Source organism: Manis pentadactyla, chromosome 7 (genome assembly GCF_030020395.1).
Source record: "Manis pentadactyla isolate mManPen7 chromosome 7, mManPen7.hap1, whole genome shotgun sequence".
NCBI lineage: Eukaryota > Metazoa > Chordata > Mammalia > Pholidota > Manidae > Manis > Manis pentadactyla.
The window spans coordinates 137,739,532-137,811,620 of record NC_080025.1 but is presented as its reverse complement, the minus strand read 5'-3'; the positions used below and the strand labels follow the sequence as shown (position 1 = coordinate 137,811,620).

The 72,089-nt window shown below is 44.5% G+C and overlaps 1 protein-coding gene and 2 gene segments (V, D, J or C); 1 reads left to right on the top strand and 2 right to left on the bottom strand.

Annotated features, from left to right (window-relative positions):
* Window positions 1-21,063: 21,063 nt before the first annotated feature.
* Window positions 21,064-21,803, bottom strand: LOC130684352 (T cell receptor beta variable 7-2-like). The segment is given in 3 exon segments: window positions 21,064-21,102; window positions 21,327-21,628; window positions 21,755-21,803. Coding segments are annotated over 3 exon segments (390 nt in total).
* Window positions 21,804-44,921: 23,118 nt separating this feature from the next.
* Window positions 44,922-46,524, bottom strand: LOC118932560 (T cell receptor beta variable 3-1-like). The segment is given in 2 exon segments: window positions 44,922-45,514; window positions 45,620-46,524. Coding segments are annotated over 2 exon segments (618 nt in total).
* A 20,496-nt stretch (window positions 46,525-67,020) lies between these two features.
* LOC118932554 (trypsin) lies at window positions 67,021-71,808 on the top strand. Its single transcript, XM_036926129.2, has 5 exons — window positions 67,021-67,391; window positions 69,187-69,346; window positions 70,116-70,369; window positions 70,930-71,066; window positions 71,598-71,808. The coding sequence occupies exons 1-5, from the start codon at window positions 67,352-67,354 to the stop codon at window positions 71,745-71,747; spliced, it is 741 nt and encodes a 246-aa protein (XP_036782024.2). The 5' UTR covers window positions 67,021-67,351; the 3' UTR covers window positions 71,748-71,808.
* The last annotated feature ends 281 nt before the right edge of the window (window positions 71,809-72,089 follow it).

The window sequence follows — 72,089 nt, the reverse complement described above, 5'->3', positions numbered from 1 at the left end:
GTGGTAGAACATTTATATACATAATTCTAGGTTCCAGCTATCACCCTACCAGGCTGTTACAATATCTTGACTATATTCCTTATGCTATACATTACATCCCGGTTACTAATTTATTTTACCATTGGAAGTCTGTCCTTTTTTTTTTTTTTTTTTTTTTTTTTGTGAGGGCATCTCTCATATTTATTGATCAAATGCTTGTTAACGACAATAAAATTCTGTATAGGGGAGTCAATGCTCAATGCACAATCATTATTCCACCCCAAGCCTAATTTTTGTCAGTCTCCAATCTTCTGAGGCATAACAAACAAGTTTTTACATGTAGAACAAATTCTTACATAATGAATAAGTTACATAGTGAACAGTACAAGGGCAGTCATCACAGAAACTTTCGGTTTTGCTCATGCATTATGAACTCTAAACAGTCAGTTCAAATATGAATACTCATTTGGTTTTTATACTTGATTTATATGTGGATACCACATTTCTCTCTTTATTATTATTATTTTTAATAAAATGCTGAAGTGGTAGGTAGATACAAGATAAAGGTAGAAAACATAGTTTAGTGTTGTAAGAGAGCACATGTAGATGATCAGGTGTGTGCCTGTAGACTATGTGTTAATCCAAGCTAGACAAGGGCAATAAAACATCCACGTATGCAGAAGATTTCTCTCAGAACGGGGGGGTTAGGTTCTAAGCCTCACCTCTGTTGATCCCCAATTTCTCACCTGATGGCCCCCCTGCGACTGTGCCTGTCTCAGGTTGTTCCTCCCTTGAGGAATCTTACCCGTCTCTGGCTAACCAGTCATCTTCCGGGGCCATACAGGGAAATGTGAAGTTGGTAAGTGAGAGAGAAGCCTTATTGTTTGAAAAAGTTAGCTTTTTACTTCTTTGCATATTTATGCCCTGTGGCTTCTATGCCCAGCATTTGTCTTGAGGTATCTTTACCACTTGGAAGAATTATGATACTCGGTAAATTTGATATGAGGCACGAATTCTATTTAAGGGTTGTAATTAGGAAGGAAGGAGAAAAGCTATAGAAGTAGCAGGCGGAAGAAAACATGGGAAGATTGATTATTTCTTTGATATATCTTCTTGTAGAGTAACTTCAGCATGTATAGGTTTTAAGCTACTACTTAAATTGCACACACACATTAACATAATAGGAGTATAGTTACATAACCAAAGCATATCTGTAATTACCAGCCATCTGCAGTGAAACCAAGAAAACCAGTTAGGCACCTTAGGCATTTGTGAAAACTTATCTATGATATGGTGGATATTGTCCAAATGAACTTGAACAGTCTGAGAGAAATCAGACAAATTAAAACAACCCATTCCTGGGGACTGCTCACATGCCATATGTTCTTTTAACAATAAATAGTTTGTAGTTGTAAGACTTTGGAGCGCTACAATTTGCACTTCTCCAAATTCTTGGTTGAGTTCCAACAGTATAGATCCAGTCCAATTTTGTTGTTTTACTGTATGCACAGGCCAGCTTAGATATCTCCTTCCTCATTCCCATGGCAGGTCCAGGAACTGGTGGGATGAGTGCATCTACAGCTGTAGCAGTGCGTGGATCTTTGTTGGGGTTTTTTGATGATCATCTTCTGGCATGAGTCTTCCAGAGGGTGCAGATGTTGGAAGTTCTTTTTCATATCGTATCTTAGTTCATTTTCGGGGTAGCCCAATTAGGCTTTGATCCTCTGTATAAACACAAACAGACCCTTTGCCTACACTTTTATATGCCCTTTATACCCTTGTGTAGAACTCGTTGGAGGTTACCACACAGGAACTGCCCTTTTTTTTTTTTTTTTTTTTTTGCTATCACTAATCTACACTTACATGACGAATATTATGTTTACTAGGCTCTCCCCTATACCAGGTCTCCCCTATAAACCCCTTTACAGTCACTGTCCTTCAGCATAGCAAAATGTTGTAGAATCACTACTTGCCTTCTCTGTGTTGTACAGCCCTCCCTTTTCTCCTACCCCCCCATGCATGTTAATCTTAATACCCCCCTACTTCTCCCCCCCTTATCCCTCCCTACCCACCCATCCTCCCCAGTCCCTTTCCCTTTGGTACCTGTTAGTCCATTCTTGAGTTCTGTGATTCTGCTGCTGTTTTGTTCCTTCAGTTTTTCCTTTGTTCTTATATTCCACAGATAAGTGAAATCATTTGGTATTTCTCTTTCTCCGCTTGGCTTGTTTCACTGAGCATAATACCCTCCAGCTCCATCCATGTTGCTGCAAATGATTGGATTTGCCCTTTTCTTATAGCTGAGTAGTATTCCATTGTGTATATGTACCACATCTTCTTTATCCATTCATCTACTGATGGACATTTAGGTTGCTTCCAATTCTTGGCTATCGTAAATAGTGCTGCAATAAACATAGGGGTGCATCTGTCTTTCTCAAACTTGATTGCTGCGTTCTTAGGGTAAATTCCTAGGAGTGGAATTCCTGGGTCAAATGGTAAGTCTGTTTTGAGCATTTTGATGTACCTCCATACTGCTTTCCACAATGGTTGAACTAACTTACATTCCCACCAGCAGTGTAGGAGGGTTCCCCTTTCTCCACAGCCTCGCCAACATTTGTTGTTGTTTGTCTTTTGGATGGCAGCCATCCTTACTGGTGTGAGGTGATACCTCATTGTAGTTTTAATTTGCATTTCTCTGATAATTAGCGATGTGGAGCATCTTTTCATGTGTCTGTTGGCCATCTGTATTTCTTTTTTGGAGAACTGTCTGTTCAGTTCCTCTGCCCATTTTTTAATTGGGTTATTTGTTTTTTGTTTGTTGAGGCATGAGAGCTCCTTATATATTCTGGACGTCAAGCCTTTATCGGATGTGTCATTTTCAAATATATTCTCCCATACTGTAGGGATCCTTCTTGTTCTATTGATGGTGTCTTTTGCTGTACAGAAGCTTTTCAGCTTAATATAGTCCCACTTGTTCATTTTTACTGTGGCTTTCCTTGCCCGGGGAGATATGTTCAAGAAGAGGTCACTCATGTTTATGTCTAAGAGGTTTGTGCCTATGTTTTCTTCCAAGAGTTTAATGGTTTCATGGCTTACATTCAGGTCTTTGATCCATTTTGAGTTTACTTTTGTATATGGGGTTAGACAATGGTCCAGTTTCATTCTCCTACATGTAGCTGTCCAGTTTTGCCAGCACCACCTGTTGAAGAGACTGTCATTTCGCCATTGTATGTCCATGGCTCCTTTATCAAATATTAATTGACCATATATGTCTGGGTTAATGTCTGGATTCTCTAGTCTGTTCCATTGGTCTGTGGCTCTGCTCTTGTGCCAGTACCAAATTGTCTTGATTACTATGGCTTTATAGTAGAGCTTGAAGTTGGGGAGTGAGATCCCCCCTACTTTATTCTTCTTTCTCAGGATTGCTTTGGCTATTCGGGGTCTTTGGTGTTTCCATATGAATTTTTGAATTATTTGTTCCAGTTCATTGAAGAATGTTGCTGGTAGTTTCATAGGGATTGCATCAAATCTGTATATTGCTTTGGGCAGGATGGCCATTTTAACGATATTAATTCTTCCTAGCCACGAGCATGGGATGAGTTTCCATCTGTTAGTGTCCCCTTTAATTTCTCTTAAGAGTGACTTGTAGTTTTCAGAGTATAAGTCTTTCACTTCTTTGGTTAGGTTTATTCCTAGGTATTTTATTTTTTTTGATGCAATTGTGAATGGAGTTGTTTTCCTCATTTCTCTCTCTGTTGGTTCATTGTTAGTATATAGGAAAGCCACAGATTTCTGTGTGTTGATTTTGTATCCTGCAACTTTGCTGTATTCCGATATCAGTTCTAGTAGTTTTGGGGTGGAGTCTTTAGGGTTTTTTATGTACAGTATCATGTCATCTGCAAATAGTGACAGTTTAACTTCTTCTTTGCCAATCTGGATTCCTTGTATTTCTTTATTTTGTCTGATTGCCGTGGCTAGGACCTCCAGTACTATGTTAAATAACAGTGGAGAGAGTGGGCATCCCTGTCTAATTCCCGATCTCAGAGGAAATGCTTTCAGCTTCTCGCTGTTCAATATAATGTTGGCTGTGGGTTTTTCATAGATGGCCTTTATTATGTTGAGGTACTTGCCCTCTATTCCCATTTTGCTGAGAGTTTTTAACATGAATGGATGTTGAACTTTGTCAAATGCTTTTTCAGCATCTATGGAGATGATCATGTGGTTTTTGTCTTTCTTTTTGTTGATGTGGTGGATGATGTTGATGGACTTTCGAATGTTGTACCATCCTTGCATCCCTGGAATGAATCCCACTTGGTCATGGTGTATGATCCTTTTGATGTATTTTTGAATTCATTTTGCTAATATTTTGTTGAGTATTTTTGCATCTACGTTCATCAGGGATATTGGTCTGTAGTTTTCTTTTTTGGTGGGGTCTTTGCCTGGTTTTGGTATTAGGGTGATGTTAGCTTCATAGAATGAGTTTGGGAGTATCCCCTCCTCCTCTATTTTTTGGAAAACTTTAAGGAGAATGGGTATTATGTCTTCCCTGTATGTCTGATAAAATTCTGAGGTAAATCCATCTGGCCCGGGGGTTTTGTTCTTTGGTAGTTTTTTGATTACCTCTTCAATTTCGTTGCTGGTAATTGGTCTGTTTAGATTTTCTGTTTCTTCCTGGGTCAATCTTGGAAGGTTATATTTTTCTAGGAAGTTGTCCATTTCTCCTAGGTTTCCCAGCTTGTTAGCATATAGGTTTTCATAGTATTCTCCAATAATTCTTTGCATTTCCGTGGGATCCGTCGTGATTTTTCCTTTCTCGTTTCTGATACTGTTGATTTGTGTTGACTCTCTTTTCTTCTTAATAAGTCTGGCTAGAGGCTTATCTATTTTGTTTATTTTCTCGAAGAACCAGCTCTTGGTTTCATTGATTTTTGCTATTGTTTTATTCTTCTCAATTTTATTTATTTCTTCTCTGATCTTTATTATGTCCCTCCTTCTGCTGACCTTAGGCCTCATCTGTTCTTCTTTTTCCAATTTCGATAATTGTGACATTAGACCATTCATTTGGGATTGCTCTTCCTTTTTTAAATATGCTTGGATTGCTATATACTTTCCTCTTAAGACTGCTTTTGCTGTGTCCCACAGAAGTTGGGGCTTAGTGTTGTTGTTGTCATTTGTTTCCATATATTGCTGGATCTCCATTTTGATTTGGTCATTGATCCATTGATTATTTAGGAGCGTGTTGTTAAGCCTCCATGTGTTCGTGAGCCTCTTTGCTTTCTTTGTACAGTTTATTTCTAGTTTTATGCCTTTGTGGTCTGAAAAGTTGGTTGGTAGGATTTCAATCTTTTGGAATTTTCTGAGGCTCTTTTTGTGGCCTAGTATGTGGTCTATTCTGGAGAATGTTCCATGTGCACTTGAGAAGAATGTATATCCCGCTGCTTTTGGATGTAGAGTTCTATAGATGTCTATTAGGTCCATCTGCTCTACTGTGTTGTTCAGTGCTTCCGTGTCCTTACTTATTTTCTGCCCAGTGGATCTATCCTTTGGGGTGAGTGGTGTGTTGAAGTCTCCTAGAATGACTGCATTGCAGTCTATATCCCCCTTTAGTTCTGTTAGTATTTGTTTCACATATGCTGGTGCTCCTGTGTTGGGTGCATATATATTTAGAATGGTTATATCCTCTTGTTTGACTGAGCCCTTTATCATTATGTAGTGTCCTTCTTTATCTCTTGTTACTTTCTTTGTTTTGAAGTCTATTTTGTCTGATATTAGTACTGCAACCCCTGCTTTCTTCTCACTGTTGTTTGCTTGAAATATGTTTTTCCATCCCTTGACTTTTAGTCTGTACATGTCTTTGGGTTTGAGGTGAGTTTCTTGTAAGCAGCATATAGATGGGTCTTGCTTTTTTATCCATTCTGTTACTCTGTGTCTTTTGATTGGTGCATTCAACCCATTAACATTTAGGGTGACTATTGAAAGATATGTACTTATTGCCATTGCAGGCTTTAAATTCGTGGTTACCAAAGGTTCAAGGTTAGCCTCTTTAGTATCTTACTGCCTAACTTAGCTCGCTTATTGAGCTGTTATATACACTATCTGGAGATTCTTTTCTTCTCTCCCTTCTTGTTCCTCCTCCTCGATTCTTCATATGTTGGGTGTTTTGTGCTGTGCTCTTTCTAGGAGTGCTCCCATCTAGAGCAGTCCCTGTAAGATGTTCTGTAGAGGTGGTTTGTGGAAAGCAAATTCCCTCAGCTTTTGTTTGTCTGGGAATTGTTTAATCCCACCGTCATATTTGAATGATAGTCGTGCTGGATACAGTATCCTTGGTTCAAGGCCCTTCTGTTTCATTGTATTAAATATATCATGCCATTCTCTTCTGGCCTGTAGGGTTTCTGTTGAGAAATCTGACGTTAGCCTGATGGGTTTCCCTTTATAGGTGACCTTTTTCTCTCTAGCTGCCTTTAACACTCTTTCCTTGTCCTTGATCTTTGCCATTTTAATTATTATGTGTCTTGGTGTTGCCCTTCTTGGATCCTTTCTGTTGGGGGTTCTGTGTATTTCCGTGGTCTGTTTGATTACTTCCTCCCCCAGTGTGGGGAAGTTTTCAGCAATTATTTCTTCTAAGATACTTTCCATCTCTTTGCCTCTCTCTTCTTCTTCTGGGACCCCTATAATACGGATATTGTTCCTTTTGGATTGGTCACACAGTTCTCTTAATATTGTTTCATTCCTGGAGATCCTTTTGTCTCTCTCTATGTCAGCTTCTATGCGTTCCTGTTCTCTGATTTCAATTCCATCAATGGCCTCTTGCATTCTATCCATTCTGCTTATAAACCCTTCCAGAGTTTGTTTCATTTCTGCGATCTCCTTTCTGGCATCTGTGATCTCCCTCCGGACTTCATCCCATTTCTCTTGCGTATTTCTCTGCATCTCTGTCAGCATGTTTATGATTCTTATTTTGAATTCTTTGTCAGGAAGACTGGTTAGGTCTGTCTCCTTCTCTGGTGTTGTCTCTGTGATCTTTGTCTGCCTGTAGCTTTGCCTTTTCATGGTGATAGGAATAGTTTGCAGAACTGGGACGACTGGAAGGACTTCCTTTCTTGTTGGTTTGTGGCCCTCCTCTCCTGGGAGAACAGCGGCCTCTAGTGGCTTGTGCTGCGCAGCTGCGCGCAGACAGGGTTTCTGCTTCCTGCCCGGCTGCTATGGAGTTAATCTCCGCTGTTGCTGTGGGCGTGGCCTGGCTCGGGCGGCTACTCCAAAATGGTGGAGTCGCGTTGGAGCAGGAGCTGCTGGGAGGCTATTTATCTCCGTAAGGGGCCTCCCTGCTCCCTGCAGCCCAGGGGTTAGGGTGCCCAGAGATCCCGGATTCCCTACCTCTGGATTAAGTGGCCCGCCCTGCCCCTTTAAGACTTCCAAAAAGCACCCGCCAAAACAAAACAACGACCACAAAAAAAAACAAGAAAAAAAAATTTTTTTAATTAAAAAAAAAAAAAAAATTTTTAATTAAAAAAAAAAGGTGGTCGTTCGTTTTTCTTTATTCTCCGGTGCCAGCCTCAGGCCTCTGCTCACCGGTCTTTCTGCCCTGTTTCCCTAATATTGGGGTCCCTGTCCCTTTAAGACTTCCAAAAAGCGCTCGCCAAAACAAAGCAGCAAAAAAGCAAAAAAAAAAAAAAATGGTCGCGCGCTTTTCTTATGTCCTCTGTCGCCCAGCCTCCAGTGCCTGCTCACTGTTCTTGCTGCCCTGTTTTCCCAGTATCCAGGGCCCTGCACTCTGGCCCGGATGGCTGGGGCTGGGTGTTCGGCAGCCCTGGGCTCCGTCTCCCTCCCGCTCTGCCTGCTCTTCTCCCGCCGGGAGCTGGGGGGAGGGGCGCTCGGCTCCCGCGGGGCCGGGGCTTGTATCTTACCCCCTTCGCGAGGCGCTGGGTTCTCTCAGGTGTGGATGTGGTCTGGATATTGTCCTGTGTCCTCTGGTCTTTATTCTAGGAAGGGTTGTCTTTGTTATATTTTCATAGATATATGTTGTTTTGGGAGGAGATTTCCGCTGCTCTACTCACGCCGCCATCTTCCGCCCCACTGATTTATGTATTTTTAAGGCCAGTAGCTATTTAGGGCCTTAACCGTGTTCAGTACTGGCTGATCCACACTGGGTGTAGTGTGGCTTGAGTTAGTGGCACTCAGGAATAGGACTCTATTATAAATGCGCCGAAACTTCATAGTTTTACAAAAGAATATTTCATTATACCTGAGACTAATCTCTGATATTCAATCTCAATGGTAGAATCTTGACTTGTATAAATGAAACCCATTAAGCCAAAATTATTGTCTAGTATTTCAAAGGTTATTTCTGACCTGCTCTCAGAAGAACAGCTGAAGTCCTAAGTCCACTTACTCCCCTGAGGAGGGAAGAAGAGGACGCCTTTGTTCAGAGATTCTGGGAACTCTGAGAGGTGAGCACGTGAGGTTTGTGCACAGGAAGGATGTGACCATGCCACGCTGTGGTTAAGCTGCTGACACAGAGGTACACGGCCGAGTCCCCCGGCTCTGCACGCTCGATCTTCAGAGCAGAGGACGATCCCCCAGGCCTCTCAGCAGAGAACTGGGCATTAGGCATCCCTGACTGGTCTACTGCAGCACTGTTTCGGAAGAACTTCATAAACTCCAGGCCTTGCCCCAGGGTCTGCCGGTACCAATAAAGAACAACATGGCTGGAAATTGGATCACAGCTGAGAACTATAGCCTGGCCCCTCCCTGTGACACTGGGTGTGGGAGACTGGGAGACTCCAGCTCCTGTGTGACCTGTGGAGACAAATTGGGAACAGTAAGGAGGAAAACAGTTGTAACACACACACACACACACACACACACACACACACACACACACACACACAGTGGAACTACTTGGTTTTCTGAGGACTCACCTGACAGAAGGTCACCCAGCAGAGGAGCCTGGTGCCCATGGCAGGATGGAGACAGGGATGGAGGTTCACCAGGTCAGGGTCCTTGTGAGCATGAGCAGAGGAGGAGGGGCATCCATTTGTCCCCTCAGGGCACTTCCCATAGTGACATCACTGAGCTTCAGGATTACTTAATATTAATTAACTAACTAATTGATTAATTAAATCTAAGATACCAGCAATTCCAAGATGCACCATTCTTTAATGCACCATTAAGAAAGAAAAAAATTACTGTCACCCATAATCCAAAGTGTTAAAAGGTGAAAATTATGATTCATAGAATTAAAAAATGGTCATTCAAAAGTGGATTTTAATATCCACTGATTTGTAGGTTCCCTGGTGGTCGCCCCTCAGAGCTCCAGTGTTCTGGCCCCCAGGTCAGCTACCCAGCCAGGATGTATTGGGCCAGGTTCTCATTTTTAATAGAAATGACAGTTCCCTCTATTAACACCTTAATCTCCATGCTACTTTTTGTCCTCAACTCCTGTGTGTCTAAGTCACTCCCAAAAGAAATAAATGTTCCAAAACCTTCAAAAGGAGTCAGAACTGCTTTACCCTTAACATACTGGTAAGTTACCCAATAAAAGTGGGGGGTTGAACTGGTCCTGGGGCTCCTAACAGGCTGCATTATGAGCAATTAATTTCTCATTTGCATTCCCAGCATAACTTCCAAAACCTCATGGGTGGCTCCCTTCTTATAAGGAACAATAGTCACACTCCCTTCAAAGAAGATAAGATGCCTCCAACCTTATTAAGCAGGAAAATCGACCCATTTCTGGCCCTTGAGCATCCCCTTGAACATGGAATGATTTATTAATGTGCCCAATTAAACAGTTAAATGGTGGCTCCCTTACCCTTCCCTTTCTCTCTTGGTCACCAGCCTCCACAAGGCAAAGGAATAATATAGATGTTAACTCCACCTTCAAAATAAATGATCCCATCTCCCAACCACTTTAAAAACAAAACTGATCAGAATCATCTTGGGGTGTAATTAACATTGTTTTCCTGTGCATTTTACATATGTGAAGCCACCACTTAGTCACCTATCCCCCATTCCCTATTTTAACAACAGCTCTCACAGGTTTCCCTTCCCTGTTTATCCACATTCCTATCTCTGCTGCGTCTGTGATAGGAATAGTCTTCTCAATGCCCAGCTCTTCTGGGGTCAGGCCTGTCTGATCAAGCCCCTCTAGGACCCCTCCATGCCAATACGATGATGCTTTTACCTCCAGTGGTGCAGGACACACATGCCCTCCTACCCCTGGGATCTGATCTGAAGACTGACAACCCCCAATTATTCTAGACCTCTCTTCCTCGTGGCGACACTAGGGCTCTATGTCCTCCCACACAGATGCAGACAGACTGTCATGCGTGATCTGGCTCTGAGACGATGCACAAAGCTATGAACCCTTCTGAAATTCAGCCTCCTCATCTGTAAAGCAGGGTCAGTCCCCCATCACAGTGTTTCATGAGGATTAACTGAGATGGCGTAAGTCTCTAGGAGGCTCCACGAATGTCTCCCTCCCTGTCTCCTCATGTGTGGGAGCACGGCTGGAGCTCTCACACCTCCAGGACTGTGAGCGGTAGAATTGCACTCATCAACTAGGTGTTGGAGTGGGGAGAACCTGGGGGCACAGAGAGGCCACTCAGTCACTTCTGGAAAGATCTGGCAGCATCTAGGTATCAGTCAGGAAAGGTATAGGACAATGATGACAGAGATTAACGTTCCTGTCTGCCCGCCTATTTTGCAATATGAAGCAGCTAACAGAGCAAGTTCGGTCTATGACCACCAATCTGGACAAATAAAGTCCAAACTAGATTAAGAGAAAAATATATGCAAGTGGCAGTTAATGTGTACAGGTGACCCCATTTTTGTAGGTGTATTTGGGTAGACAGGTTTGCACAAGTATAGAGAAGGGGGTGGTGAGAAACACACCAGTGTCAATATTGGTTACCCATCTAAGGTGGGATCAAACAGAGGTGTGTTTGGAGAGGGGAGGATATTATTAACATTTAATACTTGCTTTATATATTATTGATATATATATATATATATATATTTTTTTTATTATGAAACGTAGCTTAACCACCTGACAGCCTTAAACTCACACCCTTAATAGGGTTGCAGAAATTGTGGGCTAAGTCCAGAGAGGCACTGGTCATGGAACACCTATTAATCGCCCTTTTTCTTTGAATAAGTCACAGGTAAAATGTCATATGTAAAAGCACAAGCTCCTGGTGCTCATGGATGGCTTCTGACTGGCAAGGTGGGTGAGCAGCCAAGTCCACATATTTGATGCCGACTTCAGGTTGTGCTGACTCTGAATTACTAAGGCTTTTACCTCTGCAAGACTGACCACCCCTCAGTCGGGAACATGCTCTGCATAGTCCCCTTACTTGCAATGGAAGGTAAATGAGCACCCTCTCGTGCCTGCATTTCTGAACTTGATGAAAACAAGTCACATTTTCACAGGCTCCAGAAATGCTTGCTTTTTGTCTCTAATTCAAGTAACAATATTGTTACAATGTTGATTTGATGTTATTCCCGGGTTCACCAACAGGTCACAGCCTTCTCAAATACGGTTCTGGCAAATGACGGGGAAGAAAGGCAGTTCCTAGGGAGGTGTTCAAACTGGTCTTTGTAAGGGTCGACTCTGAAATAAGGTCTATTTTTGGTCTTCACTGCCCAAGGAGATGAAACTGCATTAGTCTTTAAAGCATCGATGTGACTCATTCAGGCAAAAATGATGGCTTAGGCCATTCCTAGGCCATTCTCTGTTAAGTTATTTCCACCCAGAAAGACTCTCACAGTTATTCAAGGACTAATACATAGCCTCTCTCCATAAATGGAGCCTCAGCTCTCACAGAAAGCAAAGGAAGGAGAGCGGGGTTGAGGCTGGCATGCATCCAGCAGGGCAGTCAGGGTGGGGGCCGGAGGAAGCCCTGGGCACAGGACGAGTGGCCCTCGACTCCATGTCCCTGGCGTTAGTGAGACATGGAAGTGGGCATCCGTGATACGGTTCAGGGCATCAGGCCCAAAAGTCAGCTTCTAAGTTATCCACGATGTGCCTTGGGAGCTCCCCCACCCCAACATAATAGAGAAGCATTTTGTTTCTTTTTCCATCACTTTTCAACACCAGTGTTTGATATTTTTTGTTCCTCATCATCTGCCAGTGATTAGGTGCCTCGTGTTGGGGAGACTCCAAAATCTGGGGTCCTGTGAGGGAAGGAGACTGAAGGAAGGGCCGAGTCAGAGGTATTGATGGAAGGCAATGCGCTGCCCCTGCACGAACGCTTGGGACCCAGGACAGAGCCCGTGACTGGATCTCCCATTTGCTCCCAGGAGACAAAGAGATGGAAACCCCAGGTGACTTGCCCAGACCTCTGGGGTGGCCCTAAGTGGGTACCTGCATGGTCTTCCATGATTCATTCATTCCCTAAACGCTGTCCACTGGTGCCTGGAACTGGTCCAGGCGATGACATGGGGAGTAAAGACGTCCCCAGTCCCTACAGTGCAGAGGTTTACAATCTAGAGTGAGAGGGGTTTCTGTTCGATAGTCACGCAAGTTTATGTAAAATGACAACTGTATGAAATGGACAGATTTGACTAATTATTACCAGGAGGAATGCTTCCCCAAGGAGGTGGTGGTTAAGGACATAGCCTTTTGGTGGGAGGAGCACAACACATCTGAGAACTGAACTGGACAGAGGCCAGTGGCTGAAGCAGAGATGAGGGCGCAGGGGCAGGGGGAGGACAAGCAGGAGTGGACACGGCAAGGATGGAGGCTTATGACTGAGACGGAAGTGGGGGTGAGGAGGCAGACTCATACCAGGCCAGTGGGGGATGAATATACATCGTCGGTGTCGAGTGCATCTGTGTGTGTCTGATTTCTAATAAACTTTCTGTAAGCAGCTGGAACCTGCTGAGGGACCAGAGCTGTGGTAGCTCCTAGACGAGGTGCAGAAGGGGACATGGAAGAGAAGGTGGAGACGGCACAGACCACGGCATGGGGCATGCCCTCCCCCACCCGTGACTGACCTGGGAGGAAGTCCTGCCCCAGGCGGTTCCATGTGCACAGGGCTGCACGGGGCTCCCAGGGTCCCCATGCGGGGGAGTCCAGGAGAGGCTCCCGTGGGGCAGTGTCTTGGGTCAGGGTCTCAGGAAGGCAAGCTCACCCATATCCTACTGACCTTTCTGTGCTGGGGAGGTGGCCGTGGGGTGAGTACTGGGACAAGGGAACAGAGAGGTCAGGGAGACACTGTCAGACATGAGAACACCACCTCTGGCTGTGAGAGAACCTCACAGAGCCATTAGCGATTTCTCCTTTGTGCCTGTGGTACTGTATCATGCTCTAGTTTCCGAGCCTATTGACGTGTGCAGGCATAGCTGTGTCACTTTCTGTCCCAATGTCACTTTCTGTCCCATCTGTCTTAGGATCTAATTAATTCCAGCATCCATGGCATCTGTGAGAGAGGGAGGCTGAAACTGGAGACCATGCCCAAGAGGGACCCCAATAATGCAAACATGACAGAGGGGCTTAGAATAGGGTTTAGTGGGCAGGGAAGGGCTTCAGGGGGCTCACCTGCCCCAGGAGACTAAGGGCCACCCAGCAGAGGATCCTGGCGGCTGTGGCAGCATCAGGGAAGAACAGGAGGGATGGAGGGGGATTTCTCCAGTTTGTGTGTTGGGGAAATAAGACCTGGCTCTCAGCGGATCCAACTAGCAATGTCACAGCCCCTGTCAGCCAGTGACATCTTCATCTACCCCTACCGTTCCACCTGTCTTCCCTACTCTCCAACTTACAGTTGTGACCTTCATTCCTACGGTCTCTGCTCCTGGCTGCCCTCCTTCTCTTAGTTGGCAGTGTTCTGAGCTCAGCAGGGCACAGAAAATGTCTTTGCAATGACTAGAAGTGTCCCTTGAAGGAGATAAACCAGGGTGGGAGCCTGCGGCTCTCCCACCATTGGGGCCGTGGCCGGGAGGTTTGTGTCCAGAGCTGTGGTGACTGGGCAAGGCTGTGACAGGCAGCTCGTGCAGAGCACCAGGGCTGAGGGCGACAGCTCCGAGAAGCTCACGTTCAGCCCAGCTCAGAGCCATAGTCACAGAACTTCTGTGCCAAGAACCCCTGCAGGAAGTTTCCTTCCACGCTTTGTACTTTCATTAAACTCAGAGAGGAACCGGGGGTCTTGGCCCAGGGCCTGTTGGTACCAAGGTACCCTGGAGTGCCCAGAGATAGGGACATCTCAGTGTCACTGTCTGGGTGTTCTGATCAGGTGTCTGGAAGTTTGGGTGACTGCAGCCGCCACAAGGCCGGTGGGAAATGCAGAGGCAGAATGGGCACAGGATAGAGCTCGGTGGTTTATCCCCAAGGTACGTGCAGGTCCAGGAGTCAGGAAGCTCAGAAGAGCCATGACCTCCCTTTCCCTGGACTCACTGGCTCCCAGGAGACACAGCGTCGTGCTGCAGGGGAGCCTGGGGCCCGTGGTGCCCCTGGTGGGCAGCACTGTGTCTCCTGGGCTCAGGGTTCTGGGTCTCTCGGTAAGAGTTGAGCTCCCAGGTCCACTTTTCGTGACTGAAGATGGGTCTTCCCGGGGCAGCACAGCTCTGCTGTCATTGGCTCTCGCCTGCAGAGCCCACAGGCTGCCTTAGCCACACTGATGTTCCCTGAGGCCGCTGATCCTCTACAGCACCTGCCCACTCACAGCCAGGACGTCCTCCTCGCCCTGTCTCTGCTCGCTGAGCTCCGTGCCCTGCTGGACCTCAGCCTCGGCTGTGTAAGAGGAGAACTACGCTAGAATCGCAAAGCAGGGCTGGAAAGGCAGTCAAGGTTTTGATCACATACCAGTTTGTGTAAGCATGAGGCTTATTCTGACAGCACTTTGCTGAAGCTGTGAAAAAGGATTAATGGAGGCATTTGCTCTGGTTTGAGTTTCTGTAACGCAAGCACATCCTAAGAAGATCATGAATAAGTAAGAGAATGAGGACTCTGTGCCAGGTAGTATTAAAGGAATGTGATATCACTGAATCCGCTCTAGTACAAGGTAATGAACATATGGAAGGACTGAGGAACAGGAAGAAGGAACAGTTACCAATGGATAGGAGATCCCAGTAATGGCAAAGAACAGCCGTGGTAGGATAAGCAGCTGTGGGCAGATGGTGGGTGATGGATTCATGATTTTGGAGATGGAGCAGTGACCACTGATGACAAAGAACGAGAAACGGGGCTGCCACAGATGAGCAGAGCCAGAATAGAAGGACAGACTCCTGATTTTGGGGTAGATGAGCAGGTGTTAGCGTGCAAAAGGCACTGAATGTCAAAGGAGATGTAAATGTAATGTGAAAGAAAAAGTTATAGATTAGACTTTATAAACATGTAAAACTTCAGCTCATCAAAAGGCAACCTTAAGAAAGTGAGAAAAGCAGCAAGCCCCTCTGGGAGAAGACAGACTCAGTTTATTCAGTGGTCAAAAGACTCCTCTCAAAAATATAAATGTATTTCCTACAAGTCAACAATATAAAGGCAACCCAATTTTTTAAAATGGACAAAGTCAAAAGCAGTCACTTTATAAAAGAAGTAGGAATGGCCAACAGGTATATGCAAAAAAGTAAATATCATGAGTCCCCAGAGAAATGGGAATGAGACACCACTACATCCCCAACAGAACTGGTAACAATACACAGACAGAGAATGCCAAATGCCAGGGCAGATGTGCAACCAGGGGAGCTACGATCCTTGGCAAAGTGGCATCCAGCCACTCTGACAAACTGTTCCACTGTTTCTAACAGTCAGACATGCATATATTCCATGACTCAGTAATTCCACTCTTACGTCGAGACCTAAGGGAAGTAATGCATTTATCCGCAAAGCCTTGTACAACAAATGTTCAAAGCACCTTCATCCATAATATTTGAAGACTGAAGCAATCCAGATATCCATTGATAGGAGAATGGATAAACAAACTGTGACATGTTTATACAGTGAAATACTACTCAGTGATAAGAAAGAAAACACTACTGATGTACACAACAACGTGAGTACACCTCAAAATATTAATTTTTAAGAAAAAGAAGTTAATCACCAAAGTTTTTAATCATATGGCTCCATTTATATGAATGCCATCCTAAATAAAAAGGTAAACCGAGGCAAGCTCAAAATTGTCAAACAGATGAGATGAGGGAAGAGCAGAGGAATTGCAATTGAGGACAGTCACACTGTAGCAAGTAACAGGCCAGTCCGTGGACGGTTGGGGGTAGGCTGGGGTCACGGTCAGGGAGTATAAAGAGGGAGAGGTCAGTTAGAGTCTCTTCAAACTACAAACAAAAAACCAGCTTCGAAAATTCCCCAAGAAACACAAAACCAGTCCAGTCATACAAACAAAACTCAATTCAGCTTATTTCTCAAGACCAACCCGACCTGGGTCATTTCTTGTTCGTGCCTCTGGAAATCATAAGCAAACACTTCCCACGGTTGAGATGCGATAACCCCTGACCAGCTCCCTGTCATGTAAGAAAATCCCAACAGTATCAGTTTTCTGTAAACCAGGCATTTATGGAAAATCAGTCTCCCAGTCCTGAAGTCTTGCTCTTCTGAGGGCACAGGCATGACGTTCTCCATTTTCTATGTATTCAGATGGCAATTCTTCCACATGAAGTTCAAGAATAGACAGAATTGTGGGGAAGAATCAGACACGTGGTCAGCTCTGGGGAAGAAAGTGATTGGGCTGGAGCATGAGGAGACTTTGTTGGGTGAAGTAGGTGTCCTTTACCTTGATTTCAGACCTGGTTACCCTGATGCATGCATTTGTCAACATTTACCAAGCTACCCATGTATTAATCTGAGCATTCTACTCTCTGTGAATTATACCTTACAGAGTACTGCTAAAACAAATACATGAATTGCATAAAAGATGGGAGACATATATAACTTTTGCTTGTGTCCCATGTAGTCCAATTAAGAAATGAATCATACACAAATAAGAGAAGACAAGAATATTTACATACATAAAATATTAAGATGTGAGACATTTTCAGTGACTGAAATATATAACATCCAGAATTGGCATCAAAATAAGGTAGACTGACAAGTCTGCAGAGAAACAGCTGAGGAGTCTCAGCTGAGCTTTTGAGGATCAAAAACTTCAAAAAAAAAAAAAAAGAAAAATCCTCAAAGGCTTGTGAAATCATCCCAAGAATCCTGAACTGCTATAAACTCCATAATTTGGTGAACTGGTCATTGAGACTTTCAGCAGATTGGCCAGTTACTGAACTGATTTTTTGCCAGGCAAGCAGACTGCCCCTCTGTCTGCACACAGGTCCTGGGTGAGGCAGGGTGACCCCTTTGCAGGCTGGCGAAGTACGTGGGGACGCAGCCTGGACTTCACAGGGTGTGTGCTGATAGGATATGTGCTTCCTGTGAAGCCCAACTATGGACTGCCCAGTCTTGGAGTTAATGAATCCCAAGTCAACAAGCATTGCTCTTGGATTTGGACTTCTATCTATAAGCAGCCAAGTAGGGAAACAGGCTGGGGGAAAAGCAAAATTATTGCCCAATATCATTTTGTAATATTTTACAAGAAAAAAAATGAGGAGCCCGTGGGCTTCGATCCATGCCAAAGGAACGGTAAGAATTAGGTCATGTCCTTAATCGAGCCTCCATGGCTTCAGAAGACTCCAAAATGGCTCTATGGCTGTGGGTACAGACTCAGTTTGCAGACTCTGTCATAATTCTACTAGTTGATTATTTTCAAGTCTAATGCTGCTGTTTGATGCATCTGTTGAAATTTCTCCTAGGTTTTATAACTTGTTATTGAGATTTTTTTTTTCCTCCAGAGAATCCCTGCAGGATACTTCAGTGGTTTGGAAGTCCTAGGCAACTTTATGTAATAGTTTTAGATCTGGAGAATCCCAGATCATTCAGGGAGTTTAAGGCTGCTCAGCTGCTTTTTGCTTTGTTCTTCCCCCATTGAAAAGAGAATAAACATAAATTTCGTGGTGGATGCTACTGTTCTTCTGCTTTCCTTGATTACCAGAATATCCCGAATTGAGTGAAATAATACTAAGTGTCATTGGCACTTACACAGGAGCACACCCACGATGATGGACCTCAGCTCACGCTAAGGTTCACACTGCACAAAGCCCCTCAGACTGAGATCCCATTGCTGGGAAGACTGGTGAGAGCTTCAGTAAGGCAGATTTTTCCCCTGGTAAGAAAGGAGCTTTGGGAAGGATTGCCCCTCACTTGTGGTTCATTTTTGTGCAAAGAGCAGCTGGCTGTGCAGTGCTGTGTGTTTACTGCTGGCACAGAGGTACGTAGAGGTTTGGCTGGTGCTGGCCGACTCCACAGTCAGAGGGAAATGCGCCTTGTCATCTCGGGAGACACTATACCCTTCTGTAATGTCCCCTTTGGCAGTGCTGTTGACATCAGTTGAATAATGGATCAGCCTTAGTCCCTGTCCCGGGTCTTGTCGATACCAGAACATTGTAAAATGGTCCATATCCTGAGAACATTCCAGGCTCGTCTTGCTTCCTGCCCGTATAATATGGTGTCTTGGCATCTGGGTGACTGCAGCATCCATGAGCCCTGCTGGAAAGGCAGACATGAGGTAAAGAGAAGGCTTAGGGAGTAGCCTGGATCTGCAAAGGAAAAGAAAAGCTTGGAGCTGGGACTTTGCAAAACCACGGCAGAGGTTTCCAGCTGAGTCTAGAACTCACCTGCTCCCAGGAGACAAAGAGTCACACGAAAAAGGTTGAGGCTCATGGCAGGGTGGGGGTGAGAAGGGGACTGTCCCAGGTAAATGCTCTGACCCACGGGACTGAGAGAGGAAGCCCTGAGGCCCCTCCCCAGAGGACAGACACGTTTGTCCAGATGTCACTGCCCCACTCCTGCAGACGCTCCCTGGCCCAGGGTCCCCTCCGACTCGGCTCAGGCAGGGTCAGCTTCTCCTCTCATAGACTTAGCACGGCAAGCATAAGAGATGGGTGTGGCTTCGAGCACCGAGTTTAGGGTGCACCCCACCCCCTTGGTGTCCCACATTCCCCTAAGACAGATGCTCCTCTGTAACTGTCCTTGATATCAGGGCTGCCTTGCCCAAATCCTTCAACTGTGGAGTGCATTAAAATTTAGAGGGACCTCCCACATCTTCCATAGCTGCAGGTAGCCTAGTAATAACTGAAAACTTCAGCGTCTGCCCAGCACTGGCTCCACACCTCACTTTTTCTTAACCCTTTGCTCCCTGGCTGTTCTCCCACTCTCCTCAGAGCCCCTCGGATGTTCGTGGCATCACAGTGCCATCTTGTGGCCAAGAACTGCAGTTTCATCATTGTTTCTTTTGCAGTGGCCCAAGGGATGCTGAGCAGTGTCTGCATAGTCAGCAGGGAGAGCGTTCCAGAAGAAGTATCCTGCAAATTTTATGCTCTGTTTCCTTAAACGCTAATCTCAAAACTAATCCTAACCCTGACTCGACTCCTTTGAGTTACCAGGCTTACTACCCTCCTGGCACTCAACTACTATTATATATCTGGTAGTTACAGTCTGAGAGCTGCTTCCTTAAAACTGTTTTCTGAAAGGGAATTGGGTAGAATGGGAGGAATTGAAGGAAAAAATATTTAGTCTAAAATAGAGAGAAAACACAGAAGCTGAAGTGTTAAGAAGGTTCTTTTACTTCTACTACTAAAGATGAACAGAAATGCCAACACCCGAAAATGACATCAATTTATCACCAGAATATAGATCAACAAAGGACTAGGAAGATAATGAGATTCCCTTCAAGATGGGATCAAATGTAATATGAATAAAAAGTAAAATTGGAATATAAGAAAAATATGGGACATTTTAGGCAATGAGCAATCATGGAGGAAACATATCTAAGGGGGAAAATAAGGACGAATAGAATTAAGATCAAGCAAGGGACAGCCTGCACTAAATGAGTAACTTGTACAATATACATCTGCTGATGTGAACAGCAGGGAGGGAAGAGATGATGCATAGGAGCCGAGGGAGGAAGGAAAACAGTGGTGCAAAATAGTGTCATAAGGAAGCTGAATCCACCAGGGTTGGGCGGAGAAAGGCAGCAAAAATTGGAGACAAGGTCTAGGAAGCAAGTCCCCGGAATGCAATCCAAGGACACGAATTCCCAGCGGTGCCCTCACCTTCCTAACTCCCAGGAGGCACTGGCCCTCAGAGCAAGAAATGCTTTGCCGATATCACAATTAAACCAGACTGGGAAAACTCTCTTTCAGGGGACACTCTCTCTGGGAAAAGGATGTGGTGTCCTGAAGTCACCACAATTTCTTATAAGCAGATTTAGGGCAACTACCACTCCCCTTACCAGCTCTACAAGGCTCAGGGCACCTCCAGCAGGGCTGAGTCTGTGACATTCAATCCCAGTCTAGGGGTCCTGGGTTATTTCTTAGGACTCCCAGAAACCCATGATCCATGATCCTATCAGCTCTGACCACAGCCTCTTGGGATTTTGTAGCTACAAACTGCAGCTTCACCCACAGGTGGGTGGAAGATGCTATTACTACGGAATTATTTATATTTACAACAACTACTATATAACAATATATAATGTAGTAAATAAAACAAATAAAAAGGAATAGGGGCATTATTATAAGGAAAATGTCCCATCTTTTTGAGTTAAAGAATTCAGGGAAATTATTTCAAATCAAAAGCCTAAGGCACCAAATAAAACAGTCTCTAGAAATCAAATTGACTTAGGGAATCGAGATGAGACCAAGAAGCTGAGAAAGTATGCCTTAGTCTAACTATCACGACTAGAGCAGTGGGAAAATGAAACAACAGAGAGAAAATGGGTTGCTTAAACTTAGCAAAGGAAATGAAATCTTACTATTATTTTTATTATTGTGTTTATCACTTAATCACCACAAAAGTAGTAAAGATCTTTACTTCTAACAGGAAGATAGGCTTGAGGCAATGTTGCAGAAAACTTCCAACCTAACCTGGATAGCAGAGGCTCTGGAAGAAGACAATGCTTTAGGAAGGTAGTCACACCTCTCCAGAGCCAGCAACCAATGCAGAGGAGCCCCGCTCACTACCCAGGGCCAAAGCTGGGTGTGTGCAGCGACCTTCAAGTCCTATGGAAGCCTGTGTCCTGTCCTGGAGAAGGACATTCAGTCCTTGCCTTGAGCATTGAGCTTGCTCGGGGTCTCCTGGAACACAATGAGCCATACTTACTTCTGTCCCCCAGCATTTACAGCCACAGTATTTCCGGAGTTAATCTGTGGTCTCTTTTACCTCAAGGACAGTGGTTGTCCAGATCTACTCCTTTTCATTGGGGAATGAGGAACAAAGAGCAGCCTGTTTAGGGTCTCTATTGCTGTGAGGAGAGAGAAATGGGAGGTTTGCACAGAGGAAGGATGTGACCAAGCCACACTGTGGTTAAGCTGCTGGCACAGAGGTACACGGCCGAGTCCCCCGGCTCTGCACGCTCGATCTTCAGAGTGGAGGACGATCCCCCAGGCCTCTCAGCAGAGAACCGGGCATTAGGCATCCCTGACTGGTCTACTGCATCACTGTTTTGGAAGAACATCATAAACTCCAGGCCTTGTCCCAGGGTTTGCCGGTACCAATAAAGGACAGCATGGCTGGAAATTGGATCACAGCTGAGAACTACAGCCTGGCCCCTCCCTGTGACCCTGTGCATGGGGGACTGGGAGACTCCAGTTCCTGTGTGACCTGTGGGGACAAATTGGGAACAGTAAGGAGGTAGACAGTTGTAACACACACACACACACACACACACACACACACACACACACACACACACACATAGTGGAATTGCTTGGCTTTCAGAGGACTCACCTGTCTCCAGGAGACAGAGGGTCACCCAGCAGAGGAGCCTGGTGCCCATGGCAAGATGGAGACAGGGATGGTGGTTCACTGGGTCAGGGTCCTTGTGAGCATAAGCAGAGGAGGAGGGACGTCCCTTGTACTTTGAAGGCAGTCCTCATAGTGACATCACTGCCTCTCAATCCCCACGACTTCAGGAACACATGATTTATATTATAACATACTTGGATGACTAATTTAGATATTTATGAGCTCTTTTTTAAAACAAACTCAATGCATAGGTGGACACCTTCAGCTCCAGTGCTGTCTGAATGCAGCGCCCACATTGCATCTGTAAGTTTACCTTCTCATTCACCTATCACTCCTCTGTCTCCTGTGCTTGTCACTAACAAGTATCAACAGCACCTCTAATACAATATACCAAGGGGTAAATTCATTGTCTCATCTGCAAGTCAGGATCTTCTGTGAGCATCGCTATTCTGTCACCGTCTCCTGCTTTCTTCCAGTCACACATGCTCAGCATGAACTATTTCTTAGGTAAGGGCAAGCATTGGGGAGTTGACTTACTTTTGCCCTGGAAGCCTCTCGAATGCACTGATGTATTCAGAGATACAAGAGTTGTAATGATTCCCCAGGAAAATATCTGATTTGGAAGCTCTGATTCCTTCTGCAAAGACAAATGCCCTCTCTGGGTTCATCAATCTCCATGCAGTATTATGCCCCCACAGCTCATAGCAAAATCCTCATGTCATTCTAAGTCACCATGCATTCAACAATAAATTCCTTACAGCTTATTAACTGAAGAAGACTCAACTTCATTGACCTTTAAAGCCTTGCAGTAATAAAGTTAACTGTCCTTCTAGAAATGGAAGAGGCTATGTAATGAGTAATTACCTTCCCTTTCACTGTTATCAGAACACCTAATTGTTCTCTAACTATTAATGTTTGGCCACTTTAATCAGTTGACCAAATGTAGTTGCAAATATCCTTTCCTTCAAGGACAGAGTGACATCAGGAACAGTGAGGACAGTGTTTGGAAGTGAGGCTGGGTCAGGGAGGCAGACACTCCGGAGATGTGTCTCCAGGGCTTGCCCAGGAAACATTGCTGAGTCCTCTGTAATTGGAGGAACCATTCAAATGCTCAAGTAAAACGTTTGGCTGACTTGTTTCAACACCGTCAGAAGGGTCTGCTTTAGAGTTTCACTGTTTTCATTGACAGGTTATTGCTCATCCTATTCCTGTAACTAGGCGTCCTGGAGTCTGAGCGACTCCATCTATAGAGCCTGTACACGAAGGATATGGAAGCTGAAGATAATCCTGCAAGTCTGCTTGGAAAATGCCTGCAGGCTAAGCAAGGTGGATTCAGTGATAGAACATCTTTCATCTTCCTGGAATTTCCTGCTTCTAAGATACAAGGACAACTGCATGTACAACTTACAGAACCCACGATAGGGTCAGGCTGGCAAGCGGGCTATCTCCATCTCCCTGCTCAGGGCTCGGTCCTGAGCAATGGCAGCACTGCTCAAGGGCAGCTTATAACAACTGCATAAAATCTGTTGGGAAGCTTGCTTTCTTTTTATATTCTCTAGGATATTTTTGTATAAAATTCAAATTATCTACTAGTTGATCATTTGGTGAAATTTAACTGTAAAACTGTCTTGTGCCTAGTGTTTTGAGAGGTGGGTTCATATATTCTCATTTCTTCCTAATTTAATGACAATTTTCATAGCATTCCTTTACAGTTTGATCTCTGTTCTGTTTTTAATTCTCTCTTCTTTTTAATTCCTTATATTATTTATCACCTTTTTTCTTTATCAGTCCTGCTTAAAGTGTGAATATTTTATTAGTTTCAAAACAATGTTTGTCATTGTTGAGTCTCATTAATATGTTTTGCTTTTTGTTTCATCTATTTTTCTCCTTTATGCTCATAATTTTATTTCTTTTACTATTGGGGTTGAGGGGGGCAGATTATTCTGTAATTTTTCCTGTATCCTAATCTTGATTTTTAGATTATCATTTTTCTGAATGCATTTGTCCTTTACATCTATGAATTTTCCTCAAAGCATGGCTTTAGCTGAAGCACTTATTTAATATGTAGTTTTCCCAATATCTCTTATTTCTGAACTTTTAAAAATTCCTATTAAGATTTCTGGTAAAACAAAATTTACTTGGGATTATGTTTTACATTTACAGCTATGAGGTTTTTTTTAGTTATCTTTTGTTTTTCATTTAATGTTTACTGTAGTCTATCAGAGAATGTTATCTTTTAGATAAAAACCGATGAGACCTCATTCCTGGCCTAATCAATAGTTATTTTATATAAGTGTTCATTACATAATTGAAAATTGTTTTTTTTCTAATTTGGGTGTGCAGGATTTTTTTCCTCACATTGGTCTTGTTAAATATATTGTTCAAATGCTATTTACCTGTACTAACTTGTCTATTGATCTATTACTTATGAAGGAACTCTTGCTAAAGTCTTTCACAACAACGACACACCTGTCAATTTCTTGTTTTAATATTGTCATTTTTATATCTGAAGCAATATTTTGTAATTTTAATCTTCTAGTATGAAATGCCATTTGCCCATTTTGTAGCCATTAAAATAATAGAACTAAGTGTGAACACCTATAAATCTTAGAAAAGCAATAATGATGCTTTTCACCTTAAATATTTTTAATATTTAATTAGATACAACAGATTTCTTCTGGTAAGTTAATTTTTTTATTTACTCTGTGTCATTAAAATCTAGGTTTTTCTTTTAATAGCGCATAACTTGTGTACTCATAGCTTTAGATTCCTAGTATCAGAAAATCCTCTCAGGGTAGCCCCAGTGTTAGCTCCAGAATACAATTCTGATTTTCTATTTCCTTTTAATTACACTCTCTCCATAGATTAGAGTTCATAAGACCTATCTATCTATCTATCTATCTATATCATTTAAAATATATAAATTACTAAAGCTATAGACATCCCTCTTCTTTCCTTTTTTCCCAACCCAATACTTCCCAAAATATCCTAGATATCAAAATTATATTTGTAGACTTTATACTCACTCAGGTTAAAGAACGTGCCATATTTTAAATTAAAAATTCCCAAATAAAATGGTTTGCCCAGACAAATGCCCCTCTGCTTGTGCAACAATTGAATGTGCTTTTCTAAACTTGTAGCAGACCGTTTCAGACACAGGGGACTCATTTATCTCATATGTTCTGAGCTCTGTACAGGGCAAATAGAAACATATAAGAAAACCACTAGGCCCCCACACCCTCACATCAAAGGTTTGCTCTTCCCTTGGTCAATTTAAGATTATTAGGGAGAAGGAGTACTCAGTTTACTACTTAGTGCTGCGTTTTTCAAACTGAAATTAATATACTTTGCTTTAAAGTCATAAGTTCTCACTTTGGTAGATAAAGAAGTTACACTAATCGTGAATTAAACTTGCCAGGAGAAGGCAGAGCCCTTGGCTGCTGAGACCATTCCTGGAGTTCAGTCATGTGGTGCAGGAAGGAGGCTGGTAACTGAGCCATTGACCCTGGTGTTACCAGACGCTGGGGCAGGTGCTATCCTGGTGCTCAGGTGACAGGGGGCTAGGCAGTCAGACATGTCTTACTGGGACCTGACTGTGTTTAGCAGGGGAAGGATTGTGCTGAGAAATTCTTTCGATCATCTCGGGCCTGTTTGGGCCCCTGGCCCTCTGTGCTCCTTCCTGTTTCGGAGCCGGGCCTCACCTGGGGAGCGGGCTTCTCCGCGGTGCTGCATCCTGGCTTCCGCCAAAGGAAGGCAGCTCTTCCCTCAGCCTGAGGCCTTCTCTCTGGGGTTGTCATCAGCGCACGGAGCTGATCCTCTGTAAATCTGTGAAGAGCGTCTCTCATACTGTAGAGCCCACTGTGGGGCCAGGGTGCTTGCCTTTGTATGACAGCAGGATCCAGGAATGATCTAGAGATGAGATGACATCTGCTATCTCACTGGGCACTGCTTGCTGACAGGCGTCCTGGGGTCCATGCCACCCAGGCATCACAGAAGCTCAGGAAGGAGACAGAGGCAGCAGACAGCACCCTGCTTCTGAGTAGAAGGTAGAGGACAATGGTCGTTGGGACCTGGAAAAGCTGGAACAGACACTTCCCAGCTGTGCCACAGTCCACCTGGGAAACAGGTGCCCCCAGAAGCGTCCAGCCCCCCAGGGAACCTTGAACAGGAGCATAAGCAGGAGTTAGCCGCTAGAGAAGGAAGGTCATGTCAGTACAGAGGAAAGAGCCTTTGACATCTCTGAGATGGGAGGGGTGTGACCCAGATGGGGGACTAGAAGCGCAGGGAGGGGCTGAGGGTGCCAGGCGAGTTGTGCAAACTGGCCCAGAGGTGGGCACAGCAAAGGGCGAGCAGGGTCTTGAGGGGTAACTGCCCAGACAGGAAAGGTGGGGGGGAACAGAGATGCCTGAGGGTCAGGGCCGGGCCAGTGGCCTAGAGAGAGACAGCAGTGAGGTGCCAAGGGAGAGACAGGGGTCTAGAAGCATCTGACTGAACAACAACTTTCCATCCTGGGGTGTCAAGTGCAGGCCAATGACTAGGAAAGTCAGAGCTGCGGAAGCACCTTCCCAGTGAAGGGACAACTGCAAGGCCAGAGGAAGGACAGAGACAGCAGCGGAGCCACGGCTGCTGAGGCCCTGGCGTCAGGTCCAGGTGTGGCAGAGTCTGTGTGGAGCGGACCTCCGCACACCCCGAGCTTCACACTGTGTGCACGGGCCACCTAGACTCCAAATATCTGCGAGGCAGAGGGGGCTGCAGGGGATCCTGCCACCTTTTCTGGGCAGAGAAGCAGCAGCTGTGCAGCACTGTGGGGTCACTGCAGGCACAGAAGTACACAATGTCTGGGAGGAAGCAGGGGACTCCAGAGTGACAGGGAAGTTCCCTCTATTCGGTCTGGAAGCACTGTGCCCATTGGGGACTTCTCCTTTGTCAATGCTGCCAATACCATATGAATAACAGACCAGCCTCAGTCCAGGGGCCAGGTCTTGTCGATACCAGCACAAAGAATGTTGGTTTATATCTCACTGTCATGTTCTGTCCTGTCCTCAGGACCCGGAATTTGGGGGTCTGAGTGATGCCAGCATTCACCAGCTCTGTGGAGGACATAAAGCTGATGCCGAAGACACACGGAAAGGCTTTGCACTGGGACCATGAACCGTTCATCCATGGAAGGGGCCGTGCCCAGTACTCACCTGCCTGCAGGAGGCAAAAGGCCACACAGCACACAAGGTTGGCGCTCACGGTGGGGCAGGGCAGCTGGAGGGGTCTTCGGGGCTGTGCTGATGAAAAGAGACAGGGGCTCTCCAGGGAGTCATTCTGACACGTCACTCTCCCTGTCTGGGCTCCAGAGCCAACCCGTCAGAAGAGGCCATGCCCCTTCCTCCAGGGGGTCATAAAATGGGTAAGTGAACAGCCTGGGATGGGAAGGATGGACTTGGTGGTATGGACACATTTTACAAGTCATTCTTAACCTTTTTGAAGAACAGTTTGTGACTTTATGTATTTTATTCCTGTGATATAATTCTTCATTAACACACTAGTTTTGTGCATCTACATGTTTCTCTGGTTTTGAATCTTAGGGAAAATCCTTATGGCTTCCTGCTGACTTTCATGACTCTTGAGTCCCGAAGAATTTTTCAAATGTTCATTTCTGCTGTTCTTAACTGACCACCTTCCCGTTAATGTCCTTCCACCTGGAATGATTCTCCTGGTGTCTGGTGGTCAGACCTCAGGGCTGGCTCATCAGCATTTTGAGGAATGTTTTGGCAGATTGATCAATTCACTGACAGATGGGACACCTGTTATATATGCTCCAGAGCACTTGCTTGCCGTGTTTGGGATGACACAGCAGATGCAGAACTGCCTCATGTCTGTGACTGACCTTTCTCTGTGGCCAGATATGGCTGCTAAGTACTGCAGGCGACATATTGGCCCAAAGGTATATGGATGCTTGAGAGGCTGGGGAGAGGTGGCCGACTCCAGGGTAAGTCAAAAAATGCTATTTTTTAATTTCAGACATCCAGTCCATGGGGAATATCTAATGAAGAATTCTCCTTGAGTAGAATGGCTGATGTTAATTAGGTAATAAATCTAACAGAGCTCTAAACTGGTGTCTTTCTGCACATGCTTAGAAGGACCCCATACTTGCTTCAATGCTCTGCTGTTGTCATCTCCAAAATCTTACTATTCTGTGAACCTGGGCCCCACATATTCTGTAGCTGGTCCTGCAGACATGATTTGTGTTTCAAATCTGTGTTCACCTTCCGATGGGCTGGTTTCCCTCTAGCACAGCCACATGTCTGGGGGCTAGGTGAGTCAGCATCTCTGGGACCTGGGAGAGAAAAACTCAGAAACTAAAGTTGGAGCCAAAGGAGGATCCTGCTGTTAATACCACAATGGCAAGCCCTGGATTGGTGCCTGGCAAGCGCATCGGAGAGTTTTGTGTCTCTGTCTGAGACTTCTCTGGTCTAGGAGACAGAAGGAAACGCAGTGTGGAGGACTCATACCAGGCAAGACCATAGGAGAAGGGGGATTTTCCAGTTCAAGGCTCATGTCTTGTGGGTTGGACACCAGTGGTCAAGGCAAAGAGAATCCTTCTCCCAACATGGAATGATCTTTTAGTGAAGTCACTATTGTGCATGGTCTGCTCATCCCCAACACACAGAATGAACATGACCCCTAGCTATGTGTGTATCTTATGGGAACCCAAAATAATTTCCTTGGAGATGATGAATTTTTGTGAAAATACCATTATTAAATAATTTGAATGAATGGGTGTATCAGCAAAGAAACGAATGAAGATGACTATATTGTAAAAAAAAAAAAAAAACTTTCAGCAATTGGAAAGATATTTTGGTGGTCATTTTATCAAACCATCAATCTCCAGCTAGAATTGTCCCTAATATAAATCAGGTGCCTTGTATGACTTCAAGCACTTCCTTAACCATAAAACTTTCCAGGAGCACCCCACTCTCTTAAATAGTTAGCCATATACTAAAGAGGAATTGTTCTAATGGGTAGAGATTTTAAATTTCCACTAAAAAAATGCCTGAATGAAACTAATGTGCAGCAATAGAAATCATGTCATTGGTTGTCAGGGATGGAGAAAGGCATTGCAAAAGGGCAGGAGGGAACTTGCTGGGTGATGGAAATATCTTACATCTTAATGGGGTGGCTGTTACATTGTTACATACATGGACAAAATACCACTGATCTGTTCATTTAAAGTATACAATGTTTATTTTATAAAATTCATATGCCTGAGGAAGGATGTACGCTACCTGTTCTAGTTAATTTCATGTAATGAGTCATCAGACATAAATATTTCCATTTCTGTGACATTTGAAGTCTTCAGCTCAATAGCTTTAGGTAAAAATGAGTCTATATGGAAGATGGGATTAAAGATGGCGGCTTGAGAAGTGATACAGTAACTTCATCCCAAGAACATATAATATGAAAATATAGCAAATACAATTAATCCTGAAAGAGCAACAGGAAAGAACACTGTGACAGAGTGCCTACATCTGGGAAAAAGAGAAGACCTCATGGAAACGGGTAAAGTAACTAAGCTGTGATCTGGTGGAACCCAAGCCCTTCCCCCACCACAGCTCACCAAAGGGAGGAAGAGAAATGGAGCAGGGAGGGGGTGGAGGCCTAGGACTGCTGAACACCCAGCCTTGAAGATCTGCTCTGGGAGCATGAAGCTACATTACATGGTACGCTGGAGATTAGTGGGGTTGTAAACCTAGGACAGGTGGAATACTCAGAGACACTGAGATTCCAGCTGCTTGTGGAGAACAGGTACCCACAACCAGCCACTCAGGGACAAAAGAAAGGTGGGCACTCTGAGGGACTTCCCAACAGCAAGAGGGCTGCTAAAGGAGCAAGGAGTGACAGCACTTGCTGCTCAGAAGAAAGGACAGGTGGACAAAATTGTCACAGTGCACTCAGCCCAGCAAGTTTGAAACTTTTGGGAGCTTCAGGCACTCCATTCCCCTGGCTGACAACACAGTGCCAAGGCCCTCCCACCATGATATGAAGCCTGCCACTCATTCCTCCCAGATGGCACCAACTCACAAACCTGCTGCTCCCACCATGGTGCCACACCATCTAGATGGTGGCCACACCTATGGCAGTTACAGGGCAAAGCATAGAGGCTCCTCCCTGCATGCTCATCCCACTGGCCCTGGTAGTGAAGGCAGGCACTGAGGCCACAAAGAAGGAAAGAGTTCTTTCCTCCCAACAGGCATCAGTGCCACTCACCTGCAACCCCTGACATCACTCCAATTGCTGAATAGCTCCAGAGAGTAGAGCTTCTGGGCACTAGAGGGCCCACGTACACAAAGTTATTATTCCATATTATTCATTACAAATATGAAATGCCAAAGGAACCTGGTACAAACCCAAATCCCAAAAACACGACAAAGAGGGCCAAATGAAACTGAAATCACTAATCTTCCTAAGAAATATTTCAAAATAAAATTCATAAACATACTTATGAAGCTACAGAAAAATATTCAAGACCTCAGGGAGGACATTGAGAAGGAGACAGAAACTTTGAAAAACAGAATATCCAAAATGAAACATACAATGGAGGGATTTAAAAGCAGATTAGATGAGGTAGAGGAGATGGTAAATGAAATAGAAATTAGAGGAGAGGAATACAAAGAAGCTGAGGCACAGAGAGAAAAAAGGATATCTAGGAATGAAAGATTAAGAGAACTGTGTGACCAATCCAAATGGAATAATATTCACATTATAGGGGTACCAGAAGAAGAAGAAAGAGAAGAAGGGATAGGAAGTGTCTTTGAGAAGGTAATCACTAAAAACTTCCCCAATCTGGTGAAGGAGATAGTCTTTCAGGCCATGGAGGTGCACAGATCTCCCAACACAAGGGACCCAAGGAAGACAACACCAAGACATATAAAAATTAAAATGGCAAAGATCAAGGATAAGGACAGACTTTTAAAAGCAGCCAGAGAGAGAAAAAAGATCACATACTAAGGAAAACCCATCAGGCTATCATCAGACTTCTCCGCAGAAACATTACAAGCCAGAAGGGAGTGCCATGACATATTTAATGCAATGAAACAGAAGGGCCTTGAACCAAGAATACTCTACCTGGCAAGATTATCATTTAAAATTAAAGCAGGGATTAAACAACTTTGAAGTAAGCAAAAGTTGAGGGAATTTACCTCCCACAAACCGTCTCTAGAGTGTATTTCAGAGGGACTGCTCTGGGTGGAAGTACTCCTAAGGCTAAATAGCTGTCACCAGAGAAAATAAAATCACAGTAAAGGAAGTAGACCAATTAATTATTAAGCAAATACAAAATTAAATTAACTACCCACAATTCAGACAAGGGATACACAAAGAGTAGAAAATATGAAACCTAATATATAAAGAATGGAGGAGGAAGAAAAAGAAGGGGGAAAGAAAAAAAAGAACCTTAGCATTGTGTTTGAAATAGCATACTAAGTGAGTTAAGTTAGATGGTTAGATAGTAAGGAAGATATCCTTGAACCTTTGGTAACCACAAATCCAAAGCCTGCAATGGCAATAAGTACATATCTTTCAATAATCACCCTAAATGTAAATGGACTGAATGTACCAATCAGAAGATACAGAGTTACAAAATGGATAAAAAGACAAGACCCATCTATATGATACCTACAAGAGACTCACTTCAAACCAAAAGACATACACAGACTAAAAGTGAAGGGATGGAAAAAGTATTTCATGCAAATAATAGGGAGAAAAAGCAGGCATTGCAGTACTTGTATCAGACAAAATAGACTTCAAAACAAAGAAAATAACAAGAGACAAATAAGAACATTAAATAATGATAAAGGGGTCAGTCCAACAAGAGGACATAACCATTATAAATATCTATGCACCCAACATAGGAGCACCTACATGTGTGAAACAACAACTAACAGAATTAAAGGGGGAAATAGAATGCAGTGCATTCACTTTAGGAGACTTCAACACACCACTCACTCTGAAGGACGGATCAACCAGACAGAAAATAAATAAGGAGACAGAGGCACTGAACAACACATTAGAACAGTTGGACCTAACAGACATGTACAGAACAATCCACCCAAAAGTGGCAGGATACACATTCTTCTCAAGTGCACATGGAACATTTTCAAGAATAGATCATATACTAAGCCACAAAAAGAGCTTCCATAAATACAGAAGGATTGAAATTGTACCAACCAGCTTCTCAGATCACAAAGGTATGAAACTAGAAATAAATTATGCAAAGAAAACAAAAAAGGCCACAAACACATGGAGGCTTAACAACATGCTCCTAAATAATCAGTGGATTAATGACCAAATAAAAATGGAGATCAAGCAATATATGGAGACAAATGAAAATAACAAGTCAACACCACAAAATCTGTGGGATACAGAGAAGGCCATGCTAAGAGGGAAGTATACTGCAATATAGGCCTACTTCAGAAAAGAATACTCCCATATGAACAGTCTAAACCCACAATTAATGAAACTAGTAAAAGAACAAATGAGGCCCAAAGTCAGTAGAAGGAGGGACATAATAAAGATCAGAGCAGAAGTAAATAAAATCGAGAATAAAACAATAGAAAGAATCAATGAAACCTTTGATAAAATAAACAAAATAGATAAACCCCTAGCCAGCTTATCAAGAAAAAAAGAGAGTCTAAACACATAAACAGAATCAGAAATGAGAAAGGAAAAATCACTACGGACACCACAGAAATATAAAGAATTATTAGAGAATACTATGAAAAATTATAGGCTAACATTATATGCTAACAAATTAGATAAACTAGAAGAAGTGGGCAACCTTCTAGAAAAATACAACCTTCCAAGGCTGACCCAGAAAGTAACAGAAAATCTAAATAGACCAATTACCAGCAAGGAAACTGAATTGATAATCAAAAAACTACCTAAGAACAAAACTGGACCAGATGGCTTCACTGCTGAATTTTATCAAACGTTTAGTGAAGACCTAATACCCATCCTCCTTAAAGTTTTCCAAAAAGTAGAAGAGGGAATACTTCCAAACTCACTCTATGAGACCAGCATCACTCTAATACCAAAACCAGGGCAAGACACCACAAAAAAAAAAAAAAGAAAACTACAGACCAATGTCCCTGATGAACACAGATGTAAAAATACTCAACAAAATATTAGCAAACCAAATTCAAAAATACATCAAAAAGATCATCCATCATGATCAAGTAGGATTTATTCCAGGGATGCAAGGATGATAGAACATTTGAAAATTCATCAACATCATCCACCACATTAACAAAAAGAAGGACAAAAATCACAAGATCATCTCCATAGATGCTGAAAAAGCATTCGATAAAATTCAACATCCGTTCATGGTAAAAACTCTCAACAAAATGGGTATAGAGGTCAAGTACCTCAACATTATAAAGACCATATATGACAAACCCACAGCCAACATCATACTAAATGGTGAAAAGCTGAAAGGTGTTCCCTTAAGATTGGGAACAAGACAAGGATGCCCAATCTCACTACTTTTATTCAACATAGTTCTGGAGGTCCTCACCACAGCAATCAGACAACACAAAGAAATAAAAGGCATCCAGATTGGCAAGGAAGAAGTTAAACTGTCACTGTTTGCAGATGACATGATATACATAAAAAACCCTAAAGAATCCACCCCAAAACTACTAGAAATAATAAATGAATTCAGCAAAGTTGTAAGATACAAAATTAACACACAGAAATCTATTTCATTCCTATATACCAATGATGAACTAGCAGAAAGAGAAATCAGGAAAACAATTACATTCACAATTGCATCAAAAGGAATAAAATACCTAGGAATAAGCCTAAACCAAGGAGGTGAAAGACCTATACATTGAAAACTCAAGACACTCATAAGAGGAATTAAAGAAGACACCAATAAATAGAAATACATCCTGTACTCATGGATAGGAAGAATTAATATTGTCAAAATGGCCATCCTGCCTAATGCAAGCTACAGATTCAATGCAATCCCTATCAAAATACCAACAACATTCTTCAATGAACTAGAACAAATTGTTCTAAAATTCATATGGAACCACAAAAGACCCTGAAGAGCCAAAGCAATACTGACATGGAAGAATAAAGTGGGGGTGGGGTGGGGGAGATTGATTCTGCTCTCTGACTTCAAGCTCTACTTCAAAGCCACAGTAATTAAGACAATTTGGTACTGGCACAAGAACAGACCCATAGATCAATGGAACACAATAGAGAGCCAGATATAAACCCAAGCATATATGGTCAATTAATATACAATAAAGGAGCCATGGATATACAATGGAGAAATGACAACCTCTTCAACAACAGGAGTTGGCAAAGCTGCACAGCTACATGTAAAACAATGAAACTGGATTATTGTCTAACCCCATATACAAAAGTAAACTCAAAATGGATCAAAGACCTGAATGTAAGTCATGAAACCATAAAACTCTTAGAAGAAAACATAGGCAAAAATCTCTTAAATATAAACATGAGCAACATTTTTCTGAACACATCTCCTTGGGCAAGGGAAACAAAAGCAAAAATGAACAAATGGGACTACATCAAACTGAAAAGCATCTGTAGAGCAAAGCATGCCATCAGTAGAACAAAAAGGCATCCTACAGTATGGGAGAATATATTTATAAATGACATATCCAACAAGGGGTTAACATCCAAAATATATAAAGAACTCACATGCCTCAACACCCCAAAAGCAAATAACCTGATTAAAAAATGGACCAAGATTATGAACAGACAGTTCTCCAGAGAAGAAATTCAGATGGCCAACAGGCACAGGAAAGATGCTCCACATCACTAATTATCAGGGAAATACAAATTAAAACCATGATATCACCTCACAGTAGTTAGGATGGCCAACATCAAAAAGACTAAGAACAACAAATGCTGGCACAGATGTGGAGAAAGGGGAACCCTCCTACACTGCTTGTAGGAATGTAAATTAGTTCAACCATTGTGGAAAACAGTATGGAGGTTCCTCAAAAAACTAAAATTAGAAATACCATTTGACCCAGGAATTCCACTCCTTGGAATTTACCCAAAGGAAACAAGATCCCAGATTCTAAAAGATATATGCACCCCTATGTTTATCACAGCACTATTTACAATAGGCAAGATATGGAAGCAACTTAAGTGCCCATCAGTAGATGAATGGATAAAGAAGAGGTGGTACATATACACAATGGAATACTACTCATTCATAAGAAAGAAACAAATCCTACCATTTGCAACAACATGGATGGAGCTAGAGGGTATTATGCTCAATAAAATAAGCCAGGTGGAGAAAGACAAGTACCAAATGATTTCACTCATTTGTGGAGTATAATAATGAAGCAAAACTGAAAGAACAAAACAGCAGCAGAATCACAGACTCCAAGAAGGGACTAGCCGTTACCAAAGGGGAGGGTGTGGGAGGACAGGTTGTGAGGGAGGGTTGTAGGGGATGGAAGGGCATCATGATTGGAACACATGGTGTGTGTGTGGGTCATGGGAAAGATGCAGCACAGAGAAGACAAGTAGTGACTCTGTGGCATCTTACTACACTGATGGACAGTGACTGCAATGGGGTATGGGGGGGACTTGATAATAAGGGTGAATGTAGTAACCACATGTTGCTTATGTGAAAACTTCAAAAGAGTGTATATCAATGATACCTTAATAAAAAAACATGAGTCTATATCTATCTCTGCACATGGGAAAATGGAAGAGGCTGCACTTTCCCCAGCAAATTTCCCATTCCCTTCACTGAGCAGCTGGGAAAGCATTTCTGGAGACCCATTCACTCACACAGCCTCCGTGACGGGTATCACATGACCTAGGTCTGTACACAGCTACAGGGCAGGAAACTGCAGTTCTCTCTTTTTTTTTTGTCACAGTGAAGGATCTGTGGATATTCTTTGCCTTGAAGTCTTATGTTCCTTGAAATTGTCAAGGGCCAGGTGATGGTAATCACATAGGTTACACGATCTTCCCCAGTCCTGCTCATCTGGACCTGGAAAGGGAAGCCAGGCGAAGGGACAGTTGTGGGGGGACCGGGTACATGTGTTGAGAAGCAGAACTGAGTCTGGTTCCCTGCTCTGCCAGTCGTGAAATATGAGACTCAGAAGGGCTACTTGCCCTCACACATACAAGCAGGTAAAATAGTCCTTCTCTTGCATGACGAAGGTGATCAAACAGACAAGCAGCAGAACGAGGGTCTGGGGAAGGCCTGGCTGCTTTACCGGGGGCTGCAGCTGCCCTCGTGGCCCCGTCCTGAGGGGGGCCGGCGTGTTTCTGTGCAGGAGGCTGCTGGTGGCGCACAGCTGTGTCATGCTGCTGGCACACAGGTACAGGGCCGAGTCCGTCAGCTCCAAGGAGCTTACGTTGAGCTCAGAGGAAGAGTCACCGAACTGTTGAGCTGAGAATCTATCTGACAAGTTTCCTTTTTCTCTCTGTTGCTTATTGTAATATTCAAAGAGGAACCGGAGGCCCTGGCCCAGGACCTGTTGGTACCAAGATACACTGAGGTGTCCAGGCATAGGGGAACATCTCAGTGTTACTTGCTGTCCTCTTGCTTTAATCAGGTGTCTTGGCGTTTGGATGACTCCAGGATCCACCAGGCCTATGAGGGAAGGAGACAGGGGCTGGGGAAGAATACGGGAGGCAGCCGGTGGTGCCTTGGATTCAGGCGCTGCCGGGATTAGAAAAGAGGTGTCCCGCCTCACCAAAGACACCTGCTCCCAGGAGACAAAGGGCCACACAGCAGAGGAGCCTGGAGCCCATGGCAGAGCAGGTCTACCTGCTCAGAGTTCTGATAACCCTGAAAGCTGAAGTTCTGAGTCTCCCTTCCCTGATTGGAGGTTAGGCAGTGATGTCACTGCTCTGATGTCATTATCTCTGCTAGTTCCCATGAGCCTGGCCTCCCTCACCAGGTCCCAGGCTCTTCTGATCCAGGAATCTTGCTTTGTCCTGCAGAGCTCTTACAAACCAGGCAGGACTGGGCTGAGCTGGTCTAGGCTAGGCTGGGTTTGGCTGCACGCCCATCTCGGCAACCCCTTTGCTTTTCCTTTGAGGCAGGGGTTCTCTGCGTCCCTGCCCAGGGCATGCAGGCTGCCCCCTCCAAGCACCTCGCTCCTCAATTTTCCTTGCAAGTTCAGAGACACTAACGACCGCAGAGCTGATGTTCTTGGCTCCCTGCCGTGACAGCACATCTGCTGGTTACTATCTATGCCATTAAGGCTTGTAACTGATAAAAGCACCAGACGAGGCTTTTCCTTAACCCTCCCGGCCCCAGCAGCTAGCTCGCTCTGCTCCCTCTGCCCCCAGGAACTTTTGGAGCAGGGCAGGTCCACAGTGCCCCCTTGTGGCACATTGGGCTGTAATCAAGATTTTGCCTTTGCCATAATGCAAGAGGCCTGGGATGTGTTTAAATGAGGACTATTTCACCATTTGCCTATTGCAGTGTTTTTGTTTTTTCCCTAGAGAAAAAAAAAAGAAAATGATAGTCCTAGATGATTTGGATTTTGCATTGTAAAATAATGACTCTTATTGTCAATTGTCAGGGGAATTTTTTCCTGTTTTCATAAAAGCAAGATTTCAGCTAATGTATAAGCCACATAGTACCTGTGAAGCTCTCTCTCCTCTAAAAACTAGGTGGAATTTCCTAGAGCTTATATATTCCAAAGGAAATCCATAGCCTTTCCCAAGACTTCTGATATTCCCACAGGCATTTGCCTTCTCCTGGCCTTCTCTAATACTGTCACATTACCTGGCCATAAAGCAAGGACCTCCTTTGATTTCCTCAACAAAATCATGTACATCAAATATCAGCAAGTCCAGTAGAGTCCAATGAAGATTTTGGAGTGCTACAAAGGAATCATATGATGCAGAACATAGATTTTCTCCATTTCCTCCCATTCTTAATCATTACATCCTTTTCCAGGGTCTCCCAGACTTTCAAATTCTTCTACTTAAATTACATAAAACAAAACCCTTGGGGTTTAACTTCCACATCCAGCAGTTTTCTTACAATATGCCCATCAACAATACTTTCCTCCTGAAGGAATAGGGTGCAAGCTATCAACACCTTCAAATTTAATTTTTCTGCATTCAAGATGATGGCTCACTTATCCTTCTATTTTGAGTGGAACTCATCTTTATTCAAAGATTACCTTTTCTAAATTCTAGTTTAAACATTCTTCAATTTTACTATTGTGATAAAATACACAGAGCATAAAACTTACTATTTTTAACTTACAGTTTAGCAGCATTAAGGACATTCAGGTTGTTGGGCTGCCATTACCAACCACACCCATCTCCAGAACTCTTTGAGCTTCCCAAACCGAAACTCTGTGCGCATTTTTAAGTCCGGGGAGAGGAAATTCTGGGGCAAAATACCTCTAAAACCTAAATCAGTCAAAGAGAGAAAAAAAGTTTAAAACCTGTTTATTGCTTACAAACTGCAGTCCAGGGCTCTCTCTCTTTCCTGCTCTGGCAGAAGCAAAACCAGCCCTCCTCCCCAGCTCTCAGGTTCAGATAAGCCCCTGGGTTGCCCAGGTAATCACCCACTGATATGGAGATGAACTTCTCTCCACCCCTGAGGATATGCAAATACACCAAAGCCAGGTGAGACATTCTGGAAATGTTACAATTTTACCCACACCATTAAATACTAATTCCCCATTCCCTCTCCAGCCTCAGTCCTCGGAAAACAACCCTTCTATTTTCTGTCTGTATGAATTTAACAACTTTGTACCTCATCTGAGTGAATAATAAGATATGTTTCCTTTTGTATCTGGCTTATTTAACTGAGCATACTGTCCTCAAGCTTCATCCATGTTGTAGCATGTGTCAGAATTTCCTTCTTTTTAAGTTTGAAGAATATTCTATTTATGTATATATCACATTTTGTTTATCTACATGCCTGCTGATCAGACGGTTGCTTCTACCTTTTGGCTTTTCCCAAAAATGCTGCTATGAACACTGCTGTGCTAAGATCTGTTTGAATCACTTCTTTGGGGTGTATATCCAGAAGCGGACTTGCTGGCCCATATCGTAATTCTATGTTTAATTTTTTGAGGAATTGCTATACTGTTTTCCACAGTGACTGCACTATTTTATCCCACCAGCAATGTAGAAGGATTTCAATCTCTCAACAACCTTGTCAATACTTATTTTCTGTTTTTTCTTCAGTATTATTCATGCAAATGGATTTGACGTTTTTGAATTTTTGAAACTAATATATACTGAGATTTTCTTTTATTTTTACTGTTATTGTTTTAAGCACATTACTTTTCAAATCTCAAGTCAGCCAAAACATTAGCCTCTAAAATTTTGGCAAGTGGTTTTCATCTATAAAATCCATTTACTGAGGAACCACTGTACTTGAAGACTAGACAATCTTTCCCCACAATGGACTTGACATTGGAAAAGTAAAGTCCTAACCTTGGCATCACTAGAGTCTGTAAGTAAGATCAGGCAAGTTGGACTGTGTGATGGAGACAGGTTTTTATGAAGTGAGTATAGGACACATCCCTAACCCCTGACAGCCTCACAGCTCACCTGGGGTGCAGCTCCACCAAAGGCAAAGACCTCCAGCTAAAATTCAACAGGTGCTGATTCTAAGTGAATACAGGGAGTATAAGTCTACGTGAACTTGCAGCTGGTGGGTGGGAGGGGGGCTGGACAGGGCTTCTGTGCCTCTGGTGAGAGCAGGGGCCTTGTGAGGGAGGGGCCCCCTTATTTATTCTGAGGTGAGGGGCTGTGCTGTGCAGTCGTGTAGACTCACAAATTGGCAGAAATACAGAGGTCTGGTTGGTGCTGATTGACTCGAGTCAAGGGGGGAATTCTCTACATCTTTTTTTGTTGTTGTTATCATTAATCTACAATTACATGAAGAACATTATGTTTACTAGGCTCCCCCCTTCACCAAGTCCCCCCCATCTATATCTTTTTGAGACGTGTACCCTTTAAGCACATCTGCTTTGACCATAAATTCAGCACTGTTTGTCAAATGGACCAACCTTAGTCCTGTCCTGGGTCTTGTCAAAACCAGCCCATTGTAAAATGGCCCATTTTCTAAGAATACTCAAAATCAGTTTTTTTTCCCCATCTTTATGATAAGGATCTTGGTATCTCTTTGACTTGAGCCTCCATGGGCTCCATTAGAAAAGGGTATGTAAGCTAAGATAGAGACAGGGAAGCAAATGAAAATGCTGAGGATCTGGAATGGAAAAACCTGCATCAAGAGTTTCCTTCTGTTTGCTGGACTCGCCTGCTCTTAAGAGACACAGAGACACAGAGAAACCTGGTGCCCACGGCGGGTCAGTTAGTGAGCAGGGATCCCTCAGCCCAGGGCTCTCCTAGGTCTTGGGATGTCAGTACTCCCACAGGCTCTCCTGTTGGCTCCATTTTTATTTTATTTGGCTCAAAATCATTCTCCCTTTCTTTCTTTTTTCTAAGCTAGGGCAGTGCTCGAAGGAGCTGGGTTTGGGGAATAGGCTCACACCCTAGTTTTTCTGATCTTCCTTCGAGGCTTTTACTCCTCTGGGTGCGCTTGTCCCTGGGTATCCATTATGCTCCTTCAAACTCCCTCACAGCCTACTCTTCTTTATGGTTTTGAGGCACTTCCCACATCCCCCAGGAAGTTGGAGTAGTATTCTTGCAGTGGCTGAAAGGTCACCGATCTGCCTGATACAATTAGGAAGCCTTTCTATCGCCCTCTCCCTATTACCACAGCTCTTTCTGCTGCACCCCCAGCTTCTCACATCTCAGAGGAACCACAGAGCCTCCTCTTCCTTAACTGGAAGTGTTTACATTGTCAGCTGGTGGGGGAAGATTTCCAGTCATTTCTTGGATGTCTTATCTTTCCTGGAGCCTGCATGGTGCTTGCCTGTCATTCCCCAGCTCGGTAGCAGTCCTAACTCCTTGAGTCGCCAGCTTGACCTCTCATCCCCCCCATATGCTACTTTTTTTTTCCATCACAAGCAACTGAAGCAACTGGAACTCACATTCCTGGTGAGGAGGCAAAATGGTACCACCACCTGGGAAATGAGTGTTGGCACTTCTTACAAAGTGAAGTGAGTGCTTCCCATACAACCCAGCAGCCCTGCCACTGGGTATTTACCCGAGAGAAGTGAACATGTATGTCCACACAACACTCTTGTACCAGAACGCCACTTATTGCATCTTATTTATAATAACCAAAGTCTAGAAACAACCTAGCTGTCCATCAATATGTAAATGGAGATGCAAATGGTGGTAGGGTCACACAATAAATATATACATACAATAAAAAGGAATGAATTGCTAATACACATAACCATTAGGATGAATAACAAAAAGGTGCCAGTTCTCAGCCTCAGGACTTAAATATATGGAAATAAAGAGAGCCAGGGGAAAAAACCCACAGGTATCAGTGTGGAGAGGAAGCCCAGTGCGGGGTGGACACGAGAAGTCCAAATGGCCATCTCAGTGCAAGGAAGTACAGTGGGCAAGAAAGCGCGTACCCAACCCAGTGTCCGCTGCCTCTGAACCCAGGGGAGCAGAGATCGTTTGAGGCCTGCGGTGTGTAAGCAAGTGTGTGTGCCGACGTGGAGCTTTGACCAGGACTCAAACTCGGGGTCTAGCCTTGAGTGGACAAAAGAGAAATCAGAGAGCAGTCAAGCTGAATTTAGAATGATGGAAATGGTGGAGAGAGAAAGACACGTATTTCTCAAACACGTTTCTCAAAGGCTGGGTCTCCTGCTGTCCTTAGCAGCTCGCTGCAGTCCTGGAACCGCGGGCGGAAGTCCCTTCTCTGATCCCCCAAAGCTCAGAGCTTCCTGAAGCCGAGGGACAATAGCTGTGGCAGCAGAAGCTCCTGGTTTCCTGGGAAGAGAGGCTCAGAGACCGAGGGACCTGCGGAGTCCCGAGCGGCACACCCCTCACAGGCTGCTTTCTTCTTGTCCTCTGGGCCTCTGCTGGGGGCGACTGGTGGGGACACAGGTGTTTGGAGGGTCGCTGTAAAACGTTACACCAAACAGTCCACTTGAGAGAAGGCTTGGTTTATTTCATGATAAAAGAGGCATTAAAAAAATACCTGGTCCAGATGTGTTCATCTTCTAACTAGCTGACGGGGGAGAGTCACACTCCAGGAAAAGAAACCCCACACTCTAAAGATGTGCAGAGAATGTAGAGTTACCACATCGGTTGAACTGGCAGGTGGTATTATGGTCTGGCACTGCCCTCAGGGGTCCCTGTTGTTCCTGGAGCGCCCTCTACAGGAGAGAGGAGGGAGCCTTTCCATCCCTGCAGACATCTGACTCCCCAGGACCCAGGGCTCCCCTCAGCCCTTTGGGTCTGATGGCATGTCAGGACCGGGGCCACCACAAGGAGCACTGCCAGAAAATACAGGGTTCAGCAAAGACAGCCCCAAGTATGAAGTCCTGCTCTGAAAAGCCAGGAAGCCTTCCCCTTGTGCTGCCTCTTGTGAGCAACAATCCAGGGCCATCAGCTCTGTGGCTGGTAAGGCGGGAGGTGAAGACCTGAAGAATTAGGACAAAGAGACAGAGGATAAAGAATCAAGCCCCAGGTGTTAAAGCTCTTGTGGGAGAGAAGCCCATGAGGAGCTGAGGTCAGACAGCGCCCTGAGAACCGTGAGCCAGACGGGACAATGGAGCTATTGTCCTCGTGGGAGGAACAGACAGGGCCACGCGGTGAGGGTCGAAGGCTTTTGGAAAAGCTCTGAGCATATGTGGCACTGGGATCAGTGTCTAGCTTGCAGGGAAAGGGAAGTAGAGAAGGTACCTGTTGGAAGGAGGCTTGGTAGGGTTTCTGTGGCCAGACTGACTTCCCAGGGGCACAAGCTGATTAGAAGATACTTAGAAGCACTTCAACTTGACCTGTGTGTCCTGTGTCCAATTGCAGCACAGTCCTGTGCAAGACAAAAAGCAGGCCGCAGACTGGGATGCCTCGTGGAACTTGGCATGCCATGCCCACTGAATTGCCAGGCAGTGTTATGGCCTGTGATTTCTGTCTGGGGTCCTACAGGAAGTGTTGATCTGAGCCTCGGTTGCCCCAGCAGCTTCCTGGTGGGACCCAGGGGGTTTGTGCACGGGGAGAAGGGGCCACTGCAGGGCTGTGTCTTTGCTGCTGGCACAGAGATACGTGGCAGAGTCTTCTGGTTCCAGGGCGCCTACGTGAAGTTTTAAGCGGGAGCTGTCTGGGCATTCAGGCCAGAATCGGCTTGGGACAGTATTGTTTTCAATGAGTTTCACATAGTTGTAGACAAACATGAGCTCCGGTGGCTTCTGAGCACTTTGTTTATACCAGTACATGGCATTATGTCCCAGATGTTGTTCACATTCCAAAGACTTGTTATTTCTCATTCCCATAACTAGGTATTTTGGTGTCTGAGTAATTCCAGTATCCATAGAGGCTGTTAGAAGAAAGGGACAAAATTCAGACAAAGTCCAGCAGAAAGTGTTGCTGTAGCCACAGGAAATGGCGTGGAGCCTGTCTGACCCCAAGACTCACCTGCTCCCAGGAGGCAGAGAGCCGCCCAGCAGAGCAGCCTGCAGCCCATGGTGGAGGCCAGGCTGGGTGGGCATGGCTGCCTGGGATGTCCAGGCAGGGCGCTGGGCGTGGTCTGCCTGCGTTTGGTTGGTGGTGTTGCCTGTGATGTCACATCCCTGACAGTTTCCCCAGCCCCAGGGGAGATGTCTTCCTCCCCCTTTCACGCCTTGTGCAGAGGCTGAATATCCCTCTGACAGCAGCCCCTTTGCCGTCAGCTGCCTCCTCACTGTACACATCCACCTCCATCCCCCTCCTTCCCGAGACCCCCTTCAGCAGCGGGCCATTTCCCTCTCAAGGGGGCTCATTCCTCTCCTGCTCCACCATGAGGACATTACTCACAAGGTTGTTCTCTCCGATGGAGCCCCTTTGCCAGCTCCAGTCACCGGGAAAGACTGGAGGGTCGTGGTTCCATTCTAGATGAGTGTCCATCATAAAACAGGCACTACTGAGATGCCAGCCAGCAGCCAGGCATGGTGCTAGGGGACCATACAAGGGATAAGTCACCGCCACCCCTGTATTGGGGGGTGGGCTTGGCGGGGCTTAGAGCAAACAGGTTGCTCAAAGACAACACCACAAAGCATCTGGTGGAAGGCAAAAAAAAAAAGCAATTTGCAAATAAGTTTAGTTTAGTATTGTTGAGATGTCTACAACAGATGCTCCCAACCAATGCAAGGATGGAGCCCCAATGGTCTACTTCCCTCCTCACCCCACCCCTCCACTCAGCGCTAACCCCGCCCTCAGCCCAGGCTCAGAACTTTCAATAGAGCCACATCTCCTCCTGGTGGCCAAAGTAGGACATTGCCCAGCCGGCAGGCCTCTTACCTGCCCAGTGTGGGCAATCCAGACCTCTGCCTCCTTCCACAGATTGCGGGTGGCTCTGATGGACACGAAAATCTAGGGAAGAGGAAAGAAGCACCTGAAACAATAAAGGTAGTTGGCAGCACGGCCAGTCATCCACATGGCCCAAATCCTAGGACATGGGATTTTTGCTCTACAGAGATGGGCCAGGTGTGGGTCCTTAGTAAGGACCAAGCACAGCCCTCAGATGTTATGCCAGCCCCTGCAGAGCTGACCCCCTTGGGGACTCCACCTGAAGGCTCTCCCTTCTGATCCATGTCGCGACCAGTGTTACTGCACCAGATAACAAATTTTATCCTGTTATCCCGCTTAAGGTGGGACCAAGCTAGCTACTGCCTGGAGATGGGTGGCCACTGTCCTTTCCACACTGTCATCTGGCCACTGGCTGCTCTGGAGTCTTCAAGGAGCACACGCAGTCACAATGGGGAGAATCGTCCTTCTTGAAGGGACAGAGTCAGCAGGGCACAAGCGTTCGTCGATTGGCACCTATCACCCACTGTTGCTAGTTCACCTACTGACACTGACTTTAATGTCCTCCACATAGTTCTTGTGAAGCCGTGAACTCACTGAGCATCTGAATTTCCTTGGAAACCTTCATCTTCACCTCACCTTCCTCTAGACTTTGTTCCTCAGACATTATTAGAAAATAGTGTGTTTTCAAATATATGTACTGCATGTATCAATTGGTACAGCAGAGAAGGGCAAGGAATGGCTTCTTCTGCCAGTTGAGATCTTCAGGTTATGGGACCAGGCCCTTTCTTGTTGATGGAATCCTGAATTTGTTGGAAAGCCCTGCTCCAGCTAGGAAGCAGAATTCTGTGAGGCTTCTTTGGGCATAAAATGTAGAATTACTACCTCTGGTATGCTGGGAGCCTGTACTACAGACTGAAAGTCCAGTCAGGGGTGTCACAGGGGTGAATGGGGCCCCAGGCTCGGGTGAACAGGGTGCCCACAGTTTCCTGGCTGGGCCGTGGGGTTTGTGCACAGGCAGACGGTGACTCTGCAAGGCTGTGTCTTGACTGCTGGCACACAGATACATGGCAGAGTCACCTGCCTCCAGGGAGCTGACATGAAGGTTTAAATGAGCTCTGTCAGGAGATTCCGGTGAGAAACGACTTGGAACTGTGTCATTTAGAATGAGCTCCTTGTTATTATAGATAAACATAGTCTTCAGGGGTTGCTTGGAGTCTTGCTTAAACCAGTACATGGTATCATGGCTCAGCTTTTGTTCACATGTTAGGAACTTCTTACTTCCTACCTGTGTAATGAGGTATTTTGGAGTCTGGAAAACCACTGTGTCCAAGAGGTCTGAGAAGGAAAGAAGCAGAATTCAGACAAGTTCCAGGAGGTGGCCTGGCGGGCAGTGGCTGAGGCACTCACAGGGGGATGGGGTCCCCAGTGCCCAGGACTCACCTGCTCCCAGGAGGCAGAGCGCCACACAGCAGACGAGCCTGGAGCCCATGAGGAGTCGGGGTGGCCTTCAGTGGGAAGAAGAGCGGGTGCAGCTCACCACAGCCCCACAGGGCGGTCTCCCTGTGATGTCACCGCCCAGAATGACTTCCCCATCCACGGGCTCTCCACCAACAAGCTCTTTTTCAGGTCCTACCCTGGCTCCTTTCAACCCATTTTAATTTCCACTCCTTTCAAAGGAGTTTGGAATTTCTGGGGGTAGTTTGAGTGGGGCAGGCATGTGTCCTCAAGGACGTTTCTCCGAGGGTCATTTTGCGCCAGCAGCTGCCTCCGTCCCCGTCCCCTGTCCCGGGATCTGCCCCCTGCCTCCCTTCCTCCCGCGCTGGGCTCCTCTCTCAGTCAGGCTGGTTCCCCTGCCCCAGACCTTCTGCTTCTCCTTCACTACAACGCAGGACGATCCCACTCAAATCTTGGCCCCCTGAATGTCTGACGTATGCTCAGCGGCGCCCCTGACTAGTTCAGAGGGACAAGAGGTTGACGGCGAGGTCTCCCTGAGAGCAAGCTCCAGGCTCTAAAACGCCCGAACTCGCGTCAGGAGCTCAGTCCGCTGGGTCCGTGAGGAGGAAGAAACTGCAGCCCCACTCCTGGCGCTGCTCTTGCCCGTCCAGGGCAGAGCCACGTGGGAATAAGTGGCTGCCAGGGTGTAGGAAGTCACCGTGCGGTAGCTGCACCTTGGCCGCAATGGTGAATAACGGCCTGGAAGCTGGGGGAAACATGCGGGATGATATTACTGTCCTTGAATTGCCTGCGTGTCACCTCTTTTGGTACAGTTAGCAACTCAACGCCTAGCCTAGGGTTTCTCAACTTTGGCAATACTGACGCATTGCTCCGGATAATTCTTTTTGTGGGGCTGTGCTGGGCACTGCAGGATGTGTAGCTGCGTGTCACGTCTCCACCCACTCCAGACGTCGTTCAATCGCCCCTGTTGAGGGCACCCTCCCCTTGATTCCTGAACAGTCCTCTGCAGCCTGGTGGTGTTGGTGGGGCCACAGCGCCTCCTAGTGGTCAGGAGGGCTCCGTTCTCAGATCAGCGCCTCCTGAGTCAGGCCCCAGCCCTTACCAACAGGCCAGTCAGCAAGAACACGGCGTACGACCAGAGGGCCAGGGAAGCAGGGCTGCCCCAGAGGCGCCTCACACACCCACCCACACACTCACACCCACACGCGGCCACCGCAGCGATCGGCAACACTAACTGTCAACTACTGGGGAAGCCCCATCAAAGACAGCTCCCGGTGGCTCTTCTCTTTTCTTTTTTTATTGCACACAGAACAAGTACGAAGGATACTAGTGAACAAACCAGAAGTGACCACAAGCTTCCTGGAGCCTTTAGCATGCTTCATTTGTTTGCAGTCACTGAGTGGCTACTTAGTACAAGCATGAGTAAGACATTCTCAATCTCACAGGGTTTATATTCTAATGGGAGCAAAACGAAATTCACACATCACCCTAGACTAGAAATATAAAATAAATGTTCTATGGAGGATAGGGAAAGAGTATTAACACAGTTTTTACTGTCTTTTCAATGGCTTCACAGTTCTTCATCTACAAAACCGTGGACTGCAGTAATTTCCAAGTCTGTGACTAAGTTCAAAATTGTTTGATTTCAATTTAGATGTCCACTGGGCTAGTGGGTCTTACATGACCTGTGTCCCAAGTAGCTCTCTCATTGTGCCACACAGCTTCCATGTGAAGCTTTTCAAAGAAAGGAAAGGAGTGAGGAAGGAAGGGATGGATGCAAGGAAGAAACTATAGAAGGAAAGAAGAAAATAGTAAAAAACAAAACTGACAAGAAGTTACAATATAAATAGTGAGGTGATATTAGGAGGCACTTGAAACACTCTACCCCATGCACTGCTTCCACCAAGTCCAAATATCAGGTCTTCAAGGTGGTGGCCGCCTGCGATCTTTACAGACAGAGGTGGTTTAGGGCTACAGGTCTGCTGCTAACACTGTACCCGACCCATAACTGATATGTATCATCTCCTCCCTCTATCGCCAGTTCCGTATTTCCTCCAACTTTGCTCAGCACTTCAGTGGTCTAAGTGGCGTCTTTGATGGAGTGACCCAGACAGTCATCCCTAAGGATTTTGAGCCCTTGGGTGCCTTTCCTTCCTCAGGCCATGATGGCCGCAATTGCAAAATTGTCCCCAATACCAGGAATCGCGGCACCAAGAGATGCTTGAGTTAGTTTCCTGAGTTCCAGATAAACTTACCCCTGTTTCCACTGTATAGCATCAACTCTTGTTAACCTCATGATTATCAAGATAGTACCTCCATCCTTACCTGCTAGTCTCTCAGCAAAAGGAGCCCCAAATGACCAGTAGGAGCCAAAGTGCAAGTTCGCTGGAATCCTTATTATGTCCTCTGGTGGGAGCACCCACTCCCACCTCCCCGCTTTCTTCAGGGAGTAGAACTTCTTATCTAGAAGACCCAAAAAATACAGAAGGAAGTGCAAATTTGCAGCTGCATTCCTGGGAGTAACGAGGAGAGGGATGCCAGCCAACCTTCGTCCACCCCTTGGCTCCGGGATTCATGTATTAAGCACACAGCCCCATATTTGATCCATTTGTTCAGTGCATGCTACATCCTAGACACTATCACCCCAGCTCAACGAGTGTTATCCCTGAGCAGGCACCTCACTTAAGCCTTTCTCGTTTCTTCATTCTACAAGGTCAGATGCTTCTGAGAACCCTGGCCATAGGAGCCTTCACTTTATCCACAGCAACCCGTACTGTCACCTGCTGGTGAACTGCCCCCAACCACCACCCCAAATCACACTGGCTTAGCTTATTCTCTTTGTTTTTGTTCTTTTTTTTTCATTAAGTATTTGTTGAACAGATGTTATATGCCAGGTACTTACTATTCAAGGACTAGGAGTAGAAGACAGACTCTCATGGAGCCTATAGACTGTTTAAATTTGTCCAACAAGCATTGGTAAATAAGGCAAAGTTCTCATCCTCAAATTGCTTCTAGACTCATGGGAGCAACAGGACATGTTTTTAGATAACATCTAGTTCAGAGAGTTTTAAAGTGTATGTTTCAGGAAGATTAAAATAGAACTGGGTTTTAGTTGGCTTAGTTGTTTCATCTACTCACCTGCTCATTTCCTCATCTGTGAGACCTGGATGAGGACCATCTGACGTTCTTGCCGCCAACCCTCTGTCCAACTCTAAAACAGTATGAGCCACTCAGGATAAACTTCTGCCCAGATGTTGACCAGCCTGGTGTACTAGAACCTCCCAGTGGCCCCCAACCCCATCACAACACTTGACATATTACAGCTACTTAACACATGCTTGTTTAATGAATGAAGAAACAAGCAATGCAAAGGAAAATAGTAAGAGACCACATGTAAGTAACCATTAAAAAACTGTTTCCACATGTGGTATGGTTGGCATTGGTGTATTTCTATTGGTGGCTTTACATAAATTAAGGGCATGCTATCATGATACAAGCTGAAATATAAATGATAAAAATAAACTTGCCTGGCATGAAGTGAGCTTTTGGTACTAATTTTTATTTTAAAGGATAGGTATAGAATAATTTTTCAATGTGTAGCAAGGATTGCCCAAAGGAGATATGGGAATAGAGAGATTGTTTCCCTTCTTAAGCCATCCTTCCTATCAGGGCCTCCGTTATTCTTTGAGTATTTCTTTATTTTATGGCATAAGAAGTTATTCTAGGCTCATCTTGTACTTTCCCTGCCTCCGTTTTGTATCAGCAGTTTCTCCAAAGAGTCCTGGTTACTTTTAGTGGGTAATAGTACTTAGAAAACAAGATCTGGGCACTGAATCTGGGGTTTTGGAGTGACATTACTCTCAGGGCATCACAGCAGACAGAACTAGGGAATATATGGGTGTGTACATGCACATAAGTATACACACTTTTACACACATCTTTATTTCTATCTATATACACATTGAAAAACCAAATTTATACCAATAATTCCAGTTCCAGATCCAATATTACAGAGTTCATTCTTTCTTTTAAAATTTGCAGTTCCCTTATTCAATACCAAGAAAACTGGCTCCTGTTTTCCTTAATTGATTTACATTTTTGATCAGTCTCCTTACATATATCCAATTGTCTGTTGCAAAGCCCACCTTCTCCCCCCATGCAAATGCCCTCCTTACCCTGCTTGGACTCTACAACCCTGTGTTAGGGAGTCCAGCCATGCTGGAAGGCTCCTCATCTTGGTGCAGTTTCCAGTACCCCAGGTCGGGCATGCCCTGCACAGCATGGGTGCCCTTCTCAATCCGCTGGGTCTTCAATGGCCTGCACCAGGCTGGTCTCCACACCCCGCTTGGGCTCCAACACCCCACTCTCTAAGGAATGCCCTCTTCACTTGGCATAGTCTCTATTACCTTGCACTGCACCTCCCTCCTACACAGATACAGGGAAATGCCCCAGACTACTCCTCTGACAACAAAGGTATTTCACTCTAGAAGGTGCTTACTGCATAATTCAAGGCACCTAAGACTGATGGTGGGTAGGGGAGGCCTCAGGAACCTGTCTGTCTTCCATCTGTTCCAGACAGACCTAGACAGGGCAGGTCTGCTCTGCCAGGCAGCCCCATCTGGGGAGGTCTCTCTCTGGGCGCTAGGTAAAACCTCAACCTGGATGGCGGAGGGAAGGCTCTTGACTCTGATTGGGAAAGAATTTGAGAACAGGTTGAAAGAGTGCAGGTAAGGAAGAATTCATTAAAGCGGAAGTAGTAATGTCAGTGTTGCATAGAGTGGCTCTTTTACTTGTGCAGCCATGCAGGCAGAAGAAAGCAAGGAAGAACAGAGAGAGAAAAGGAGAGCTCACTGGACTCCTGCTCAGCCTAGGGCAAATCCCTTGCCAGCCTAGGGCAAATCCCTTGCTAAGTCCTAAAGCCAGGGTCTCCTGGTGTCCAATGTCTGCTTGATCTGCATGGATGTCTCTGCCACCCCAGAATTAGGGGAGCCACAGAACACAGGCTGGAGTGAGTTTATGTTCTGAGAACTTCCCAAAGCAAAGGAAAGGAGACTTTCAGGGAGGCTGCTAAAGAACGTGATCAAATGACCTTAATTCCCTCTGGTCACCACAGCATTGGGACCTGCAAGCCCCTCCCTATTCAGAGGTTCCTGCAGCTGTTTCCTTACCTCTCAGACATGAAACGAAGAGAGAGAAAAGACTTGCAGTGAAGACTAGAAGGTTGAATGAAATAGCAAAGTGACAAGGACATTTAATACTGGTGGTGGATGTTGGGGAGTTCTTGTCTTTGTCATAAAACAGAATTCAGGGACAGAGTGCAATAGACTGAAGAAGCAAGAAAGTTTTATTTAAAAACAAAGTACTAACAGGCACATGAAAAGATGCTCCACATTGCTAATCATCAGGGAAATGCAAGTTAAAACCACAATGAGGTATCACCTCACACCAGTTAGGATGGCCACCATCCAAAAGACAAGCAACAACAAATGCTGGTGAGGATGTGGAGAAAGGGGAACCCTCCTACACTGCTGGTGGGAATGTAAGCTAGTTCAACCATTGTGGAAAGCAATATGGAAGTTCCTCAAAAAACTAAAAATAGAAATACCATTTGACCCAGAAATTCCACTCCTAGGAATTTACCCGAAGAAAACAAGATCCCAGATTCAAAAAGACATATGCACCCCTATGTTTATTGCAGCATTATTTACAATAGCCAAGGTATGGAAGCAACCTAAGTGTCCATCAGTAGATGAATGGATAAAGAAGATGTGGTACATATACACAATGGAATATTTTTCATCCATAAGAAAACAAATCCTATCATTTGCAACATGGGTGGAGCTAGAGGGTATTATGCTCAGTGAAAAAAGACAGGCGGAGAAAAACAAGTACCAAATGATTTCCCTTATTTGTGGAGTATAACAGTGAAGCAAAACTGAAGGAACAAAACAGCAGCAGACTCACAGACTCCAAGAAGTGACTAGTGGTTACCAAAGGGAAAGGGGGTGGAGACGGTGGGTAGGGAGGGAGGGAGAAGGGAATTAAGGGGCATTATGATCAGCATACATAATATAGGGGGGCCATGGGGAAGGCAGTATAGCACAGAGAAGACAAGTAGTGACTCTATAGACTCTTACTATGCTAATGGACAGTGAGTGCAATGAGGTATGTTGGGGGGACTTGATAATATGGTTTAATGTAGTAACCACAATGTTGCTCATGTGAAACCTTCATAAGATTATATATTAATGATACCTTAATAAAAAAAAGATGAAACACACACACACACTCATGCACACACACACACATACACACAAAGCAAAGTATGCACTTGAAGGTGGGGGAGTGCAGGCAACCTCAGTACACATTCAGACAGCAGTGTGGGCACCCTTGAAGAGTAGGTGTGCTTGCGGGTTTGGAGTTTGGGGTTTTATAGGGCCTTTTGGGTAAGGGCCGGTATGAAGCATGATGTACACAGGTGGTTAATATTTCCTTTAAAGTTTTGTCTTAAGAACAGGGTGATTCAGGTGACTTGGTGTTCTGGAGGTCTATCGTCCTGGTCACAGTGTTACTTAATTGACTAAGGTGACCGGAAGTGTTAGGGGGACATTGTTTATTTTCTTCAGTTCTTGTCTCCACCATCTCCACCAAAACAAAGAATTGAAGGGCAGAGACACAATAGGGAAGCAGAGTAAAAGTTTTATTTAAAGTTACACACTTAAAGAGAGAAAAAGTTCAGGCAACCTCAGGGAGGAGAGGTACCCTGAAAGGTTTAAGTTTCATTTAAAAAGAGAAAACCTTAGAGAGAGGCATGCCCTGAAAGATTGAGAAAAAGCTTTATTTATGGCAAAAGGTGCACACTCAGAGAAAGGGGAGTGTGGGTACCTCAGAAAAGAGGCATCCTGAAAGATTGGTGTTCCCCCTTTTTAGGATTTTTCAGGAATGTGACAAGGGGCTAGGGGGTGTAGACTTGTTAAGTGGTCTCAAGATGTTTATTTTTGATGAGAGACATTAAGTATCTTCTCTTCTATTGTCAGTCCTCCAGGTAATTCTGCAAAATTTTCTTAACACAAGAAATTTACTGATCTGGTTCCTGCCCAGGATAGCTGCTTCCCTCTGGGAATGTATCAATCAAGACCACATGCCGTGCCCCCAAGTGGGCTGAATTACTGTCTGTTTGCTAAAGAATATGTTAAGATCTTCTTAACTGTCTGGGTTTTAAAATGCAATCTTAGCTTAAAGATGGAATGATGGAATCTTCCCTGTTTTTACTGTGCTGTTTATAGCTGGGCTTGTTTGGAAAATTAATCATGATGCTTGTCTCCTGCCCAGGTTGCAAATTACTTGATTAGGGGCTGGGGGAGGACAAAACAGCATATAGGATAAGTTAAAGAATAAGCTGAGCCTTGTGGCAGGCTCCAGTAAATCTTACAATGTCATGGTATAATTGACACAATGAAGACATGGGCTATGTGCTCAGATACTTTTCTTTATCTGGGGAACGTCTGGATATTCCAAGTAACTCCTGGCCTTTGGAGCTTCAACTGATTAACTCATTAACTCTGTGGGTCTTTTCTGGCTCTCTAGTTTTAACTGGTTAATTGTTTGAGTCCCTTTTAGTGGGCTTTACTGGCCTTATTCTCTCTCCACCCAGCTCATATCTATTCTCCTGCCTAACAGAAGAAGGGGGAGAACAGCATGAAGGTGAAGTTAAAGAATCAGCTGGGCCTTTTCTCAGCCTCAGTAGACTACAGTGGCATGACCCTTGTCCCATTTCCCTGCCTCCCCCCAGTGGTGGCCAGTGAACATGTGTGTGACTTGCTTTGGCTTCTCTGAACCATCGGTGTTTCTCTTTTCTTTTTCCTCCTGTTCTCCAGGAAGCAGTGTGTATTTCTTAGTTCTGAAAGTCCTAAATTTTCCCTTTCCTTCCTCTTATACTAACACTTTATTGTGATGTACGTACTTGTCTTCCCTACCAAATTTGTTTTTTAAAGTCACAGACTGTCTCTTTAAAAAATAATAATAATTTTAAAAAATTATTTCCTGTGTATTATTCTCCATAATTTTATTTTACTTATTTTTAACAGCATCACTGAGGTATAACTGATACAAAGACCTGCACATATTTGAAGTGCACAATTTGACGAGTGGGCACATAGGCCGGTATCCCTAATATACTATCACACAATCCATACACAAAGCTTAGTTTCTTTTTCCGCCTTCCCAGCAACGCCCCTCTCACCTCCTGACTTTGCATAGCACCTTAGAGGCGCGTTCCCCTTGCCTGAAACAGCAGCTGCTCCTGATAGCCCTCCCACATGCTTCTCACCATTTCCTCCCTGCAACTGGTAGCTGGGCGGTGCCTTCAAACCTCCCCAGGTGAGCAAACATTCTAATCACCAGCCATTCGTCTTGCTGGGACCCCAGGCTACGGAACCATAACCAGATGCTTCTTTCTCAGCATTCGAGAGCCTGTCTGAACTCTCAGCTTCCTGTAGGGCTGGTCTCATGCTTTGTTCTGGTCACCAAACATCCACTGACTAAGAATCTGTAGAAGAGCTCTCTGCATGGGAAGGGGAAATAAAACCATAAAAAACAAAAATCATTGGGTAGACATCTTTGTTTGTGGTGTATGTGTATATTCTAGATGGTGGAGAGAGCCAATATCGAGATGAAGCATCTGAAAAAAATTATTGTATTTCACTAATCACAAAATAATAGGGCATAAACTGTTATTAAATTTTAATGATTTTACTATACTAACTATGATTAAATCATAAAATAAGAGGACAGTGTAACTCTGGGGGGAAAATACGTTCTCAGCCTGGGGCAAATAAACCTTTGAAGCCAAAATCACTCAAAGAGAGAAATAAAGTGGGAGAAACCTGCTTATTGCTTACAAGCGGTCACCTGCTCACTCCTGCTCTCCAGGGTCTCTGGCGACCTGGCTGCGAAGAAACCAAAAATACCTCTCCTGGCCAGGCGCCTGCTCACTCTCTACCCTCCTTGTGATCCCCTGTTGATATGGAGATGGTACTTCTGTCCACCCCTTGGAAACACCTACTGACAGGGAGATGCACTAAGGCCAGGGGAGAGATCCTGGAAATATTGCAATTTTACCCACAGGTAAGTCATCAGCATTGGAAGGATATGCAGAAAAAACAATTATTTGGGGATAGCCATACTTGAAGAAAGTTTTTTGAAAAAGGATAGTTTAAACCAGTCTGTAAGCAATCTAGTCCTGTACCAGCTTCTTTTTCTAAGAACTTGTTCTGCCACATTGCCTAAAAAGAGGCGAGCATCTAGCTTCAGCTACTGCCGTCTGGCAGGCTATTTTCCAGTACCTTGAAGAACCTTTTGAGATGTGTTCCTGCTACATAAAGAGGCAGAGTTCTCTCTGTTGGGCTGGAAACTTAGTCGCTGTTGACTCTCCTGTTTACTGTTCTAGAACACACAGTCTGCTGGCTCTGGCCGCTGCTGACCACTTACCTGCTTACTATGACTCTCCTGATCTATCTTCCCAAGAGACAAGACTAAGAAAAAATGGTTAGAAGTTTTAAGAAACAGTTTTCTGGTTCAACATAAGGAAAAGCCTTCCAACTGAATGGTTGAGAAGGTACTGTAACTTCCTGTCTGGAACAGAGGTTGTGTGACCTTTGGTGGGGATATAGATGAGGTTCGAGGGTTCGATGGTGCAAAAAGGAACCTAAGCATCTACTCCATGTCAAAGACAGAGTTTACAAACTGGGAATTTAAACATAAAATGTTTGATTTAGGAACTCATAATCTAGTTGAAGAATCAATCAGACAAGGGAATAAGAACTTGCAACAAAACACAGAAGTTATAATAGTGATAAATACAAGGACTTAAACAGATGCAGAGAGGTTTTATTTATCTAACAAACAGGGGGTGCAAAGAGTGGAGCTAGGATTGGGCACAGATAAGTGTCAGGGGTTAATTCTAAGGAGAGATGATGCTTAAGATGAATTGTAATGGGTGAATAGGAGTTCACTAGCAAAGAAGTGAGGAAAGTAACCCCATTCAGCAGTTATTTATTGAACAATTACTATGTGTCAGACACATGCTGGTTTTGAGGCAGAGTAGTTATCGAATCATTTTGTTTGTGCCTCCGGGAAATTTATACTACCTGTAACAACAGACATTAAGCAAATATTCACACAATTAATATATAATTGGAAGTAAATGTAATGACAGAAATGTAAGGGCTGACAAGAAAACTCATAAAGGCCTGATCTGAGCTGGAGCGTGCAGGTGAGGTTCAGAGTTCTTCCTGATTAGAGCCTGAAGAATGAGTGGGAGTTAACCAGGTAAGGGGTGTGCGGAAGGCACAGAGATGTAAAACAGCCTAGACTACCCCAGTGCATAGGCTCCAATGCTGTGCCCAGAAATTTAAACTTATCCTGACAATATGGAGTTATGCAAAGGTTTTAAGCAGGAAAATGCCACGATCCATGTGCATTTTAGAAAGATTGCTCTGGTAAGCAGTATGGAGGATGGGTTGAAGGACAGTAAATCCAGAAATAAGAAAGAGCTTGCAGAACTGTTTCAGTAATTTGAGAGACTGTGGTCAGAAACTAAGGCACAAGTGGTTGGCTTGAAAGATTAAGTCAAGGATCTTCAAGATAGGGAAAATTTTCAAGACTTGATATTTGAATATAGGTGGTGATGAAGATGGATGAGTAAGTTATGGGTGATTCCATGTTTTAAGTTTGACAGACCACACGGATAAAGTTGCATTGCACTGACTTAAGACTTAGGAGAAGATAAGAAGAGGAAGCTACCATGAATTCAGCTGTAGAAAGGTTGCCCTGAGGTACTGTAGGACATTTGAACAGATATGTTCAGAAGGAAGTTGAAACTAGGGGACACTCAGGAAAGAAGTTGGTAGGACAGAGAGAGATTATGACTCATAAAAATTACTTAATGAAAATCAAATAGGTAGGATGTATACAGTTAGAAAAGAATTTATACACCACCTGTTTTAGAAGTTATTCCATTCTCAGTTGAACAGTGCCCTTTGTGTCATTGCAGTAAAACTTTATGGAACCAAGAGGTCCATGAGCAGTCTGTAACCATAGGGGGTCCACTTCTGTAAACACACACTCCCCTTTGCACTCATGGTTATGACTGACCCCAGCAACAATATTTGCCAGGCTTGAGAAAGGAGGACCCACCAGATGAATATCTGCGTGTCTACTATCACGTTCCACCTGTTGCCCAGAGGCCTTGGACTAGAGATAAGATTGTTTGGTTTTGGGGGAAATAAAGGGGACTGTTCTCCCTATTCTTCTGCATCATCCCAAGTACATTCAGAGAACCACTGAGAAGACCATCATATTTCTCATGGTCCCAGAATTTGCTGGTAAGTTTTATTTTCTCTCCACTAAAGAAGTAAGAGAATAGATTCACAGCCTCTGTGGTCTCATGGAAGGTCAGACACCCAGCAACAAATATGTGGGTCTCTCTACTGCCCCTGAAATGAATGAGGAATGGAAAATGAATGACTGAGAAGAATTGAAAGGACCTGTAACAGACAAGAGCAAGGTCTGGTCCTCACTCTCCCCTCTGGTTCTGGTGGCCCCGAAGACTTTGCTGTGTAACTAGGCTAACCAGTAACTTATTGACAAAATTTGGACATTTGTGAGAATGAAAAGTAGTGCAAGTAATGACTGTATCAGGGCAGCATGCATAAACCAGAGCTGTCCCTAGCAGATCAAGATCTGGACACAACCTATATTAAACAACAATGTTCCAGGTCAGTGCTGTTGGCCCTTGCCCTTCTCAGCTTCCCTGCCTCTGGATTCTTGGCTTCAGACTTGGATAAGAGCCCACAGATGTGTCAGCTTTGGACTCTCCTGTTATAATGTGAAAGTTAAAGTCGAAGAGACCACATTCAGCTGAGGCCTTCTGAGAGTCTGAAAGTATCTATCCATTGGCTAGAAAAAGGCAGACTCCCATGTGACTGACCAGTCAGGTTCCGAGTCACACCCTTGCCTGTGCTGTTAGCTTCTTGAGAGAACCAGAAGAGCTGCTCCCTCTTCTTTAGGACACATTTCTTTATATAAAAAAATCTTGTTTTTGTCCCCAGACCACTTCCAAGTTTTAGCACAGACCTCCAACCCAGAACTCTCTTCCTCCCTCCCTTTGCCATCTTTTCCTTCTTTCTCTCCTTCCTTCCTTCCTCCCTTCCAACAGCTCCTCAAATTATTACACTCTGAATACCCTTTTTGATCCAGTAGGAAGATCTGGGAGTTGAGAGAAATGTTTCTTGGTCTTTCTCTGGTCACATGACAGCTCCATGATCCCCTTTCACTCTCAATAGAGACTGTGAGTTTGGTTAATAGAAAGTGTGCAAGTTCCAGTACGTCCTTTTAGATAATGCCTCCTGTATAAACAGCTGTGTTACAAGCAAAGTGACCTCAACTATTTGGACAGGAGGCAGGTGAGTGTCAAAGGGAAGCACTGTGTCACGAGTCAGGAAAGCTAGATTTTAATTCTGGTCCCAAATCTTGTTACCTCTAAGGTCGTACACAACCTTCAGTTTCCCAACACGTAAGTTGTGGAAATTTAGAGCTTGATTACATCTCTCATGCTATATACTGATTGTCCGTTTTCATTTGCTTTATCATCGTGGAGTTGTTTTTCTTAAGTCAATCCGTAGCTCTAGTACTGATTTCTCTACCTCTCCTGGCTGCATGCGTTTGTTTTCCTACCGGGAGGCAACTAAAGGCATGTGCGTGGAATTTGCATGGTCTCTCAGAGCATGTTAGAGTAGATGAATTCATTGTTTCAGAAGTTCTGGAGAATTGCTGGCAAGTATAGCCTCACTTATGAGAACCATATCCTGTGGAGGTGTGAGTGTGTATGTGGACAGGTACATACAAAGAGAATGCCCTGTAAGGAAGTCTGTGGCAAATTCCCACAGGTTATTTTCAATAAGTAAAATTTGAGATAATTTTTTGTCTTCTATATTGTTGATACTATACTTTGGCTTAAATGTCCTATGTGAATGTATATTACATCTCAAAACAGCAGGTTTGGAGCTATTTTCATTTGGAAAAAGATTTTTAAAAATTCTACCCTAGCAGAACATTCTTGGTGTTCCCCACCTGACATGCTATGTTGCACATTTTCAAATCTCCCTTCTTGCCAGAAGTTCTGGGACAAAGTATAATCTTCAGCTGACCTCTCCTCCTTCTTCTTATCACCTAGGGGCTTTACCCAGGAATGGTGACAGGGAAGACGCCAAGACCGTTAGAGGATACACCTGTGACAAGAATGTCCCTCCCTACCAAGTGTGTATGTCGGGTCCCACCAGTGTCGGGCGCCGTCATCAGCAGCCAGAGGTGCTCTCAGCCCCTGGCCACTACCAGCTGTCAGGGTGGCCGCCTGGAGCCCTGTGGGTGGCAGTCAGCACCTGCAGGTTGCCTCGCTGGATCTGAGGTCTGCTGACTCGTTGTGGTGGGAGGGCAGGCCCAGCAGAGAGGTGCAGGGCAAATAAGGAACTCTCTCTTTATGGTCATCTTCTGGAGCGTCCTCTCGTGTCTGAGCAAAATGCCTCCGGTTCCCACTCTCAGGCTAACCCCTTCTTCGGTGGCCTGAATTCCAGTAGCTTTGCCCTCACCAACCCCCAGCCCTGCCTTCTTTTCTACATTTAAAGAAATCTATTTCACTATGGTAAGAACACTTAACATGAGATCTACCCTCTTAGTAAAATTTTCAGCATACAGGACAGTGTTGTTAACTGTAGATACAGTGAGCTGCAGCAATCTCCAGAGATTCGTCTTGCTTGACTGGAACTTTAGGCCCACGGATTAGCCACCTCCCGTCGCAGTTCAGATGCTCCGTCTCCATGGACTCCTGAGATTCTGCTTCAGTACACGCCTGACTCTCTTTCCTCCTGACACATCTCTGACGAACTCCATGCAACCTCCGTGCAGCTAGAGAGCTCCGAAATGTGAGCGCTCTGCTGGCTGTCTGCATTTTTGCACCAGATACAATCCCCTATCTAATAAAGCGTTCATCAAGTCCACGAAGGGGCTCAATTTTGTCTCTCGGTTGTTTCACCTGCTCATGAGGCTCTAATGGGGTGACAGAGAATGGCCTGTGAGTCTAACAGCAAGACCTGGCCAAGTAGCAACACTGTGGCCTTGCCTCCCTTTCCAGGGGCTTCCAGGTGAAACTGGGCGGACATAGCCTCACAGCCTCTGAAGGGGCTGAATAGTTCATCAGTGTGGCAAAGAGCGCTGGACATAATTATAAGACCATAACTATGGGGCATGACATGGTGCTGATCATCCTCTAGAAGAGTGAGACCATCACATCCCTGCCCGGCTCCTGCCGAGAGCCGCTCTCAGGGCCTGGTCTCCAGCTGGGGTGACACAGCCTTCTGCCAGCGAGTGAGCCTCAGCGCGGCTCAGCGACAGAAGAGCCACCGCATTAGGCTACGGTACAGATGAGGTTGGGAACCGTGGAGACAGACTGCCTGGGTTTAGATGGCTCAGTGCTCTTGGGGGACTTGATTGGAACTCACTCATTTGATGTCCTCTTCTACAAAATGGGAATAATAATTCCTAACTGACTAGCTGAGTTTAAGGATTAATGAGCTTAAAACAGTAACAGGCGCTCGGTCAGTGCTCAGGAAATGTGAGCTGCCGCTGTCATTGCTGTTCACAGCTTGCGGCGGCCCTCGGGAACCTGACGCTCTGGAGAGTTGGGAGACAGGCTTGAAGTCCGTAAATGTGGATGGGTGGGTATTACCCAGTGTCTGGATAACAGTGGCCACCATGCCCTTTGTTCAGGAGAGTGCAGTCCCACTGAAAACAATGCAGAAAATGAAGGCAGGGCTGGACGCATGCTCCCTCACTGTCTGCAGTGCCTGAAGGCGGGTGCCCTGCTCTCCACCTGCCACGAAGCTGCCCCGCCCTGATCAACAGCAGGATCTGCCTAGGTGGTGATCTACTTCATGAGGACGGGAAGGATGCCTGCAGATGGGTTTGCCTACATGCCTGCCCTGGATTTGGCTGCACGTCTGACTTTGTCTCTTCCCCCCTCCTTCAGGGTGACGTGGGTGGCCCTGCTACCTGCAGAAGGACACCTGAGGACATTGTTTCCTGGGGAGCAGCCTGTGCCTGCAGAGGCACACCTGGCACCTACATCAAACTCTGCAACTACATCAGGGGGTCCGAGACACCACAGCGGCCGGCCGAGGAATTTCCACTCTCCCAGCGGAGCCCTCTGTAGCCGGGTCTCTCCCCTCTGAAGGGGCTCACTTCACCCACATGGAGGTGTCAATATAAGATGCCTTCTCTAAGACTGTCGCCACCCTTCCACACTGGCCAAGGTTTCAAGGCAGAGTTTGCAGGAGCGTTTCACCAAGGGAGGTCCCCAGATCACCTAAATCAGAATCATTCCAAGGGGCTTTTTCAAAGTTCAGATCCCTGGTCCTCACCAATGATCAAAATTCCTCCGCATTTCCAACCACCACCTCCGGGACTAGCGACCCTTGGCCCACTTGCGATTAGCAACGCCCGCTCAGGGTGGCGCAAGCATGTTACCCTGACATTCTTTCAACTCACACAGCTGGCAACTGTAGAGAGAGTAGTGTCTAAACACCAAGATACACTTATTTAGATGCAAAACTACACTTTTTAAGGGTTGAAGACCAAGACAAAGCCAAGTTTACTAAAAAACATCAAAACCTTCCCTTGAAACTGTAAAAGGACTTTGCGGGTCTGTCCTCCCAGACGCACAGAGAGAAGCCCTTCACGGCCACCCCAATGGGGTGCCATCTGTTGATCTAAAGTTCTTTGTTACATCAAATCCTACCATGTTCTTTAATAATGTCCCTTCTTGGTCCCAACCCTGTCATCTGGATCCTCATGGCTGCATTCTGTATTATCTAACATATCAGTGCGTCAGATATTTGACAGTAACTACCATTTCCCCTGGGGGTGGTCCCTTCTCAGGGCCACCATCTCTTTAGCTATCCCTGAGAGGCAAGTTCTCCATTCCTGTCACCACGAAGGTTACCCTCTACGGATGAGTCTGTCCTGACTGTGCCTGTTTAAATCATGGTAGCTGGAGAAGATAATCTCCACAGGCTCCAGAAATGGGCAGGATGGAGCAGATAGGAGAGGCAACTAGGATGTCTGGGGTGTTTGAGCAGAGAAGTGGGGGAGACTTGGGAAGATGGCTGTCAGCTTCAAAGGACAGGAAGAAGGCAGTAATTTGGGTTTAGGGGTAAGAGCAAGACTGAACACTCTCTCTGAGGAGTTAGGATGTCAAGTGGGTATTGACACACACCAAAAAATGGGACAGGAGAACACCCATTCACTGGAGATGCGTGTCACATGAGGACTTAGTCACAAGGAATATGGTGACAACCCAAGAAGCTTGAGCAGAGGGGAGACAAGACCCCAGAAGTATGATCAGCCAGGTAACAAAGCTGTGTCTCGGACTTTGGTCTTCTGGAATGCCATTTGTCGAGGAATGGCATTACATTAAATGGTGAGTCAAAGCTGAGTCTGATGTTAGCATGAAAGGGACTGGGATGATTGGAGGGCGGCCAGGTCAATCGGCAGGCCAGTTTTTACATCAGCCATTACTTCTCTGGTGCCTGGATTCAGTAATCTGTGGCACTGATTCCTCTCAGCTCCGGGTCATTAGTAATCAGCTACTTGGCTTTCTATGTTCTCAAATTGGAGACCTCAGGGATTTCTTGCTACCTTTCATGTGGGCTCTGAGAAAGCACTTTGAACAATAGTGGGTAATTAGTATAACTTACCTCAGAGTACATCAAGAGCATGAATCAAACCTTAATTGCAAAAATATCCCAAAAACGTTGCCAAGTACTTTGCTGAAAGCAAGGCCTGCTGGTTTCCAGTTCTGCAAATTCCTCTGCCTACTAAGCTCACCCCAGAGGAAACGCAGTTAGCTTGACATGACTTGCTCTAAGTGAACCTGTGTTCTCTACAAAGCTGAATACTTGGTCTGGTGACAGTCACTCAAAAGGAGTGGAGTAGGACAGTGACAGTGACTGGGGGCTCTGAGGGCCACAGCACTTGTGAATGGTTTACCTGCCAACTACGTCTCTCAGGATCTGTCTGTTCTTCCTAGGGTGGAATTCAGGAGACCCATGTATTTTCTTTCTCTACTCCCCAAATTGTAGTTTCCGAAACTGTAACAGAAAAGTATTTCCCAGCTAAGTAGTGTTCCTCTTTGGGTAGCAACTTGTTTTGATTTAGAAGTGTATCCCATAAAAGCAAGGAGGGTATATGGAAGGGGGTTGGGATGACAGAGCTTGGAGGCAAATCACCAGCAACAAGTTTTCCTGACTTTCTACTATGTGGTCAGCATTGTTGGGAATATAAATATATTTGATAGAAAATGGTTCTTATGAAAAATGGACATGGGGTGCATCCTACGAGTTCTTTCCCTGTCTTGTCATTTTCCATTTATAGTGCTCTATTTTGACTGTCAGTTATACTTCAGCCTCCATCTACATCTCTGTTTCTCCTCCTAAGCCCATTTTCATCCAATCCAATGGGATGTTTTCTCCCCATAAATACCTTACCAACCCATTGTGTTCCGAAGTGGTAAGTTTCCAAATTATTTCACGGGTGGCTTTTGCACATATTGGCCTGACAGCTGCACGTACAAGGTATACACACCTGTCTGATTCTATGCTAAAACTTAATTTTTCTTTTACTATGTATGCATTTCCACCTAATTTTGTGGGGGAGAGATAGGATCTGGTCACAAAGGGGAAGACAGAGCAATGTGAAGTGACAGAGAGACATAATGTACTTACGTTGACACTTGAACAAAACTCTTATATGTGGGTCTTAGATTGTGTTAACTTCTCCCATTTTCCCATTTTTTACTGTGGTTACTCATGTCTTACATGAGAATATTAAAGCACAGAGGCCAAAAAAAAAAAAAGCTAGTGACAGAATGAAGGCTAGAACTCTGGTCACCAGATCTAAATGTTCTTTCCCAAAATGTTACTGCTTCTCATATTTGACACAATTTTCTGTCTCTTCTTTTCCCTGTACTGTTTTCTGTCCATCCAATATCCCAGTCCTAAATCCCCCAAATCCCACTTCTTTATTTTTTGCTAAGGCATTATTTGAAGTAAAGGCAACAGCGAGATATTCCTCTTAAGATAACTCACTTTATTTCAAGCCATAGCTGATCCTGGAAACTGGAGCACCATTCCATTTTAAATTTGGATAATGGGTCATTGGCATGGTTTCCTCCCTATTTTCTATTCTAGAGCAGGGTCAACAGTTACAGCCCAGGGACAAATCTCACCTGCAGCCTCTTTTAGCAAATGACATCTTGTTGGACCACAGCTGCCCTCTTCCTTTACACATTGTCTACAGACACTTTCATGTGACAATGGCAGAGGAGATGGGACAGAGACTACATTGCCTGCAAAGCCTAAAACCTTTTACCACTGGGCTCTTTACAGAAGAAGTTTGCTGAACAATTTTACAGAGAGAATCGTGTGTATCTTAAGAAGAAATGTCCCCAAACTAATGTCATCCTTGAGCAGGGTTCTTGAGGAAACCTAAGTCTCATTCCAGGGTTCACTGTACTGAGAAAGAATATTCCACTCACTAACGCTGATTTTCTATATACGGCGAAGATTAGACATTCAGGATAGCATAAACTCTCAGATTCTCCTCGAGGTGATTACACAGGCATATACTGTGAACTTTGTTCCATTTGGATTTTTGCTGCCTTGAATGTTTACTTCAGTTTTTAAAGTAAGTTTCTTAGTATATCTTTTTGCAAGGAGACGAGTTGTTATGTAAAGATTTCCCTGCACATTGAAGCGGTAAAGTGGAAAATTCTCTGCACTTAGCATGGCTTCAGTAACCATGATATGCTCACCAGGATAGTGGCTGACGAAGCTAAGGAAAAAGAAAAACAGAATCCACTGAGGAAAAGAGCATAGAATTGCCTTTAGACAGTGGGTGACTCTTGTTCCTGCCAATACAATGTTGACCTATTTACTGGAATCCAGTCAGCCCCCAGTTCAGGCACAAGTTTAAATAGTACTCCAAGGCCACTAAGCCATGTGCATGGGAAAGAGAGGTGACAAATACAGACTAATTAAATATAGACACGTGCCTCTGCGCCACCATGTGTTTAAAGTTAGGAAAAGAAGTATAGGTACCAACCCGGTGGGCAGGGCCAAAGGAATATGGGCATTTAAAGGAATATTTCACTTAAATGAATATTTCATTAAATAGCATGTGTTTATTTTAGTGTGCATTAGATAAAAATTCACCAACACATGAATATCAATGAGTTTGCTTAAGAAGAGACTCAGGAAAAAAGCTGATTTAAAAATCAGAATGTAACTTGCATTACACGCACCATGCTAAGTGGTTTTACATACAACACTTGTGTGAGTTGTGTGGGACTAAATGAACTCTGGAAACCATCAGTTGGTCTTTTCTGTATATCCCCAGTATTGCTTTGGATGACTAAAGAATCATCTCCTGCAGCCAGACAGGTTCCTTTGTCTCAAAGTGTTTACTTGGGAATCTGTGATTGATCCTCAATCATTCCCCTTATCTGGAAACCCTCACTCTTCCTCTTCCTGGAAGAACGGGTCCAAGTGATAAAGCTCAGGACACACCAGAGAGAACTGTAGGACACAGCAGCCAATTATTGTGAAAATCTTTGCCCTAAGATGCATTTTTCATATGGGCCAAGATCTCTGATGAGGTTTAGGGGAAGTTCCCGGGGTGACAGAGAATCATACAACTTCTAACATCTCATCATGGAGGCGTCAGCAGTGGGAGATGATTGAACAGGACAAGAAGGCTCTCCCCTCCTTATTCTGGGTCTAACCCTTCCCTTACTCCTTAGTTCCCCGATCTTAAGGGATCAGTGAATGGAAGCTCACTGCCTGCGTGCCATTCACCCAGTAGCTAATGAGGGCCTGTGCTGTCCCAAAGCTTAAGGCACTTTCTCATGGCTACAACCTCAGAAGAGAACTTTGCCCATCTTTTTTCCTTAGATCAGTTGTCTCAGCTGGGGATGATTATGACCCTGCTGGGGACATTTAGGAATGCTTGGAGACATGTTTGGTCATCAAAACTGGAAGGAGGGAAGAATGATATTTGTAATTAGAAGCCAGAGATGCTGATAAATATCCTACAGTGTGGGCAGTTTCCCTTAACAAAGAATTATCTGACCCAAAATGTCAATAGTGCCAAGGTTGAGAAACTTTGTCTTCTAAATAATCATCTTCATACCAGCAAAATCTCAAATGTAAAAGAACAGAAGCTACTTCAGAAGGATGGTTTGGTAAAGCAGAAATAGCATCCTGGTAGGCCATTCAGACACATTGTGTGGGTACAGAGTCTGGCTGTATGTAGCTAGAGGTTAGTCCTGAGAGTCACTTAGTATTCTGGATATTTCTGCCATGCCCCACTGATTATGACAATTCCTGCTCCAGAAACCCATTTCTTGGATTTCTCAGAATTCTATGTGTGGCCTAGAATCATCCCTTAATTCAGCAGAGCTCAGGTTGTTTTCCTTGACTGTGTTTATGGCACCACAGTGGAGGACATGGACCCAGAAATGAGGCTGCTTGACTTTGGGCTCTTTACTGACCATTTAATAGTTATAAAACTTTGAGCAAAACACAAAACTCTTCTCAGCCTCACCTTTCCCATCTATAAAATGCCAAGAATTATAATAGCTCTTACAAAGCTGACGGTGAGGATTGGATGAGTTGATATATGTAAATTCTGTCCACAGTGCCTGACATGTGCTAAGTACTCTATAAATTTCTATTGTAGTATCACTGGCCAAGAATTCTGTAATCTTAGTCTCCAGATTTTGGTGAATTTAGTGGGGAAGTGTTGTAGAGTGGTCAAGAGCACAGACTCTGAAGACAGATGCTTGGGTTGCAATCCTGACCCTACCAGGTACTTGCTAGGTGACTTTGGCCAAGTCCCCTATATTTGTGTATCTCAGTTTTCACGTTATAAAGTGGAGATAATAATAGGTATCTTGTAGGGTTGTAATGATGATTACTTAATTAATATAGGTAAAGTATTTAGAATAACCCTAATATAAAGTTATAGATAAATACAACTTATCATGATTCTCTCCTGTTTAGATCTGCTGTAGTTTCAAATCAGGACAATTTTCCCTTTCTCAGGGGAACAAGTCATTCCTATTAATAATGAAAAGTTAACATGGATACACAGCCGAGCTACCACAAGAAAAATTACATAGTTGTGAGACAGTCAATGTTAATTAAACATCAAGGGTATAGTGTTCAACAAGGTCCAAAGGATGAAAGTTCTCAGTGGAGATAAACAAGTACCTAAGATTTTTGTTTGGGAAGCAGAACACCCACAGCCCTGTTACTGTCCTTACTCCAACTTACTCTTCTATTATGGGGAACAATTCCCACCAGGTGGGTTTATTCTTTTCATTCTCATAACCTTCTGGAAAAGTGGACAAAGGTTGATGTTTAAATTTGATGCTGAATTATTTTCAGTTTGGCACAGAACTGAATTCTAAATTTGGATTTGTGAGTTGCCAGGAAAATCATATTTTTGGCTCTGTGGCCATGGGCATCAAGGACAAACCTGGAGGTACAAATAGCTGTGAGGGAGACCCCGCCGCCCCACTGCCCAGGCCAGATCCAGTGAGCGGCCATGAAGACACTTATCCTCTTTGCCCTCCTGGGAGCTGCTGGTGAGTCAACAATGAATGCTGAATGTAATCTCTGTACTCAAGAAGCTTAAAACATGAAACAACAGTGTATACAGTAGTCCCCTCCTACCCTTGGGAGAAATTACATCCCAAGACCCCCAGTAGATGCCTGAGACCATGGATAGCATGGAACTGTGTACATACTATGTTTTTTCTTAGACACCCATACCTATGATGAAGTTTAATTTATAAATTAGGCACAGTAAGAGATTAACAACAATAACTAATAATAAAATAGAATGATTATAACAATACACAGTGATAAAAGTCACGTGAATATGGTCTCTCAAAATCTTTTCTTGTACTGACCTTTCTTGTGATCATGTGAAATAATAAAATGCCTACGTGATGAGATGAAGTGAGATGCATGCCATAGGCATTGTGACACAGCATTAGGCTACCATTGACCTTCGACAATATGCCAGGAGGGTCATCTGTTTTCAGACTGTGGTTGACTACTGGTAAGTGAAACTGCTGGTAAAGGGAGACTGTTGTAGTACGTGTATCTATTGACAACTAAATGTCACCTGTTGGGAAAAGATCACAGCCAGTAGAAGTGATCAGTGTAGAAGGGACAGAGGCAGAAATCGCCCTGAACTTCAAAGTAAATATCTAGGAAGGAAGAGAGAAAAGGAGAGGATAGTTAACATTAAGGAAATGTTATTTTGACCTTTCTAAGGCTTTGGAATTCAGAATTGGGACTAATCTTGTGTCCAAGACGCTGTGAGGGTTAGCACGTGAGTCTCCTCTCTATTAAAGGGCACCTGAACAGGGATCTACATAGGCAAGGGTATTTTATTTCTCATAAATAAAAGTGATGGGCTGGGTTTTACAACATCCTTGCTAATGAAATCTTTCTGGTGTAAAATAACATGTCATTCAATCATCAAAAGAAATAGAGCAGTGACTATTTCTATTTTTATACTAAATTTTGTACTACTGAAACTTACTACTAAATTTTCCCAAATTGTGCAGTTACCATTTCAGTACACCTGTCTATCTATACACCTGATAATGCCTTTCTCAAAATTACTTTAAAATACTTTAACAAGAGGGTGCATATAATATAATCAGAGACCTTGGGAGCTATTCATAAATCAGTGAGCCAGACTTCACGGTGCTGAACAAAAATTGGAAAATATTGGAAAGATAATTGAGATCAAGGGAAAGGTTGGAGAGGGAAACCTTATTATGTTCTATGAAATTATTTTGTGAAAATTTGAGGAAAAAAAACAAGAAGAGAAAAATGCGGAAACAAAAGTATAAAACTCCCATTTCTTGAATATTCCCACGTGGCTTCTAAGAGCTCCCTTTCTAGTAACTCATAAGGATATCTGTCCTATTCCAAACACCACAAGTTATTGAATGCCTATTTACATGGCTGCTGAGAAGAGTTTTGTGTAAAAAGTATTGTTTATATCCTTAGGTAGTGGTGTTCAGGGTGTTTATTACATAAGGAGTCTCTGATGTGTGTATGTGTGTGGGGGGTATATATATAAAAAAACCAGTATATTTATAAAATATATAAATATCAAATATATAAATATATCAAATAATAAATTAAAAATTAGATACTTAGAATTTTATAAGCGGGGTATATGTTAGAGGTACAGAATAATAAGATTTTGAAAAGTTACAATAAAATCACCATTTCCTGAATATGTGTGAGAAGTAACATTACCTGCTCTTTTTTGGGTAATCCGAAAAAACTCAGTGGCAAAGTAGTGATACCAAGATGGACCTGTTTTACAGACAGTTTCTAACTTCTCCCTGTTAGTTGCTTTCCCCGTTGACGATGATGACAAGATCGTCGGGGGCTACACCTGTGGGAAGAACTCCCTCCCCTACCAGGTGTCCCTGAACTCTGGCTACCACTTCTGTGGTGGCTCCCTCATCAGTGCCCAGTGGGTGGTGTCCGCTGCCCACTGCTACAAGTCGTAAGTAACCAGTCCTCATATCCCTGTTCTGTAAGATCGACTCACCCCCAAGCACTGCCAAAGCACAGTCTTAGGCCGGAGAGGCCAGCATTCAGATTCTAAGAGTCTCATTGCCCCCCGGCCCCCACAGGCATCATATGATGCATTGAGGGAATTTCACTTGGAAAGATACCCTTAAAGCACTCTGATGTCCTCCCAAACAAGGGTACTGAAGACATGGGAGGGGAAATAGTAAGTGATGGAGAATGCCTAGAACTAGTTTAAGACTGCTAGTCAATAAGTAGTCCTAATCCTTAGAGCTGAACCAGGAATAAAATGGCTATTGGAGGTAATAAAATACCTGAAATGTCCAGCACATTAAAAATAAGTACAACTCATGCTCCCTTAATATTCTATCATCTCTCTGATTCCTGCCATGTCTCCCTACAATTATTGGTAAGCCCAACCAAAGGAGAAACAGCAGGTGCTGATTAATCACCAATTCCCTTTTTATCTCCCTATTTACTGGTGTCATTTGGTTCCTATTCCTATACCTACCTGTCCTAACAAGACGGTGGGCTGTGAGTCTGTACTTGAAGTGACACCTACCTAAGGAATAAATACTCTAACCTACACTCTATCTGGTAGGACTTCTTTACGTGCACAATTACCTGTGTGTGTAAATGCTTGAAGTGGGTGGTGCCTGGGCTCCCACTCATGACTGGGGTGCACTGGGAGGGGAAAGTAGCTCACAGTGGATGTTTAGGGAACTTTTAATCTTTTAATCCAGCCGAATCCAGGTGCGTCTGGGAGAACACAACATTGAAGTCACAGAGGGCAATGAACAATTCATTAATTCAGCCAAGGTCATCCGCCACCCCAATTACAATGCAAACGATCTCAATAATGACATCATGCTGATTAAACTGAGCTCACCTGCCACCATCAACTCTCGCGTGGCTACTGTCTCCCTGCCAAGATCTTGTGCAGCGGCTGGTACCCAGTGCCTCATCTCCGGTTGGGGCAACACCCTGAGCAGTGGGCGTAAGTGTTACCTGGAGCCGAAGCACCAATTCTGGGAATCCTAGAAGTAAAAAGCACATTGAGGGTCGGCTAGTCCTTGTCACTCGAGGAAAGGTTTACAGTGGATACTCTGGGGGACCTAGAGAGTCTTCGAATGTATTAATTGAAACGAGGAAGTTACCTTTGTCAGAAAACACAACAAAAATGAATTATGATAAAGGTGATTATGATTTGACTATGAATTATGATGCCAGGTGCTCAGTTGAAGTGTGATTAGTGATTTGCAGAGAACTAGAAACCAAGGGGTAAACAGAACAGAGGCTAAGGGATTTGAAGTTGCCTAAGGTATAGACTATTTGAGAAATGTCTCTAGACATCAGATCTACAGTCACTGATGTTAGTGTCAGAACAACTTGTTGATTAGGACTATTTGGAAGACCTTCCAGATAAAAGTTGTTCTTTGGAATAGAAGTCCCTGGTAGTCTGAGAGCAAGAGTAGGAGTGTTGGGGAGGAGGGGAGGTACTGGGGAAGAATCGAGGATCCTGCAGGTAACTGCCCATTTTACTCTTGTGCCCAACAGAAAACTACCCTGAGCTCCTGCAGTGTCTGAACGCTCCCATCCTCTCCGACAGCACTTGCCGCAACGCCTACCCAGGCGAGATCACCAGCAACATGATGTGTGTGGGCTTCCTGGAGGGTGGAAAGGACTCTTGCCAGGTTACTTTCTCTGCACTTCTCTTCCAGCCCAGCCTTATGCATCCCTGCCACATTTCTCCTTTCCTGAAAGACCGAAGACTGGAAAGCTGCCCCTGGGACTAGTTATAAGGGGTGATGGATAGATGTGGGATAGATGATTAATTTTCTTTTAGTAATGTTGAATGTAAGGATTAAGGTAAAAAGATACATGGAAGATGGTGTGCAAACAGTACATCCAGGCACGCTTCTGAGGAGGTATGTTGTAGAAGGACACTTACTCAAAGGAGCAGGGCTGGCTGGGTGGCAGTACCACGCTTGGTCCTCACTTTTTCTTGGCCCTACAGGCCCACAGAGAAGAAAAGAGGAGGAATGAAGAGAGAATAGAAAGACTAGGGGCATAGTACAGAGACTGATTTCCTGGGGTAAAGGAGGTGCTTCACAGAGGATCAGCAGCCTGGGAAGGTGGCCCCGGGATAACAGAGGAACAGTTTTGAGTGTCCCTCCCATCTGGGCATAGCTGAGAGTTCTGACGGTCGTGTCTCTCTCACTCAGGGCGACTCTGGCGGCCCCGTGGTCTGCAATGGAGAGCTCCAGGGCGTTGTCTCCTGGGGCTACGGCTGTGCTCTCAAAGGCAAGCCTGGCGTCTACACCAAGGTGTGCAATTACGTGAGCTGGATTCAGCAGACCATAGCTGCCAACTAATTTCACCTTCCTCTAATGCCTGGAAACACTATCTAAATAAAAAGATTTTCTCTGCCCCAAATATGTCCAAATATGCCTGAACTAAACATTCCAGAACTGTCCTCACTTGGTATTTATGAACTTTCTCTTGAGACTGTAAGAAGGGAGGTATAGAATTGAACTGTTATATGAGTACAGAATTTGAAAGGTTATTCAGAAATACACTCAACCTAATCGAAGTAAATTTACTGATCACTTACTATATGCCAGACTCTGTGTGGGCCATTGAACATACAAAGATGAATAAGTTCAAGGGTCAATGTTCCCAACACATTTTTGAACAGAAAATGACACCAAAAGGCA

Bases quoted from the DNA above. Each gene is read 5' to 3' on its own strand.
- LOC118932554 (XM_036926129.2), top strand. From the start codon at position 67,352: ATGAAGACACTTATCCTCTTTGCCCTCCTGGGAGCTGCTG. The intron at 69,347-70,115 runs GTAAGTAACCAG...CTTTTAATCCAG, and splicing joins GCTGCCCACTGCTACAAGTC to CCGAATCCAGGTGCGTCTGG. The intron at 70,370-70,929 runs GTAAGTGTTACC...TGTGCCCAACAG, and splicing joins CAACACCCTGAGCAGTGGGC to AAAACTACCCTGAGCTCCTG.